Source organism: Mobula birostris, chromosome 4 (genome assembly GCF_030028105.1).
Source record: "Mobula birostris isolate sMobBir1 chromosome 4, sMobBir1.hap1, whole genome shotgun sequence".
NCBI classification, from domain to species: Eukaryota; Metazoa; Chordata; class Chondrichthyes; order Myliobatiformes; family Myliobatidae; genus Mobula; species Mobula birostris.
This window is the reverse complement of record NC_092373.1, coordinates 174,414,441-174,486,529: the sequence shown is the minus strand read 5'-3', so window position 1 is coordinate 174,486,529 and position 72,089 is coordinate 174,414,441. Positions and strand designations below refer to the sequence as shown.

The 72,089-nt window shown below is 44.0% G+C and overlaps 1 protein-coding gene across 2 annotated transcripts; it reads left to right on the top strand.

Annotated features, from left to right (window-relative positions):
* The first annotated feature begins 13,609 nt into the window (after window positions 1-13,609).
* Window positions 13,610-70,940, top strand: LOC140196767 (probetacellulin-like). Of its 2 annotated transcripts, none has more exons than XM_072256516.1 (6): window positions 13,610-14,062; window positions 37,598-37,699; window positions 63,110-63,227; window positions 64,810-64,895; window positions 68,687-68,816; window positions 70,031-70,940. In XM_072256516.1, exons 1-5 carry the CDS (start codon window positions 14,014-14,016, stop codon window positions 68,797-68,799), a joined length of 468 nt encoding a protein of 155 aa, XP_072112617.1. In that variant the 5' UTR covers window positions 13,610-14,013; the 3' UTR covers window positions 68,800-68,816; window positions 70,031-70,940. The 2 variants fall into 2 exon arrangements, with proteins under 2 accessions (XP_072112617.1, XP_072112615.1); XM_072256514.1 differs by having other exon boundaries at window positions 64,810-64,956.
* Window positions 70,941-72,089: the final 1,149 nt, after the last annotated feature.

Genomic DNA, 72,089 nt, shown 5'->3' with positions numbered 1-72,089 from the left:
GATTTATACTGTAAATGGTAGGACACAAGGGTGTGTAATGGAACAAAGTGACTTAGGAATACAAGTGCAGAGTTCATGGAAACTGGTGTCACAGGTAAATGTGGTGGTGAAAAAAGGCACTTAGTCAGGGCATTGAGTTGGAACATTATGTTACGGTTGTAGAAATCATTGATGAGGCCGCTTTGGAGTATTGCGTACAGTTTTGGTCACCCTGTTATTGGGAAGGTGTGGTTACACCGGAAAGAGTGCAGAGAAGATTTATGAGGATGTTGCCAGGACTAGAGGGCCTGTGTTATGGGACAAGATGAGCCAGGCTAGGTCGTTATTCATTACAGCATAGGAGAATAAGAGGGAGCTTAGAGAAATGTTTAATATCATTAGTGGCATAGATATGGTAGATGGTAATGTTTTCACCCCAGGTGAGAAGATATAGTGTGAGAGGAAAAATTTAAAAGAGACCCGAGAGGAAGCATTTTCAGGCTGAGGGTGATGGAACAAGTTGTCAGAAGAAGCAGTTGAGGCAAGTTCAATAGTATCATTTAAGAAGTACTAGGATAGGTACATGGAGGCGCTTAGAGGGATATAGGCCAAATGCTGGCTGGGTACAGTGGTTGGCATGGACTTGCTGGGCTATAGGGCATGTAACTGTACTGTTTTCCTCTCTAACTCGAAGTGTGAAATTAAATGGATTGCAAGGTTCTGACGCACGCCTTTCCACACCAGGGACTTGCTCACCTTATAAGGAAAACATTTCACAGCCTCTACTCCCAGTGTGATCATGCTGTAAGATAAATGGTCTGATCCTGACAACATACTTGGATGCCTCTGTCAGAGTCAAATTCCATTTCTTGCCTCTCTCTTTAAGCATCTTCCACTTAACCACTAGTACCCACAGGCCGAAGAAAAAACCCAACACAGATTCAACACCATTTCTGGTGGCTAGTTGGCTTCTTCTTCAGGACTGAGGATGATCTACTTCTCCAGTTCTGGGGAGTGGGAGGTGTTCATCCATGAACTCTCTTTATGTGGTGTGACCCGTTGATGGTCACACTCTGGTGTTACGTGGTGTGACCTGCTCATCCATGAATTCTCTTTACGTGGTGTGACCCGTTGCAGACCATTGGCCACAGAGTGAGGATCTTAGTCCGATAGCAAGGAGGTTCAAGGTAACAAAGACCAGGCTCTGTTACATGGATGTAAGATAGATACCCACGTGCACATTATACAACCTTACCCGGGCCCTTTTCTTCAGACCCCTATGTCCATTTTGCTGCCCCTAACTGTCTCCCTGTTCCCCAACTGTCTTGGTCTCCCTTCTTCCCTGTTCACTAAGCTGCTTCTTGGCCCCTTCCCTCTTTTTCTCAGTTCCCAAATTTTGCCCCCACCTCTGATGTCTTCCCAGCACCATAAGCTGGCCACCTCTCACCTTTCTCCTGCTAGATGCCCACTCTCCAAAACTGAGGCTACTGTAGTCACGCGCAAACGCACTACTAAAGAAACACACGGAGACAGAGAGAGCTGAACTCAGAATGCCTTTACTGATTCAAAATAGCGCGCTTAAATCTCCCCTCCCACGGACCCCTGCGATCCGCGGGGCGGACGTGACGTCAGACTGTCCCCGGAAGGTCTGCCCTGAGCAGGCAGTTCCAAACGTGCTACCGCGTGTCTGCCTGTGGCTCCCGATGGTGGTTCCAGTCCCGCGTGTGCGGGCCGACACCCCCCCCCAAGAAACATCCATGGGGGAAGTGGAGCCCCCAGTCTGTGTGGCTTCCCTGGGTGGCCGGCCTGGCCGGCGCGGTGCGGGTACCCTCACTGGTTGCTCAGTGTCCCAGTGCGCCAGTTTGAGGTGGTCCACTGTAAAAGTCTCTTCCCAGCCACCCACCTCCACAACACCGGATCACCTCGAAGGGTCCCTCGTACGGCTGCTGTAGAGGTGACCTGGGCATGCTCCTGCGAGTGAAAACATACTCACAGTCTGGGAGGTCTTTAGGGGTGAAGGATGGCGTGGGACCATGCCTGGAGGTCGGGACCGGTGCCAGGGTCCCTACCTTGTCCCGCAGTCTCGTTAGCACCACTGCTGGAGTTTCTTCCGAACCTCGGGCCTCTGGTACGAACTCGCCTGGGACCGTCAGGGGGGCACCGTAGACCAATTCTGCTGAGGTGTCCAGGTCCTCCTTGGGGGCTGTGTGGATGCCCAGTAGGACCCAGGGAAGCTCATCTGCCCAGTTGGGGCCCCTGAGACGTGCCATCAGGGCCGACTTGAGATGCCGGTGGAATCCCTCTACCAAACCGTTGGACTGGGGATGGTACGCTGTGGTGTGATGCAGCTGGGTGCCCAGGAGCTGTGCCAGTGCTGTGCACAAACCCGACATGAACTGCACCCCTCTGTAGTAGGTGATGTCCATTGGGAGGCCGAACCTGGCGATCCAGTTTGCAATGAGCATCCTGGCACAGGACTCAGTGGACATGTCTGCGAGCAGTACGGCTTCCGGCCATCTGGTGAACCTGCCTACAATGGTAAAGGTATACCTGGCGCCCCAGGAGACTGGCAGGGGTCCGACGATGTCCACGTGGATGTGTTGGAACCTCCTGTGCGTCAGCTGGAACTGCTGGAGGGGAGCCTTCACGTGCCGCTGACTTTGGCGGTCTGGCAGTGTACGCAGGTCCTGGCCCAGTGTCCGACCTGTTTTTGCAAACCGTGCCGGACGAATCTGTCTGCTACCAGGTTGATGGATGGACGGGTGGGCCAGGTCGTGCAGCATGTCGAACACCTGGCGCCTCCGTGCTGCTGGTACCATGGGTCGGGGTTTGCTGGTAGACACGTCGCACAGGAGTCGATCCGCTGTCAGGCTGATGGACGTCCTCCGAATGGAGCCCTAAAACGGTGGTGCGGTAAGCCGGGATCTCGGTGTCTGACCGTTGTGCTTCCGCCAGTGCTGCGTAGTCTATTCCTGAGGACGATATGCCTACTGAGTGGAGGCAGGGGCGAGACAGTGTGTCGGCGACGACGTTGTTCTTCCCTGCGATGTGGCGGACGTCCGTGGTGAATTCTGAAATAAAGGACAGGTGCCTCTGCTGCCGAGCCGACCATGGGTCCGATACCTTGGCCAGTGCGAAGGTGAGGGGCTTGTGGTCCGTATACACGGTGAACTCCCTTCCCCTGAGGAAGTACCGGAAATGCCGGACAGCCAGGTAGAGTGCTAGCAACTCTCTGTCAAAAGCACTGTACTTCACCTCCGGTGGCCGTAGGTGCCGGCTGAAGAAAGCGAGTGGTCGCCACTGGTCCTCGACAAGCTGCTCCAGGACTCCGCCGTCTGCCGTGTCGGAAGTGTCGACTGTGAGTGCCGTGGATACGTCGACTCTCAGGTGCACTAGGAGGGCGCCTTTGTCAGCACCTCCTTGGCCTGCTCGAACGCCTCCGTGGACTCCGTGTCCCTCCACTAGGAGGGCTGCCTTTGCCAGCGCCTCCTTGGCCTGCTCGAACGCCTCCGTGGACTCTGCGCCCCATGCCACTTCTTTGGCCTCGCCGGCCATCAGGCTGAACAAGGGTCTCATGATGCGTGCCGCCACAGGCACGAACCGATTATAAAAGTTGACCATCCCTAGGAACTCCTGCAGGCCCTTGACCGTGCTGGGCTTGGGGAACTGGCGGATGGCCTGGACCTTGTCCGGTAGGGGAACTGCGCCATGTCGGTTGACTCTGTGGCCCAAGGAGTCGATCTCCGTCAGCCCAAACTGGCACTTCGCCAGATTGATTGCCAGTCCATGGTCGCTCAGGCATTGGCAGAGCTGGCGCAAATGTGCCACGTGCTCTTGGTGCGAACTGCTGGCCACCAGGATATCGTCCAAGTAAATGAAAACGAAATCCAAACCGCGTCCCACCGAGTCCATGAGCCTTTGGAAAGTTTGGGCTGCATTCTTGAGAACGAAAGGCATCCTCAGGAATTCGAACAAACCAAACGGGGTGATGAGGGCTGTCTTGGGCACGTCGTCGGGGTGCACTGGGATCTGATGGTATCCCCTGACAAGGTCGATTTTCGAGAAGATGGTCGCTCCATGCAGGTTTGCCATGAAGTCCTGGATGTGGGGTACCGGGAATCTGTCGGCGGTTGTGGCATCATTGAGCCTTCTGTTGTCTCTGCAGGGCCTCCATCCTCCTGAGGACTTGGGCACCATGTGCAGCGGGGATACCCACGGGCTGTCTGAGCGGCGTACGATTCCCATCTCTTCCATCTTACGGAACTCCTCCTTGGCGAGGTGGAGCTTGTCGGGTGGGAGCCTGTGAGCTCGGGCGTGTAGCAGCAGTCCTTGCGTGGGGATGTGGTGCTGCACGCCGTGCTTGGGGTTGGCCATGGAGAACTGCAGGGTGACTATGGAGGGGAATTCCACTAACACCCTGGTGAATTCATTACCTGAGGGGGTCATGGAATCCAGGTGGAGGGCCAGCAGCTTGGCTTCTTGAGCTGTAAAGTCTGGAACATCTCAGTGTTGGCCAAACGCCGGCTTTTTAGGTCGACCAGGAGGCAGTTGGCTCGTAGGAAATCTGCCCCTAGTAGTGGCTGTGACACCACTGCCAACGGGAAAGTCCAAGTGAAACGGCTGGACCTGAAATGCAGTGAGATAGTTCACGGGCCGTACGTCTGAATACTGGTGCCATTTGCAGCGGTGAGTTCGGGGCCTGGAACCGCATTACGAGTGTCCATGTTCGAGGGGGGTAGTACGCTGACTTCGGCCCCAGTGTCTACCAGGAAGCACTGCCTGGAGTGTCGGTTCCAGAGGTACAGGAGGCTGTCTCAGTGGCCAGCCATCATAACCATTAGCGACGGCTGGCCCCAGCGTTTCCCAGAAAAGCACATGGTGGGCGGCAGCGGCACATGCCTGAGCCCCATCTTTGGTAATAGAAACACCATTATTGATGGTGGACATGGTCGGACATGATGTCAGACTGTCCCCAGAAGGTCCGCCCTGAGCGGGTAGTTCCAAACGCGCTACCGCGTGTCTGCCCGTGGCTCCCGATGCCGGTTCGAGTCCCGCGTGTGCAGGCCACCACACTACCACCCCCTACCATTCACCACCTCCACCCAAACTCGCTACACCCATCCACTGATCCTCTCCCTCACTCTCCACCTATTGAGAACTGCCTCCAGTGTCTCTCACTGATTGCCAATTGTCCTTCCACCATAACCTTCCCGATCCACTTGGTCCTAGTAACTGCAGTGCTGAGGTTTTGTGACCTGGGTGATTTGGAATAACTACAGCAGAGTTGCTCTACCATCTGCCAGAGGGAAGGTCACCACCAGGATCTATCTCACTCTCCCTCCAGCAGTGGAAGAGTTTCCTGAATTGTAGACAGGACTCCTTCCATCCAAACGTGAGTTTCACCATGTGGCAACTCCAAAAGAAATAGTGGCAGCAGCACTAGCCACTATGCCGACCTCACTGAAGACATAAGACTTCATTGATATGGAGGGTGTGTGGAATATCCTCCTTAGGTTTAGCTGCCCTCTTGTTTACTACATGATGGCATGCAAGCTGTGACCCTAGCCAACAAGTCCACAAAGAACCAATTGATTGGTGTCAAACAAAGCTGTGTCACTGCCCCAATGTTTCTCTCAATCTTTCTCACCACAGTTCTGCATCTCACCTGACCATACCTTTCCACAGGCTCCTGGGACCTGGGCTATCTACAGCAGGCCCTTCCAGGTGCTGGGGAAATACCACCAATACGGGGGATTCTGCAAAATCCTCCAAACACACTGAAAGATCAGTGAACCAGCGTCCTCTCCAAAGCCAACGGCCACAGAATTGAGACCCCAGTTACTCTCAGTTTGATTCATGTCATTCCATGCCCGACACCAGATTCTGTTCTCAGCCCTGTCACAGGAACAGATTACCAGATGGGCAGAGGAAAAGATCCAAGGATAAACTCAAAACCTCCTTGAAGATATGCAACATCTGCAAAATCTTTTACCCAGAACTGAGGAATCAAAAACTAGAGGGCATTTATTTAAGGTGAGAGAGGAGAGAGTTAATAGGAACCTGGGGAACAACTTTCTCACCCAGAAAGTGGTAGGGATATAGAACAAGCTGCCAGATGATGTGGTTGAGGCAGGTACATACATTAACAACATGTAAAGGCATTTGGACAGGTAAATGGACAGGAAAGAGAGAGAGATAAGAACCTCCTGTGGATAAGGAGGATGCTGTCCAAGTTGCATGCCATCTTGGACAATGTCTCCCATCCATTACATAATGTACTGGTTGGGCACAGGAGTACATTCAGCCAGAGACTCATTCCACCGAGATGCAACACAGAGCGTCATAGGAAGTCATTCCTGCCTGTGGCCATCAAACTTTACAACTCCTCCCTTGGAGGGTCAGACACCCTGAGCCAATAGGCTGGTCCTGGACTTATTTCCTGGCATAATTTACATATTACTATTTAATTATTTATGGTTTTATTACTATTTAATTATTTATGGTGCAACTGTAACAAAAACCAATTTCCCCCGGGATCAATAAAATATGACTATGACTAAACGGGAATAGCTTAGATGGGAATCTTGGTCAGCATGGATCAGTTTGGCTGAAGGGTCTTCCTCCATGCTGCATGACTCTATGACTATTACATTCTCACCGACTCCTGAAAATCATGGCCCTTGACTTCTCATAGTTGGGAACAAAAACTCGGGATTGTATTGAAAACCTGGTCTATGCATTGGGAACATGCCGGCTCATCTTGGAAAACACTGACAGAATAGAGAGGGATTCTTCCTGCTGGAAAAGAAGATGAAACAATACAATCAGGAGGGAAGTTGGGCAGTTTTATCTGCACCGATTGGTGAATGTGTGATCTCCTCTCAGGAAGAAGGTGTATGTTGGACCATAAGACCACAAGCCGTAGGAGCAGAATTAGGCCATTCAGCCTGTCAAGTTTGCTCTGCCATTCCATCATGGCTGATCCTGGATCCCACTCAACCCCATACACCTGCCTTCTCGCCATATCCTTCAATGCCTTGACCAATCAGGAAACTATCAACTTCTGTTTTAAATATACCCACAGACTTGGCCTCCACCGCAGTCTGTGGCAGAGCATTCCACAGATTCACTACTCTCTGGCTAAAAAAATGCCTCTTTGCCTTTAAAAGGTCACCCCTCAATTTTGAGGCTGTGCCCTTTAGTTTTGGATAGCCCCACCAGGAGAAACAACCTCTCCACATCCACATTATCTAGTCCCTTCAGTATTGGTAGGTTTCATTGAGATTCCCCTGCATTCTTCCACTGAGTACAGGCCTGAAGTTGCCAAGTGCTCCTCATATGTTAACCCCTTCATACCCGGAATCATCCTCATGAACCTCCTCCAGACTCTCTCCAATGACAGCACATCCTTTGAAATATGGGGCCCAAGACTGTTGACAAGCTTCCAAGAGCGGCCTAACTAGTGTCTTATAAAGCCTCAAAATTATCTCCTTTTATATTCTATTCCCCTTGAAATAAATGCCAACATTGCATTTGCCTTCTTTACCACAAGCTCAGCCTGTAAGTTAACCTTCTGGGAGTCTTGCATGAGGACTCCTAAGTCCCTCTGCACCTCTGATGTTTGAATTTTCTCCCCATTTAAAATAAAGTTTACCCTATTATTCCTTTTACCAAAATGCATTATCGTACATTTCCTAACACTGTATTTCACCTGCCATTTTTTTGCTCAGCCTTTCAATTTGTCTAAGTCCTGCTGCAATCGCATTGCTTGCTCAGCACTACCTACCCCTCCACATTTCTTCATATTATCCACAAACTTTGCCACAAAGCTATCAATTCCATTATCTAAATCATTGACAAACCATGTGAAAAGTAGCGGTCCCAATACTGACCCCTGAAGAACACCACTAGTCACTGGCAACCAACCAGAAAATGGCCCCTTTATTCCCACTCACTGCCTCCTGCCTGTCAGCCATTCCTGTATCTATGCCAGTATCTTTCCTGTAATGCCATGGGATTTTATCTTGTTAAGCAGCCTTATGTGTGGCACCTTATCAAACGCTTTCTGAAAATCCAAGTAAATGAAATCCACTTTGTTACTTCCTCGAAGAACCCTAACAGATTTATCAGGCAAGAAATCATGCTGACTTTGACTTATTTTATCATTAGTCTCCAAGTACCCCAAAACTTTATCCTTAATAATAGACTCCAACAGTTTCCCAAGCACTTAGTCTAGACTAACTGGCCTATAATTGCCTTCTTTTGCCTTCCTCCCTTCTTAAAGAATGGATTAACATTTGCAATTTTCCAGTCCTCCGGGACCATGCCAAAATCAAATGATCGTTAAAAGACCATGACCAGTGCATCTGTCACCTCTTCAGCAACCTCTCTCAGGACTCTGGGATGTAGTCCATCTGGCCCAGGTGACTTATCCACTTTAAGATCTTTGAGTTTGTTAAGAACTTTTTCCTTTGTAATAGCAAAGGCACTCACTCCTGCTCCCTGACACTCATAGACCTCTGGCACACTGCTAGTGTCTTGCACAGTGAAGACTGATGCAAAATACTAATTAAATTAATCTCCATTACTACCTCACCAGCATCATTTTTCAGTGGTCCAATATCAACTCTCACCTCCCTTTTACTCTTTATATAACTGAAAAAACTTTTAGTATCCTGCTATATATTATTGGCTAGTTTGCCCTCATATCTTATCTTTTCCTTCTTATAGCTTTTTAGTTGCCTTTTGTTGGATTTTAAAAGCTTCCCAATCATCTAACCCCACTCACTTTTGCTACCTTATATGCCTTTTCCTTGGGTTTTATGCAGTCCTTAACTTCCTTGTCTGCCATGGTTGTCTACCCCTGCCATTTGAGAACTTCTTCTGTGGGACATATCTATCCTGCGCCTTATGAACAATCTCCAGAAACTTCAACCAGCTCTGCTCTGCTGCCATCCCTGCCAGTATTTTCCCCCAATCCACCTGGCAAGCTTCTCTTTCATGCCTCTGTAATTCCCTTTATTCCACTGCAATACTGAGTTGTGCTTCTCCCTCTCAAATTGCAGTATGAATTCAATCATATTATAATCACTGGCTCCTAAGGATTCTTTTACATTAGCTCCCAAATAAGAACTGGCTTATTATACAACTCCCAATCTGAGAAAGCCTTTCCCCGAGTAGGCTCAAGCACAAGCTGCGCTAAAAAGCCATCTTGTAGGCATTCAACAAATTCCCTCTTGCAATCTGACAGCAACCTGATTTTCCCAATCCCCTTGCACATTGAAGTCCCCCATTACAATTGTGACATTACCCTTATTACATACTTTTTCCAGCTACCTTTGCAATCTCAACCCCATATCTTAGCTATTTGGAAGTCTATATATGAATCCCATAATGTTTTTTTCACCCTTACTGTTTCTTAACTCCACCCACAAAGTTTCAACATTGTCTGACTCTATGTCACCTCTTTCTAAAGATGTAATTCCATCTCTTACCAACAGAGCCACACCACCGTCTATACCTTTCTGCCTGTCCTTTTGATACAAAGAATACCCTTTGATGTTAAGCTCCCAACTACCTTCTTTCAGCCACGACTCAGTAACGCTCACGTCATACCAACCAATCTCTAATTGCGTCATGAGTTCATCCACCTTATTCTGAACATTACGTACATTTAAATACAGCACCTTCAGTCCTGTATTCTTCACCCTTTTGAAATTTGCCTTTGTGGTACAATTTGACTCTTTGCTCTGTCTGAATTTGTACGCAGTCATTGGCTTGTCCTTCCTTACATTCATGTTACACCCATGATCTACTTGTAAACCGGCTGGCTCATCCTCAGCTCTATCATACTGGTTCCCACACTCCTGCTATATTAGATCAAACCAATCCAAACAGCTCGAGAAAACCTGCCCGCAAGAATAGTGGACCTCAATTAATAGGCCGAAACCCAGCAGTGAATCTTGGCCAGGCAGATTTGTACTAGGATATAGAGCCAAGCCAAGTGGGAAGAATTGTTGACAGATCAGCCATGGGTGGCAGAATGGGTGTGAGGGGCTGAATGGCCTCCTTCTGTCTCTATGATCCTACCACCTAGTAACTTTCTGAGGGAGAACCAGAGATGAGCACTTGAATGGTAACATCTATTGTAACATCCAGACACACCTAGCAAGGTAATGAGCAGTTATGGATGCCTGTAACATTGGACGTGAGTTGGGAGGTGAGGGAGAGGGGCAATTTCTTTCATGCGCCAGTTCACCATGTGGAGTGGTGAAGGAGATGTAAAGCATGGTCAGACTGTGTAACAGGCAGACAAAGCTCATAGGACACCGACTGCTTATTAAAATGACAAACCAACTCCAAATCACACAAAGTTGTAACAGCCTCCATTCTCAACATACCTTGGAGTCACCAGGAATGACAGTTTAAGACCCAATGTACAAAAGCAAGCAAAGTCCAGGAAGATGAACATCAGTGCAAAAAGAAGTTGTATAATTTAATGAAAAGGATTTAGAGGACTTTGGTTTATTGTTTATAGCAAAAAAAGGCAAGGTAGACAAGGTATAAAAATCATGAAAGTCTGGAGATGCTGGAAATCCAAAGTAACACACACAAATTGCTGGACGAACTCAGACAGCAATAATGAAAATGAATAAACAGTCAATGTTTCAGACTGAAGAATAAAATGCATATTAAAATATATTTAATAAAGTATAAGGGCCAGCTTTTTCATCCACAGGGTGGTAAGGTATATGGAATGAGCTGCCAGATACTGTTGTTAAGGCAGGGAAATTAACAATACATAAGGACACTTGGACAAACTCTGCCATGGACGGTCCCAAGCCCGGTTGCAAAAGGAGGAGGGTTGGGCATGGGGCTAGCAAGCCCATCCTGTAAAGTCCCAGTGCCACAGAAACCCCAACAGAAGCGCCAAAGAGTTTATCTCTGGGAAAGGAAGGATACACCAAGAAAATAAGCTACACTTGGGCAATCTTGAAAGATAGGGCAGGACAGAGGACTCTGGCAAGCTGCTGTTGGTGGCCTATCAATCAGAAGTGATGGGCTTAAGAAGAAACACACTTGGACAGATAAATGGATAAAAATTATGTATAGTATGGAGAGGATTGAAGAGTTGGTGCTTTGGGCCAAGGCCCTTTTTATTCCTCTCCATAGACGCACCCTGACATGCTAAACTCCGCCGTCATTTTGTATATGTTGCAAAGAAGACAAGGTGTTCAAAGCATCACCCTCCCCCACCCCACATCTTGTTCTGGTTCCATCCACATTTACCTCTCCCCTAATGGATCCCATTACCTTCTCTTCACTTATCAGATTCAATCTTTTGTCGCATTTTACTGTATGTTCCTGCTTATCTCCCTCCAGCAGCTGGCTCCAACCACATTTCCCTCCGCCACCTCACTCCATCTCCCTCGCACATTTTTTTGTCTGTCTCCATCTATCACCCACGCACCTCTGTTTTGCAACTCTACCCACTCTCCTTCCCCCCTAATTGGCTCAATCTACCTTCACCCCCTCCTCGGTCCATCAATCACCCAGTAACATCTGTCTTACCTCTCCCCTTCTCCTCTTTATACTGGCCATCTCCCCTCTTAGTCCTGATGCAGGGTCTTAACCCAAAATGTCAACAATTCCTTTTCTCCCATAGGTGCTGCTCAACCTGCTGATTTCCTCCAGCAGATTGTTTGATGCTGCAAATTCCAGTCTGTGTCTCCTGGTGAATCTTTGTTGCACCCCCTCTATCTTCTTTAGATAAGGAGACCAAAATTGTATGTAATCCACAGGTATATTCTCGTCAACATCCTGAAGAGTTGAATGGAGACATTATTACACCTGTAATTAATTTCTCTTCTGATAAATGCCAGCAAATTGATTGTCTTCCTAATTGTTGTTGGTGACTTGTGTACACTCTGGTGTCACTGGTTTAAACATTTGCATTTCCCAATCTGTGTTACCCTCCTATATGAAATTGGAAAGAGTGCAGAAAATATATACAAGGACTTTGGAAAGAGTGCAGAAAAGATATACAAGGACTTTGCCAGGGCATAAGGGGATGAGTTGTAGGGAGAGGTTGGACAGGTTTGGACTTTAATCCTCAGAGTGTTAGGTGATCTCATAGAAGGTGTATAGATGTGAATGCACTGTCTTTTTTTCAGGATTGGAGAATCGAGAACGAGAGAGCATAGATTTAAGGTGAGAGGGGAAACATTTAATAGGAACTTAAGGGGCAACTTTTTTTTAAACACAAACATTGATGTATGCTATGTGGAATCAGCTGCCATAGGAAGTGGTTGAGGGAGGCACAATAACAAGTTCTAAAAGACAGTTGAACAGGTACATGGATTGGAAAGGTTTAGAAGGTTATGGGCTAAGCACTAGCAAATGGAACAAGCCTGGATGGGGCAGCTTGGACCAGTTGGGCTGAAGGGCCTGTTTCCATGCTGTATATCTCTACGAATCTATATTCCATCTGCCATGCTCGTCCCTACTTTCTAAGCTGGTCCATATCCCCCTGAAGCCTCTTTACATTCCCCCTGTTCACAATCCCATTTATTGTCATACCTTCAGCAGACGTGGAATTGAGCTCTCAAATCAGGGGAAGAAGAAAGTTATGGTTAAAATTAAACAAAATACAACACTTTCACCTGGCTGAATTGGACCGCTCCAGAAGAGCAGCATCACAAAAACAATATGGGAAAAGGAGCAGGCCATACAGTCCCTCCACTTAATATTACCTTGGCAGATGTAGGCTGGTGTCAACTCTTCTTCTATGTCAGGTCCAAGCCCGCCACTGCAACCAAATAGAAGGACAAGAGTAGCAAAAGCCTGAGGAACACCACCTCTCAACTATACACCATCCTGACTTGGAAATATATTGTAATTCCTCCACAGTTACTGGATCAAAATCCTGGAACTCCCTCCCTAACAGCATTGTGGGTACACCCACTCCTCAAGGACTACAGATTCTAGAAGGCAGCTCACTACCACCTACTCACAGACAACTAAGGATGGGCAATTAAATGCTGGCTCTACCTGAGAAGCCCGCACCCCTTGGGTAACTAAAACAAAATTCTCCATACTCCTCTGTTTCTTGACCCAGCAAATAGTTAACCATCTCCACTTCAAAACCTGGGAGAGAATTCCAGGGTTCCATGCATGATTTTGATCGAAAATGTTAACAAGTTCTTTCCCCTGTACAGATGCTACCCAACCCACTGAGCTCCTCCGGCAGATCTGTCCCTTATGGATCCACCTCCCCTCTATTGAGCCTCTTTCAACCCCCTCCCCTCAGTCCTAATGCAGGATTTTGACGCAGAACGTCGACAAGCCCTTTCCCGCCAAAGATGTTGCTTGACGTGCTTCATCAAATTGTCATTGCCATACATAAAATGGTATAAATGCCTTGAAAAAGTTATTTTTGCAGTAGCTTGGTATATTACAAGCTAAGGAAAAGCAGAAACTATACATCATTCACAAGTGTGCAAAATAAACAACACCACGGAACTACTGCAAATTTTCTGCCTATGCCTGAATTTCCACTTTAAGCCCTATCCGGACACATCTCTCACTAACAAGTGAGAGAGACTTGGGATTCAGCCAGCCTCTATCACAAAGCTGGTGATGCAAGGGCTGAACACTTTACAAACACCGCCACGCCAGTTATATCGATCTTGTTAGGGGTTTGGACTAGAATTTTGGAACTGTTGACCTACTGGTCGGGTGGGGATTGACCGACCCTGTTTATCTTCTCAGGATTAAAGGACGGAGGAATTCTCTACAGCGTTGCACTGGAGGTTGCGGCACTGAAACCACTTCGCTCTCCTGGTCTACACCAGCGGGTTACTGGCGCATGCGCGCAGGGTGCCAACGGCTTGGAACTGCCCCTCACTCGGCGCTACGGCAGCGCTGACCGGCCGAGCGGCCTTCGTGGCTCCGGGCCTAGTCCCGGCTGGAGGCAACAACAACGCACTCAGGATCCCGACTCGAGTGGCTGTGTCACGTCCGGACGCACAGATCATGAGTGGCTGGCAGTGGGGCCGCGCGTTTAGCTTCGTCCTGGCGACAGGTGAGGACAGTGTGAAGGCTGTAGGGCGAGAGACAGGTGAGGGGGCCAAGTGAAGAGAAGGGAGAGACAGGTGAGGGGGCGGGTGAAGAGAAGGGAGAGACAGGTGAGCGGGACCAAGTGAAGGGAAGGGAGAGACAGGTGAGGGGGCGGGTGAAGAGAAGGGAGAGACAGGTGAGCGGGACCAAGTGAAGGGAAGGGAGAGACAGGTGAGGGGGCGGGTGAAGAGAAGGGAGAGACAGGTGAGCGGGACCAAGTGAAGGGAAGGGAGAGACAGGGGAGTGGGACGAAGGGAAGGGAGAGACAGGTGAGAGGGACCAAGTGAAGGGAAGGGAGAGACAGGTGAGCGGGACCAAGTGAAGGGAAGGGAGAGACAGATGAGTGGGACCAAGTGAAGGGAAGGGAGAGACAGGTGAGGGAACCAAGTGAAGGGAAGGAAGAGACAGGTGAGCGGGACTACGTGAAGGGAAGGGAGAGACAGGTGAGCGGGACCAAGTAAAGGGAAGGAGAGACAGGGGAGCGGGACGAAGGGAAGGGAGAGACAGGTGAGAGGGACCAAGTGAAGGGAAGGGAGAGACAGGTGAGGGGTGGGTGAATGGGTGGAAGATATAGGTGAGGGGTTTGGAGAGACACTCAAGGAGGGAAGTGAGGGTTGAGAGAGACAGGTGGGATGTGGTTGAGGGGGAGGGGACAAAGGTGAAGGTATGAGAGAGATAGGTGAGGAGGAGACCGGTGAGTGAATGACAGGTGAGGGGAAGGAGAGACAGATGAGGGGGCAGGCAGGGTGAGGGTGAGACGTGAGGTATGAGGGGGAGAAGTGCTACGGGGCAGGTAAAGACGAGGAAGAGATGGGGAGTAAGAGACATCTGAGTGTGTGTGTGTGGGGGGGGAAGACTTAGTGGATACAAGAGATTGAAGATGCTGGAAACTGGAGCAAAAACCAAACTGCCGAAGGAACTCACTGGGCTGAGCACTGCTGTCTGTTTTGAAGGGCCATTATAATTTTCCATATCAGATCCTTGCCCTTTGTGTTTCCAGTCATCTTCCTCCAGCCTCTATCTCCACCTTCATCCTTTCTAGCAACAGGGTTTTGTTTATCCCACCTTTGTCCATATATCTATCGCCCATCAACCTTGTCTCAATTCCTCCTCTTTCATCTGTACACCAGCTACGTACCTTCCCTCTCCACTCTCAATCCTGATGCAGGATTTTGATCCTTTCTTGCCACAGATGCTGCGCAATCCAAAGAGTATCTCTAGCAGCTTGTTGCAGAGATTGGTAGAGTTGTAGATAGTGAGGAAGATTGTTAAATGATACAGCAAGATATAGATATGTTGGAAAATTGGGCAGAGAAATAACAGATGGTGTTTAATTTGGGTCAAGTGTGAAGTGGTACATTTTGAGAGATCAAATACGAGGGGAAATCATACAGCAAGTAGCAACACAAGTTGACAGGGCTGTAAAGATGGTGTATGGCATGCTTGTCTTCACTGGTGTATGCATTGAGTTTAAAAGTTGGCAAGTCATGTTGCAGCTGTATAAGATGTAGTTAGGTCACCCACAAAGTATTGTGTGCATTTCTGGTTCACCTCATTAGGATGTGGAAACTTTAGAGAGTGTGCAGAGGAGATATGGCTCAATTAGCACGTCTTATGAGGAAAGGTTAAACAAGTTAAGGCTTTTCTTTTTAGAGTGAAGGAGGATGAGAGGAGTCTTGATAGAAGCGTACAAGATGATAAAAGGCATGAACAGCCAGCATTTTTACCCCAGGATGGCAATGGCTAATATGACAGGACATACTTTTAAGGTGATCAGAGGAATGTATGGGGGTGGGGGAGTGTCAGAGATGTGTTCTTTACACAGCGAGTGGTAAATTCATGGAATGTATTGCTGGTATGTTTGTAGAGGTGAATACATTAGGGACATTTCTCTTAGATGGGCACATGGATGAAAGAAAAATGGGAGGTCTATCTGAGAGGGAATTATTTGATTGATCTTGGAGTAGATAAGGTCAGCACAACATTGTGTGCTAAAGGGCCTGTACTGTGCTATATTATGTTCACAAAAGTTGTGGAAGCTTTGAAAAGGGTGTTAAAGAAGTTTACCAGGATTTTGCTTAGATTAGAGTGTATTAGCTAAAAGGAGAAATTGGACAAATTCTGGAGCGTCAGAGGCTGAGGGGAGACATGATAGTAGTTTATAAAACTGAGATGCATAGATAGTTTAGATGATTAGAGTCTTTTTCATATGGTGTAAAATTCAGATACCACATGGCATAGGTTTAAGTTGAGAGGTGCAAAGTTTAAAGGAGACTTATGAGGTACGTTTTTTCTACGAGAACGATAGGTACTTGGAATAGGCTACCAGGGGAGACGGCAGAAGGAGATACAGCAGCAACGTTTGAGAAATTTAAACAAATGCGTGAACAGGTATGGAATTGAGGGATGAGGACCATGTGCAGGCACATGGGCTTTGTTAGGTTTTCATCCTGGTCAGTGCAAGCATGGTGGGCTAAGGGGCGTGTTCCTGTGCTGTACTGTTCAATATTTATGTCTGATGGTATTTGAATTGATGACTTGCCAATTTGTTCTGACTCCTTTGTTACCAAACTGAGGTTCTGTAGCTAGCTGTAACTGGGATTATTATCTCAGAGAAAGTTTAATATAAATTCAAAATCATGATACATTTTGGAAGTGTAATTGAGGAGAAACTGTTTGCTGTGGCAGGGATGTTGATGACAAAATTACAAATTTAAGACATTCAGCAAAAGAACCAGAGAGAAGAGATTTTCTTTTCCATGTGAAGTGGCTTTGACATGTTATGGGCTGTGTGGAACTGCAGTGGGTAAATTCAGCAGCTTTACAAAGGAGCTTTCAGCAGGACTCTTTTATCTTGTTAATTCATGTTTGTTATTTTTTGCTATTTATTATCTACATTTACACAGTTCCTGATGCTTACAGTTTACAAATCCTGTTTACAGTTACTGTTCCATAGATTTGCTAAGTATGTCTGCAGAAAAAGAATCTCAGGGTTGTATGTGGTGACATGTATGTACTCTGATGATAAATTTTATTTTGAACTTTGAACAAAGAGAGCTGGTTTAAATGTGTTGCTCTTTGTGTTAAATGTAGAGGAGACTGTTGGGAAAGGAGAGGCTCAGTTGGCACCCCGAGGCAATAAGTTGAATTGTGTGATCTTAAGTGGTGCCTCATCACTTGGCAGAAACTTTGCTACTTACATTGTGATCTGGATTTAGATCACATATGGACGTTGGGGTTGATTTCCTTTGACTAGTCCTTGAATCCAGTCGTCTCTGCACCCAACTGGCATAGCAGTGCTTTCAACCTGCAGATGTACAGGCCCAGGCAAGTGGACCAAAATGTCTTTCATTGTGCAGCATTTTTTCATACACACCTTGAGAATCTTCTGGAAGTTTGTATTCTGTGTCACTGTAACATTTCCCAGTTTCATTCTGTTTGAAAATTGCATTTCAAGTCATTTGGTCAGGCAGGCTTTAGACTTGGTATGTCGGGTCAAGAGAAAGCTAGTTAGGTATTGACTGAACAACTTCTGTCATCATGTTATCTCATTGGTGATCCATCTCATATCACAACCAGCCCTGGCTCTGATGATCCAGTGTGTTTATCCAACAAAAGTATATCCGTCTCAATCATTTCCAGTCAATGTTTTGATTCTAACAGTTATTCTTGGAGGAGAGCATAGGAAATCGCTGGTTTATGGAACAGCAGTATTTATGTGGCTGTTTTGTGACATTAGTGGTGATCTGGCTAGTACTGATCCTGTGAATGTTGCTGGTAAGAAGCTTGGTGAATGTAATGCAGTGAGATGTGAAAGGAAGGTGGTTAAACGCTTATTGGCGATGGCTATGTTTAACACTTAACAGTGATTACTTAGGCACTGGTGCATCTAGCATGGGCTGCTTAGTTTACTAAAAAGTTCTTGATAGAACTGAGTGCAATGCAATCATTGGTGATCATTCCCACCTCTGACCTCATGAACAAAAGAAGTTAATAATGAAGCAGCTGATGTTGGTTGGACCAAGGACTCTTGCAGTGATGTTCTGGGATTGCAACAATGGACTAGTAACCACAGAAATATTTTGTGAGAGGCTATGAGACTAAACATTGCCCGTTGATCAGTTTTACCAGGAGTCATTGATGCCACACTTGGTTGGATGTATGTCAGTCCCATGCACATGCACATGTGTGGCTGTTAGACACTATTCCGTACTTAGAATGAACAGTTTTTAAGTAGCATCACTTGTATGCATTTGTGTTCAAAAAGCAGTGATTTTTGACACTGATAGTGAAATAAGGAGTAAGACCATTCAGAACTGTGGTTTCAAGCATTTAGGCTTGGAGTTGCCAGAAACAGCCGGGAGTGAAATTGAAATGATTTCACTACTGCAATAGTGAGGAACTATGAAAAATTTGAGGGGATCAACAATCACCTCCTGTAAATGAAGATTTGGAGGATATAGTTGTCGAAAGGATGCTATGAAGGCAGTCCATGATCTGCACTAGGTGTCTGAGTTGATGTTGTTCATTTAGTCTATCAAAAGAACACAGCAGCGTAATCTTTTTGAATTCCTCAGTCAATAACTATTAGGAACTAATACACAGTTTTATAGTACTGTAGTATTCTCATTTATTTGGTATTTCATTTAAAAATTTATTACTCAGTTAAATGGTAGTTTGTCTTTTTAAATATCTTTTTAAAGATTTCCATGAAACTTAAGCTAATTTGGGCAATTGCTTAATTGGGCTAAAATGTAATGGTCCCGATGTGTCCTAATTAATTGGAAACAACTGCATTTTTATATCCAGGTTCTGTAATCCATAATACAATTATCCAATATAAGTCTTGATGTTAGCATTTTCATCTAATATGCATTCGGAACAGTCATTTCTGCCAGGACTTTTTCAAAATGTCTTGTTCTTGGAATCTTGTTTCTCTCTGGATTTAGGCTTTGGATTGGGATGGCTGAACCAGGTTAAGATGAGACTGGTATTGTAGGTGGTCTCCATGGATTTAACCTGCAAGTGATGCTCCGAATCCACTCTACATACAGTAGTTCATACTGGATAGTGTACTCATTGTTGAAGTAGAGCTTGTCTCTGTAAGGACAATATGATGTCTGACCAGTGCAATCATGGGCAGAGTGTTCGTGGCAGGGACACTGGGGAAGTGCAAGTATGTTTATTCTTTATCTAGAAGTGATGGAAAAATGACGCCTTTCTGTAGAACCTTGAGGTTCCTCTGGGCAATGTCCAACCCTATTCAGTTACTATCCCCATTGTACGCTTCTTTACTTCCATCTTTGGTGGTTCTGCACTTTTGGTGCTTTCCCAGAATAGTGGCAAAGCTTGTCCCAGGTGATACTGAGGACAAGTAGGCAGGATATGCCTCTGTGGTCTAAGATTCAGTTGTTCATCAGCAGCTGACTGACCAATATTCCCTCTAAGCTCAAACGTGCTGCATTATTGCAATGCCCACAGGTTTTCAAACCCAGTTATACTCTCTTGTCCCTTCTGTTGTATAAGACACTGTTGGTCAGTAGGAGTACCTTCTGGAATCTGCTGAATCATTTTTCCTGGCTACTCTTGTAAGCAAGAGTGTAGTCGTCATTTAATTTTAACAACTCCAGTGAACTTTCCTTACAAAAAATTATATTGAGGTCTTTTCATTTAATGTGCTTTTTTTTGGCAGTGCAATATTGAGATTCAATTTCTGACATTGATGCTTATAGGGTTGAAGTCCTAGAACAATTAAATCCACAGGGATAGATTACGTTTGAACATAACTGTGAACTTATCCAAAATGCCAATGCTGTGCCCCCCACTGTACCCAGCTAGTCCTTGGGGTTAAATTCTCAATTTTGTTTAAAAATCCTTTACTCATCACCCTTGCCAGTGGGAGAAAGAGCTGTTGCAAATATTGGTGGAGAAATGGGAGATGGTGTTTAATCAAGACAAGTACAATTTGTTGGACTTGGCGTGGTTAACTGTAAAAGAAAAGTACACAGTAAATGGCAGGGTCATTGAAAACACTGTGGTACAAAGGGATCTTGGGGTGGGAGTTTATAGCTCCCTGAAAGTGACAACACAACCAGATATGATGGTAAAGAAGGCTAAAGGCATACTTTCCTTTGTTGGTCAGAGCATTTGAGTAGAAAATTCAGGAAGTCATGTTGCAGCTGTATCAAGCTTTGCTTAGACTATATGTGGAATATTGTGTGCAGTTCTGGTCACCACATTACATAAAGGATGTGGAGGCTTTGGAGAGTCTGCAGAAGTTTCTTCATGATGTTGCCTGGATTAGAAAATATTAGCTATAAGGAGAGGCTGGACAAACACATTGTTTTCCTGGAGTGTTGGAAGTTGAGGGGTGACCTGATGGAACTTTATAAAATTTTGAGAGGCATAAATAGAGTTGACAGTCAGAATCTTTTTCCCAGGGTATTTGAAGACATAGATTTACGGTGAGAAGGGAGAAAATTTATGAGGCAAAGTTTGTGACATAGAAAATGTTTTGCTTGAACCAGCTGCCAGGGATAGCGGTGGAAATAGACACAATAGTAACATTTGAGAGCATTTACACTGATATATGAACAGGCAAGGCAAGGGGGACATATGAACCACAAGTAAGCAGATAGGATTAGTTAGATTGGCTTCATGATTAACCTAGATATAGTGGGCCAAATTGTCTGCTCTTGTGTGGTGTTCTATGTCCTGCACCAAACCACATTTTTCCACCATCCCAACAACCCTCTCGTTTTGAGATTTTGTGTTTTATCAGTGGTCATTGCTGCAACACTTTATGATTTGCCTTCAGTATCTCTAAATATATCTTTCACTTCTGTGCTATTAAAGCTCTGTGTCACATGCTTTGCCATAGGTTACTATATTAAAGGAGGTGTACAGTTGCAAGCTGTTCAAGCTATAGTCACAAGTCTTGACATTTATGAGGTATGATTACAGAGAAATTCAGCATGCAACATGTCCTTTGACCCTGTTCATCCAGGCTGAACAAGCTGCCTTTCTCAAAGATACAAAGTATACAAACGTTTGTATTTATTATCAAAGTATCCATGTACTGCAGGTTTTGCTTGCATTTGGCCAATATCCCCCTAGACCTTTCCAATCCATGAACCTGTCCAAATGTCTATCTATAAGATCAATCCTCAGCCTCCTATGTTCCAGGGAAAATACTCCTAGCCTATCCAGTAACGCAGGCCCTCATGTGCAGCAGAAAATGCAATAAGACAGCTAGTCCCAAATTTTCTGCTTCGTCCCATATTCTTCCAAGCCTCACCCCTTCATGTACCTATCCAAGTGCTTCTTAAATAGTACTTTTGTTCCTGCCTCAACCTCTTCTTCTGGCTGCTCATTCCATATACTCACCACCCTCATTCTTATTAATGCAAATAATTTTTGACAAATTTTGAGAACTGTGAATTATTTTAAGATGGTATCCAGATGGGTAGACTTTAGTAGATCAAGATTTGGTAGTAGCACAAATAGACAGTAGAACTGAAAGCCATTCAGTCCTTCAAGCTTGTTTTACCACTCAATCAGTTCATAGCTAATCTCTATTCTGACTCATTTCTCTGCCTTGGTTTCTTAACTCGAAATGGTCTTGCCCAACAAAACCTATCAACCTCAGTTCTGTTAACTTTGATCTTCCATTGAACATGCACAGTTTGTTTTCATTTGAGTGATAAGCATGAGGTTAGATTCTTAGGGGATTGCTGCTTCCTTTTATCAAAGCATTAATCTGGTAATGCAAAAGAGGCCTTAGTCTTAATAGAGTCTCATTTAAGAGGCAGCTGCACTTATAGTTTTGTGCTCTGCAATATCACAGTTAAGAACAGACTGGAATATATATTCAATATCTCTGATGAAGGACTCGAACTGCTTAGAGTCATAGAGAAGTACAGCATATAAACAGGACCTTTGGCCCATCTAGTCCATGCCAATACCATTTAACCTGCCTACTCTCATTGACCTGCACCTGGACTATAGCCCTCCATATCCCTACTATCCATTTACCTATCCAAACTTCTCTTAAAAGTTGAAATCGAGCTCACATGGACTACTTTGCTGGCAGCTCATTCCTTACCCTCACAACAGTTCACCCTGACTTGGGTCAGAATTCCATTTATTCTCTCCTTGTGTGATTTCTCCTGTCCTATTGCTTGCCAGTTCTTGCTCCACCATTTCCATACAGTATAGAACAGTACAGCATGGAACAGACCCTTTGGCCGATAATATGCCAAACTAATTAAACTAGTAATTAAATGCCTAATTCCTTCTACCTACACAATGTCCATATCCCTCCATTTTCTGCACATTCATATGCCTATCTAAGAGCCTTTTAAATGCCTCTATCGCTATTTATCTCACTACCACTACGATCACTGGCAGCACATTCCAGGTACCCACTGCTTTCCTGTGTATAAACAGGGGTTCCCAATTTTTTTTATGCCATAGACCAATGCCATTAAACAAGGGGTCTGTGGACCCCAGGTTGGGAACTCCTGTGTATAAAAAAAAACAATCTGACATTGCACATCTGCTTTCAACTTTCTTTCTCAGCTTATGCCCTCCAGTGTTATAAATATTGTATGTATTAGACATTTTGATTGGGGGGTGGGGGAAGATACCAGCTATCTATGCCTTTCATAATCTTCTAAACTTCTGTCTGGTCTCCCCTCAGCCTCTACCAGTCTGGAGAAAGCACCTAAATTTATCCAACTTCTTCTAGCACATGCCCTGTAATCCAGACAGAATCTTGGTAAACCTTTTCTGCACCCTCTCTAAAACCTCCTCGTCTTTCCTATAATGGGGTGACTGGAATTGAATGTAATACTCCAGGTTTGACCTAACCAGAGTGTTATAAAGCTGCAATTTAACTTCCTGACTCTTGAACTCAATGCTTCAGCTAATAAAGTGAAGCATGCCATATGCCTCACTATCACCTTATTAACCTGTACAGCTACTTTTGGGGAGCTATTGACCTAGTCCCCAAGATCCCTCTGTACATTAACACTGTTAAGGGTCCTGCCATTAATAGTGTGCTTTCCCTATACATTTGATCTCCCAAAATGCAACATCTCACACTTTCCTGTCCACATCTTTATCTAGTTATCTCTGCTTTGTCTTTGAGTCCTAATAGAGGGTCTTCACTCGAAACATTGACCACCTATTTCCCTCCTCAAATGTTGCCTGACTTACTGAGCTCCTCAGCATTTTGTTTGTTGCTCCATATTCCAGCACCTGCAGTTTCTGTGTCTCCAAATTTTCCCCTCATGATATAACTTGCAAACTCTATTATCAATGTTTATTTTTAATGAATGCAAAGCTCCAACAAAGAAATTCTCACTCTATCAAAAATATGACATTATACTGGGGTCTCTAACCACCTGCCCCATGTCTCAGGTACCACACTCTCCTATAGATCACAGCCATCAACCCCTTCCATTTCTATAACTGTTGGTCACAGTTAGAAACACAGAAACATAGAAAACCTATAGCACAATACAGGCCCTTTGGCCCACAAAGCTGTGTCGAACAAGTCCTTACCTTAGAACTACCTAGGCTTACCCACAGCCCTCTATTTTTCTAAGCTCTATGTACCTATCCAGGAGTCTCTTAAAAGACCTTATCGTTTCCGCCTCCACCACCGCCGCTGGCAACCCATTCCAAGCACTGACCTCTCTCTGCGTAAAAAACTTACCCCTGGCATCTCCTTTGTACCTACTTCCAAGCACCCTAAAACTATGCCCTATCGTACTCCCCAGTTCAGCCCTGGGAAAAAGCCTCTGACTATCCACACGATCAATCCCTCTCATTATCTTGCATACCTCTATCAGGTCACCTCTCATCCTCCGTCACTCCAAGGAGAAAAGGTCGAGTTCACTCAACCTGTTCTCATAAGGCATGCTCCCCAATCGAGGCAACATCCTTGTAAATCTCCTCTGCACCCTTTCTGTGGTTTCCACGTCCTTCCTGTAGTGAGGCGACCAGAATTGAGCACAGTACTCCAAGTGGGGTCTGACCAGGGTCATATAAAGCTGCAACATTACCTCTCAGTTCTTAAATTCAATCCCACGGTTAATGAAGGCCTTCTTTTAACCACAGAGTCAACCTGTGTAGCAGCTTTGAGTGTCCTATGGACTCAGATCCCTCTGATCCTCCACACTGCCAAGTGTTTTACCATTAATGCTATATTCTGCCATCATATTTGACCTCCCAAAATAAACCACCTCACACTTACCTGGGTTGAACTCCATCTGCCACTTCTCAGCCCAGTTTTGCATCCTATCAATATCCTGCTTTAACCTCTCACAGTCCTCCACACTATCCACAGCACCCCAACCTTCGTGTCATCAGCAAATTTGCTACCCCATCCCTCCACTTCCTCATCCAGGTCATTTATAAAAATCACGAACAGGGGTCCCAGAACAGACCCTTGAGGCACACCACTGGTCACCAATCTCCATGCAGAATATGACACACCTACAATCACCCTCTGCCTTCTGTGGGCAAGCCATTTCTGGATCCCCAAAGCAATGTCCCCCTGGATCCCATGCCTCCTTACTTTCTTAATAAGCCTTGCATAGGGTACCTTATCAACTGCCTTGCTGAAATCCATATACACTACATCTATGGCTGTACTTTCATCATGTGTTTAGTCACATCCTCAAAAAATTCAATCAGGCTCGTAAGGCATGACCTGCCTTTGACAAAGCCATGCTGACTATTCCTAGTCAAATTATGCCTCTCTAAATGTTCATAAATCCTGTCTCTCAGGATCTTCTCCATCAACTTACCAACCACTGAAGTAAGACTCACAGGTCTATAATTTCCTGAGCTATCTCTACTCCCTTTCTTGAATAAGGGAACAACAACTGCAACTCTCCAATCCTCCAGAGCCTCTCTCGCCCTCATTGATGATGCAAAGATCATCGGCAGAGGCTCAGCAATCTCCTCCCTTGCTTCCCACAGTAACCTGGGGTATATCCCGTCCAGTCCCGGTGACTTATCCAACTTGATGCTTTCCAAAAGCTCCAGCACATCCTCTTCCTTAATATCTACATGCTCAAGCTTTTCAGTCCGCTGCAAGACATCCCTACAATCGCCAAGATCCTTTTCCATAAGTGAATACTAAAGCAAAGTATTCAATAAGTACCTCTGCTTTCTCCTCTGGTTCCATACACACTTTTCCACTGTCACACTTGATTGGTCCTATTCTCTCACGTCTTATCCTCTTGCTCTTCACATACTTGTAGAATGCCTTGGGATTTTTCTTAATCCTGTCTGCCAAGGCCTTCTCATGGCCCCTTCTCGCTCTCCTAATTTCATTCTAAGCTCCTTCCTGCTAGCCTTATAATCTTCTAGATCTTTATCATTACCTAGTTTTTTGAACCTTTCGTAAGCTCTTCTTTTCTTCTTGACTAGATTTACAACAGCCTTTGTTCGCCATGGCTCCTGTACCCTACCACCCTTTCCCTGTCTCATTGGAACATACCTATGCAGAACCCCACTTAAATATCCCGTGAACATTTGCCACATTTCTTCCGTACGTTTCCCTGAGAGCATCTGTTTCCAATTTATGCTTCCAAGTTCCTTCTTGATAGCATCATATTTCCCCTTACTCCAATTAAACATTTCCCTAACTTGTCTTTTCCTATCCCTCTCCAATGCTATGGTAAAGGAGATAGAATTGTGTCACTATCTCCAAAATACTCTCCCACCTTGAGACCTGACACTTAACCAGGTTCATTTTCCAATACCAGATCAAGTACAGCCTCCTCTTGTAGGCTTATCTACATATTGTGTCAAGAAACCTTCCTGAACATACCTAACAACTCCATCCCATCTAAACCCCCTCACTCTAGGGAAGACGCCAATCAATATTTGGGAAATTAAAATCTCCCAGCACAACAACCCTGTTATTATTACACCTTTGCAGAATCTGAATCCCTATCTGCTCCTTGATGTCCCTGTTACTTTTGGGTGGTCCATAAAAAATACCCAGTAGAGTTATTGACCCCTTCCTATTCCTAACTTCCACCCACAGAGACTCCGTAGACAACCCCTACATGACTTCCTCCTTTTCTGCAGCTGTGACACTATCCCTGATCAACTGTGTCACGCCCCCACCACTCTTGCCTCCCTCCCTGTCCTTTCTGAAACATCTAAAGCCTGGCACTTAAAGTAGCCATTCCTGCCTTTGCACCATCCAAGTCAACATCAACTGCTGATCCACGCTGTAAGCTCATCAGCTTTGTTCATAATACTCCTCGCATTAAAATAGACACATCCCAAACCATCGGTCTGAGCGCGTCCCTTCTCTATCACTTGCCTATCCTCCCTTTCGTACTTTCTCCCACTGTTGACTGGGTTATTTGTTCAACAGCTTGTTAATTATCAATCATAAAGATGTGGAATTGTCTTGTTTCCTATACTCTGTGCTTTGTGAGACAGAAGTTACTAAGTTATAATGACAGTCTAGTAACAGCTAACTGTACTTAACGTAAAATGAAATGCCTCACAATTTGTAGATTAAGATAGGTGTGATGCAAGATATAAGATGCCTGAAAGCACTTGCCACCATGTTCAAGGACAGCTTCTATTCGGCTGTCATAAGACTTTTGAACACTGCCCTAGTATGATAAAAATGGACTCATGACCTGACAATCTACCTTGATATGGACTTGCACCTTATTGTTTATCTGCACTACTCTTTCTTTGGAACTGTAACTCTTTATTCTGCACTCTGTTTTCCATTTTCCCTTGTACCACATCAGTGCACTGATGTAATGGAATAATCTATAAGGATGGCATGCAAAACAAAGTTTATCACTGTATCTTGGAACATGTGACAGTAATAAACCAAATTACCACTAACTAAATTTTGATTCACCATTCTTGGCCATGATGGAGTCCCTAATACCTGTGAAGATTCTCAGTGGACCCAGTTGGAATGGTGTCTTTTCCTGTCTGTCCATGTTTACAACTAGTTAGTAACTGAGCAACCACAATTGTGCAGAAGTCTTGATTAGGGAGTTTAATAAAAAAAACAGAATGCTTTATTCCATAACGTTAACAAATAAAAGCTTAAGCTTTTATTTGTTATGGTAACCTGGTAATCTTAATATGACAGCTGTTAGTGCAATTTCTCTCCCTTTCTCTTTAGCTCTTGACACTATGAGTTGAAACCACATTTACTCATGACATCCTTGGGGTTGGGGCTGAACCAATGAATGTGAGTTTTGGTGACTTGACCTGGTCACCCTTCCTTAACTGCATCTCTATTGCAGTGGTCCTGTTGACATTTGCTGGTGACTGACCTTTATCTAACTGCAGTGCCTTTGTATCTGGGAGATCGTACGTTTAAGGTAAAACCTCAGTATCCTTAAACAGCTGATATTAAGTTTCTCCTTTACTCCAAGGCAGCTTCTCACACAAACATCCCCTCCTGGCTTTAGCAAATGGGACGTAAATCCTTCTCGCACACTTTGTCTGGCATCTGCAGTGGCTATTCAATAGAATTTTAATGTTATAAAATCACAATTATGAATTATATTCCAATGGTTGAGGACAATTTCAGTAGTTTCAATGGGTTTTCTGATGGGAAGTGGGTTTCAATGGAATTAAATATTCAAAATGGGGTTGCATTTCAAATGTGAAAATGCAGTCTTTAAAATTTCTACATTTATAGTTCTGTTGAAACCATCTAACCACATAGTAATGTGAAATATTGTTTGTAAATAAACAATCTTTGAGTTACACAGTAGCGTTTCCAATTATGGTCTCTGTTTATTTGCTTAAAGTATTCTTAATGGTTTTTGACTCAATTGCTTCAGGCTATTATTTCCAAAGCCCTGGCTACCAACCCAGACACATGGAGCCTGTATTTATGACTATGTTGTGAACAACATACTTGTGGATATTCATAAACCACAAGGGGTCAGAGAAGAAAGGACATGGTTAAACTTCAGCAAATACATTTCATTTCTGTCTGCCTCTGTCTGTCTCTGTCGCCCACCCCCACTTGCTTCCATCTCCCTGTCTGCCTCTGTCCTTCACCTAGCCTGCCTCCACCTTTCTCTCTGTCTGTTTCTTACATTTTAAATTTGCAAAGCCTTTGGTTCTCTCATTAAACTTGATCGCTTCTGGACTTGAGCCATAAACTGACTCTGATATACATCTACCTGCTCGTTTAAGGTCACTACAGTTAATTTGCAAACTGCAGATATGGCCACTATGATGTTTATGAAATTGCCAGATGATCAATGTTACAGACTTTTTACAGAACTGTAGAATTATTATGGCACAAAAAGATACTATTTGCATAAACTCCATTATTTCCATTCCGCTGCTCTTCCCTTGTAACCTTCCAATTTAGAGTATTGTGGGTAGTTTTGAGCCCCTTATCTATGAGATGTGCTGGCATTGGAGAGGGTCCAGAGGAGTTTTACAACAATGATCCCGTGAATGAAAGGGTTAATGTATGATGAGTGTTTTATAGCTCTAAGCCTGTATTCACTGGAGTTTAAAAGACTGAGGGAGGATCTCATTGAAAACCACAGAATAGTGAAAGACCTAGATAGAGTGGACGTGGAGAGGATGTTTCAAATAGTGGGAGCGTCCAGGTCAACAGGGCACAGCCTCAGAATAGAAGGATGTCCATGTAGAACAGAGATGAGGAAGAATTACTTTAGTCAGAAGGTGGTAAGTCTGTGGAATTCATTGCCACAGATAACTGTGAAGGCCAAGTCATTAAAGCAGCGGTTGATTGGTTCTTGATTAGTCAGGGTGTCTGTTATGTTACTTCTGTTTAAACATACCTTGAGTTAACAGTAATGAATCATATTCTGGAAGAATTAGAGAACTTTTATTTACGGTAATAAACAAACACGTCTTAACCCAGCCACGTGCTGGAACATTCTGGCAATCCCGCGTATGCTCAGTGCTCTATCCAATCATGTACTGGCACATCATTGCACGTGATATCACCACATCTATCTTTCCTTAAAAAGAAAAACAATTAACAATGTTAATCAAAACTCATCTATATCAGATAACTGAAACTCTGAAGTTGGCTCTTTCTTAAAGCCTTTGCGATTCTTTCTTAACACCGCTCCCTCCTCTGTCTGGATCATGTATGATCTGGTCTGTGTCCATGTGTTCCTTTTATCTTGTATCCTCACTTTGTCTCCTTGTCCTTCAGACAAACGTCTCCTTAGATCAGTTGATTCACATTGCACTTCCATGCGTAATGAAATACAAATCTTCTTTTCTTCATCTAATTCATTCATTAACTGTGTAATCTCTTTTTTATGCTGAGACTTCATTTCAATATGTCTCAATTCCTTCACTCGTGCTTTCACTTCTTCCTTATACTGTGCCCACTGTGAGCGTTCTTGCTCTAGACAGTGATGAAACTGAATCTTGTATTCTCTCAGTGTCTCTTTCATTATTGCTTGCATTGAAGCAACCTCCTCCTGCCATTGCTTTTTCATATCATAATTGCCTCCTTGAGCTGGACCTGCAGTCGAGTTACATCACCTTCTGCCGACTGTAGTGCAACATTCTGTCGCTTCAGCTCTGTGTCACTATCCAAGACAAAAATTCTTTTCGCCAAATTAAGACTTTCACAGGCAGATAAACCCAGAATTGATTGTACATTTTTTTGGTACGACCACAAATGAAAGCGTATGCACAATATTTTTGTGTGATACCTTGGCCACGATGTCTGCACCTGAATACCTTTTATATTTGTCTGATGTAACTTTGGTCTTGGCTTTGTTACGTATCCCGTAACTGGGTTGCCAAACCAGCAGAAATGGACCACTTAGTTGGAGTCTGGTTTAACAGAAACTAATAAAGTTTTATTAAAGAAGTAAGTAACACAGTACTCTAATCGTAAGGATATAAATGCAGCAGGTTAGCAATGATAATACACACGTGTACACAGAACTAGGGTAACAGGAATCAACCAAGCTCTATCGCAGTCTAGGGGTAAAATGATCAGTCTTAAGTGACGCAGAGTTCAGTTCAGCTTAGTACAGTTCGCAGTAATCGCTGTTGTGCCGTTGGAGAGAGAGAGAATGCAAATTTTGATTCAGACAGACCTTTGATGTTCTTCACAGTTGGCTTTCGGGCGGACCCTTTTTTATGTCTTCTGTGGTCACTGACTGAGACCCCTCCGTTCCGGATACAACCATTCTTCCGCGGTGAACCCGGCACCCAGGCAAGGCCGGACACACACACCAGGTTCCCACCGATCGTACCTTTTTCACCCTGTGCGTCTATGGTCGGTTCCCGCGATCAGACCTCCAAGCTCCCACCAACTTGTGGGGGCACACCGCTCTTCCAGGGTCTCATTATCTCGTGATCTCGTGGTGTGTGTCGTGCCTTAGCGAACCTGTTCTTTTTATCCCCCTGCCGGGGTATCGCCTGTCCATCAAACTTCAAACAGTTCAGGTTCAAAGCAACCGGTCTGTCAATATTCTGAACTGTGTTTCTTTTCCGTTATCTCTCTCTTCTCTCTCATTAACATTTTGAACGTTCCTCCATTGTCTCCCTTATCTCTTTCTCATTAGCATCAATCTTCCGATAACTTGGTTTGTTGTCACAGCTTTAAAGCATTAAACTCAGATTCTGCAAGAACATTTACTTGCTCTCCAGTATCAAATTTAAACAGAATATTGTTTTGATTCACTTGCAACGGAATAGTCCAGTCATTCTTACTTTGTTTACTTTCATAAAGCACATCTATGTAAAATTCCTCACGTTCATCTTCAAGCATAGTATTTACTTGTTTCATTTTATTTTCCTTCTTTCTACTTTAACAACAGCGTGAAAAATGATTAATCTTAACGCAGCCATTGCAAATTTTGCTGTATGTGGGACACTGATTTGGACGATGTTCCCGCGCACAGCGATCACATGACTTTTTTCTTTCCAATGCCATCTTGTTCTCTGTTGGCTTTGTCAACGTATTATTATATTTTTTGATGTATTTGCGCTTTTTTTACAGCGTTTACATTGCAGTTTTCGATAAAAAGCTCTTCAGTCTGCAACGTCACAGTCTCAGAAACTTTGCAAAGCGCCAGAGCTTTTTCAAAATTTAAATCTTGCTCTCTCAACAGCCTTTCTCTCAAAGCATTATCTCGAATGCCACAAACAAATCTATCTTTAATGAGAGAGTCTGTGAGCAATCCAAACTCGCATGTTCTCCTACGCTTTCTGACACCATGTTATGTTACTTCTGTTTAAACATACCGTGAGTTAACAGTAAAGAATCATATTCTGAAAGAATTAGAGAACTTTTATTTACAGTAATTGTAGCCCCCCGGCTAACCTCAGGGTCGCTCAGCTTGCTGTCGTCTACGGAAACAGCCCTTGGCCCCGCCAAAGTGGGTAATTAGTTTGTGTGGATGCTGTGTGATGTACTCCACCCCGCCCAAATAACAGACAGTACGATTAAATGATTTACAGTTTATAGATATTACTGGAACTATATAATTAAGAGAGAATAAAATAGAAAAGGAAAATAAAAGGTGCCACACTTTTCAAAGTTCAATCTCTTCGTGCACAAACAGTTGGAGCTCAGGACCCTTCTTCTTCACCCTGCGACCCCTCGGACCACCTCGACCGGCCGCCTGGGACCAACAACGGTGGTCGACCAGGCGCTCCACATGAGTCCGTCTCTGTCTCCTTGCCGAACGCCCTCCTCGGGGTCCGATCCCGTTAGTGGACATCACAGCACCTGGTCCATCCTCTGTCTCTCTCTCCCACCTTCTCTCCCCAAAATGCCGCGCATACAAATCTTACAGATACACCAAAAACATAACGACTATCCCAGTTGGTTCATACATAACATCTTCTTATCAGTAACCTGATTCAGCAAACTGCTAGCGGAAGGACTTTCTCAGCATTTAACATAACATAGAAGCATTCCCAAGTATAACATAACAAAGAAGCCATTTTAATTGGCCTACACAGTAAAAGACGAAACCCCCTTACACTCTGCCCCCACCAAATAAAGTCATGTCCTCATGACTTCTAAATAACTCGCCAGCCAGTCCTGCAGACACACAACACACACATACACAGATACACACAGCGACAGTGCTCCCCAAACAGTGGACCTTACGCCTGTCCCACGGGCGCTACATAGGCCAACCTATCTGGGAGCTTCTTAACCCTCCGAGACCTCCGTACCCCCTCACCTAAACCCAAAAGGCTCTGACACTACTAGGGATACCTCAGGCCTGCTTGCCAACTCCTCTCTCACTCAGGCCACCATTACAGCTCAGAGCCCCCTGTCCCGTGACCGGGGCCCCACTTCTTTTCCTTCCTGATCCTGCCGTAACTCAGACTGCCCACAGCTAGCCCTCTCCACTACACCTGACTCAGTGGGAGAAGGACCAAAGGTCTCTTCCTCAATCACAGGGAAGTTAGCGAAAGGCAGCATGTACCACATAGGCAGCATGTGCAGCACACCATCCTTCGAATCCGTATTCTTCCTCATTCCCTCGATCGGTAGCTGCTGTTTAAGTTTCTCCAAACTGAAACATTTAGCCGGGGCTATCCCTTCAGCCTCCTGCAGTCGGGACGTCAGCTTCTTCGGGGACTCCTTCAACCCTCGCCACAGCCTCAGCAGTTCTGACTCAGGGTTCTTGGCCATCTCAATCTGGGACGCATCTACCCCACCAGCTTCTTCCATCCTGACCTGAAAAGCAGCAGTTAAAGGATGTTCAGCCTCCAGTTTTTACTTCCTGATGATGTCTTCCCGGTCAACTTTCAGATTTTCCCCTTCATTTAAACTCTTGATGGTCATCTTCAGGTTCCTTTCAAGCGTCCGCCTCCCTTTTCCGAGATCTGTCCTCCATTTCTTCACCTCCTCGGGAGTGTAGTCAAACTCCCCTCCCTGGGCTCTCGGTTTTCGGTTGGCCTTAGTCAGAACACTTCCTTGATCTTCTCCAACTTGTAAGTCTTCCAATCTTTTCTGAATTGATGTCTTGAGTTTCTGCTGATCCCTTCGAAGGTGGGTCATTGTTTCTTCTCGCTGGATTAATTCATCAGTACATGACCGCAGTGTTGGCTTGGAATTCCGTTGCTCCTTCTCCACGTTGACGAGCGTGAATTCTAAGTCTGCAATGGTCGTCCCACAAGTGCAGCACTCAGTCTCTGGCCGGCATTTCTGAGCACTCAGTTCAACGGTGGAAATCCCCTCTCTCTCCTGTGTCTCATTCAGATTGACGACCTGGGTTTCCATCCCCAGGTCCACCACTGTCTGTTCCAACACCAGGAAGTTCAACTGGTATGTCGGGTCAATTTTCTCACATTGCACCAAACTCCTCTGGCCAAAAACTCCTCCACATTTGACACTTCGCTTCTGTCGCCCAGGCTCAGCCACTCGCCTCGCTTCATAGTCCCCCCAGGCGAATCCAAGCTCTAGGCGGTCATCCACATACGTCAAAACTCCACACACCTTCACTTCCCCCATGGTCTTCCTCATGCCCCGCGGGAAGGATGCAGGGGCTCCGGATATGCCCTTGGGCATCTTTTTGGCTCAGAAGAATCCTAGGGAACTAATAACGGCCGCCTTCGGCTCAACAGCCGCACTCCTCGGGATCTGGCAACATCCACCCCTCAGATCTAGCACATTAAACCACGTTGCATAATCCACACACCCACTGCCTACATCTTCCACGGCGCCAGGGTCCAGTTGCCGCGACCTCTCTCTCACTGAGGTGTCTTCAGCGGTCAACTCCCCTCCCTCGTGGTAGTTCGGAGCATCTACTAAGAGGGTCTCACCCTCAGCTACTTTCCCCAGGCTGTACCACTGCTGGGTCTCGCTTAAATTCGGTACTGGCTCAAGGCTGCTACACACGTCCTCAGAAGCAACTCGACATGCTGGGTGCCCAGACAATGCCCCCATGAACTCCAGGGTCATTAACCAATCATCGTCTTCTGGATAACTACTGGCACTGGTACCTAAAATCTCTGGTGCCCTTGGGGTTGTCAAGGGTTAATGCTTCGGATACTGGTTGTAAAATGAACTGTACAACAACTTGACCTGCGCCCCGGGGTCGAGGATGGCTTTAGCGTCACTTTCCTCAATCCATAACGACACCCTGGGACGTGGTCCCTCCAAGCCTTCAGGAATAGGGTCTTTTCCTTGCAGAAGTTCATTGGTACATTGCTGGGAACGTGCTTCCCCAGAGACCCCAAGCCGTTCCCCCACTGGGCCTCCACTGAGTTTCCTGACACCTCTCTGATCAGCTGAACAACTGAAGGAGGGGCTGATCCCCTGAAATGATCCCCCTGGCACTGCAAGCAATTTAGCCTCCATCCTAGCCAGAGAAGACACACTGAAAACTTTCCCCCCTCGTTCAAATAACTGACAGCTGTCACTACGGTGTAAGTGAACCTGACAGCTCTAACACCGTCACCAGCCCACCTACTTAAACTTTCAACCAATCCCTGTCGCTCTCCCTCAACCGAGCACTGCCACTCATCTAACAACTGAGAGATCCGCTCCGCCCTCGTCTCGCACGCCTCCGCCCCTCTTGGGGTGGACACTATCCCAAGTACCAGGCGGAGCCTGCCAGAGCTAGAACATTTATTCGCAGACCCTACCTCCGAATCAGACCACTCTTTCCTCTCTCTCCCAACAGCATGGACAGCGCCGAGTTCCACCTCCAGCTCGTCAATGCTAGTCTGAACTCGAACAAAGACCTCACCCACCATGCATACAGCAATAACTAGCAAATAACCCACAGGGACACACATTACTGATTTAAAAAGGGCAACCACACAGCGTACCAGTAGATCCAATTCTGGACGAAAGGCCCCACAATGTAGCCCCCCGGCCACCCTCAGGGTCGCTCGGCTCGCTGTCGTCTAGGGAAACAGCCCTCGGTCCCCCCAAACTGGGTAATAGTTTGTGTGGATGCTGTGTGATGTACCCCACCCTGCCCAAATAACAGACAGTACACCAGATATGATTAAATGATATACAGTTTATAGATATGACTGGAACTATATAATTAAGAGAGAATAAAATATAAAAGGAAAATAAAAGGCGCCACACTTATCAAAGTTCAATCTCTTCGTGCACAAACAGTTGGAGCTCAGGACTCTCTTCTTCACCCTGCGACCCCTCAGACCACCTCGACCGGCCGCCTAGGACCAACAACGGTGGTTGACCTGGCGCTCCACACGAGTCCATCTCTGTCTCCTTGCCGAACACTCTCCTTGGGGTCCAACCCTGTTAGCGGACATCACAGCACCTGGTCCATCCTCTGTCTCTCTCTCTCTCCCGCCTTCTCCCCCCAAAACCCCACGCATACAAATCTTACAGATACACCAAAAACGTAACAACTATCCCAGTTGGTTCATAACATCTTATCGATAACGCGATTCAACAAACTGCTAGCGGGAGGACTTTCTCAGCATTTAACATAACAAAGAAGCATTCCCAAATATAACATAACAAAGAAGCCATTTTAATTAGCCTACGCAGTAAAAGACGAAACCCCCTTACATAATAAACAAACACGCCTTAACCCAGCCACGTGCTGGAACATTCTGGCAATCCCGTGCATGCTCAGTGCTCTGTTCAATCATGTACTGGCACATCATTGCACGTGATATCACTACAGTGTCAAAGATTACGGTGAGAATACAGAAGAATAGAGTTGTGAGGGAAAATAAATCAGCCATGATCAAATAGTGAAGCAGACTTGATGGGCCATATGGCCTAATTCTGCTCCTGTGTCTTGTGATCTAACATGTGCTGTAATTGTATCAAAAATATGAGGAAATAGAAACCACTGAGCATGAAAAAGGCAAAAGAAATAGACAGAAATCTCATTGGAGAGCTGTCTGGAGCTTCTTCAAGTTCAGCATTCCCTGGAACAGGAGTGGCAGTGAATTCAACAAGAAAACGAAAATAAAGAAAACCTGAAAGATGTTGAATATCTGAAATAACCCATTTTAACCTGGAAATGTTTTCTCTTTCTGTAGAGGACACCTGACCTGCTGAGTATTTCCAGCTATTTCTGTTTTTTGCTTTAGATTTCCAGCATCTGTAGTATTTTTCATTTGTACGAAGTGTCAACTGTGGCGAATGATCACAAATCTTTATTTTAAATTCCACTGCAAAACATTCAACGCAAAAATCTGCGCTGAAGCTTCAGTGAGACATGACTGCACTATATTGCAAACAAACTGCTGAACCAAAACCCTTTCTGCTTTTTTTTTTAAAATCAAAAGAACTCAACAGTTCTCTTGAAGTCCTGGACAATAGTTTAGCTCTGATACGGTGTTACTAAAGTGTGTTATTGGGTCATTGCTGCTTACACAATGTTCCTGTGCACAAATTATCTGTTCTGTTTTCGTTAGAATGGTGACTGCACTTTAAAAGTGGTTGCAGATCACTTTGAGGCATTCCATTTCCATCAAGGATTAATAGAACTGGCATCTTTATCTGGGAATGTGCAGAACTCCTGTAAGCTGTCTAAACATTTTTACTTTCCTGGCCACATCACTTTAATCACTTACTGGTAACAAGTCAGCAGTTCTCTGTATCCGACTCTCATCACTGGCTTGATTGTGCAAGTTTGGACTGATGGATTTTACTATTTCATCATTAGAAACTATTGCCGTGTGTGTTAACTCGACGTGGGAACAGATTAATTCATCTGTATGTTTGTGGATTAATGCTGGAGATAATTTTGTTATTTATTTGTGCATGTTGCTTGAGCTTTGGGGTGCCACTTTTAATCTGATCTGCCTTTGGGAAACCTATGGCTGGTGTGATACTCAATCACACACCCACTGAACCCTCTACAGAGCAGTACTGGATACTAGAGGTAAGGGTGCTGCTGGAAGAGAGAGGAGTTGAAGAAAACTTGGTGGGGGTGAGAGTTGGCATTTACTGGGACACATAGGAAAGACATAGTTAAATTGGAAAGAGTGTAGAGAAGATTTACAATGACGTTGCCAGGATTAAATTGCATGAGTTATAAGGAGAGGTTGATCAGATTAGGTCTTTATTCCTTGAAACATGGGAGAATGGGGGATGAACATAATGGTGTTTGAAATTATGAGAGGTATAGATAAGTTGGATGCAAACAATCTTTTTCCCAGTGTAGGGAATCCAAACCTAGGGGACATAGTTTTAGGGTGAGAAGGGAAAGATTTAAAAGGGACCTGAGAGGCAATTCCTTCATGAAGAGGGTGGCAGAGGAAGTTGTTGGGACAGGTACAATTGTGTTATGTAAGAAGCACTTTGTTAATTATTTGGAGTGGTGTTGCTTTGAGGAAATGGACTGAATGCAGGAATTGGGACTAGCTTTGTGAACAATGGAGTTGGGATGGACTGGTTGGGCTGAAGTGCCTGTATCTTTATTGTATTGCCCTATGACTGTTATGTAAATGAGTACATTTGCTTTTGGATCTGTAAATTTAAAGACATTCTCTTTCCTAGGTTTTGCCTGGTGTAACCAGTCAGCTGCTGATATGAATTCTACCAGCGCAATGCATGGAGAAAAGTATTTATGTGGACAAAGGCAGCAGGTAAATTGCACAGGTAAGAAAGCTGAACTGGTAGAGCATGTGTACAATAAAATGCTACACAGATATTACTTGTGTGCTGTGGTGAATTTCACAAGCCGTTGAGATGGTTTAGTCCTGAAATCAGAAGATCATGTGATATTCAGTCAAAATGATGAAAGGAATCGAGTGGGTTGACAAAGAGAACCTTAAAAACAAGCGGGAATCTAGAACATTTCACCTCAGCTGTTGGTTTTATGGGAGTAGGTGTTTTTTATTAGGTAAAATGTATCTATGCCAAGGTAAATGGAATGAAAAGGACATTAACTACAAAGAAGTGGAGTGGCAGAATAGGTCCATGATGTCAAATATTTTATTGTTTGGAGGTCGCTGTAGAAAGTCGTGCTCAGGCATTGGTTAAGAATGGTAGAACTGTGGTTTAATGTATTAAAGCGAGTATTAACTCTGCATGGGAGTACACTCAATGTTTATTTCTTACAATACAAGTCTTGGTAATTGGTTAATTATTGTCACATGTGCCATCACACAGATAACTTCATCACATCAGTACACTAAGGTGTACAAGGGAGAAGTAATAACAGAATGCACAATAACCTATCCCTCAATGTCAGCAAGACGAAGGAATTGGTTGTTGACTTCAGAAGGAGTAGCGGACCGCACGACCCAATTTACATCAGTGGTGCGCAAGTGGAACAGGTCAAAAGCTTTAAGTTCCTCGGGGTCAATATCACAAGTGACCTGACTTGGTCCAACCAAGCAGAGTTCACTGCCAAGAAGGCCCACCAGCGCCTTTACTTCCTGAGTAAACTAAAGAAATTCGGTCTGTCCCCTGAAACACTCACTAATTTTTATAGATGCACTGTAGAAAGCATTCTTCTAGGGTGCACCACAACCTGGTATGGAAGTTGTCCTGTCCAAGACTGGAAAAAGCTGCAGAAGATCGTGAACACGGCGCAGCACATCACACAAACCAATCTTCCGTCCTTGGACTCACTTTACACCGCACGCTGTCGGAGCAGTGCTGCCAGGATAATCAAGGACACGACCCACCCAGCCAACACACTTTTCGCCCCTCTTCCCTCCGGGAGAAGGCTCAGGAGCTTGAAGACTCGTACGGCTAGATTTGGGAACAGCTTCTTTCCAACTGTGATAAGACTGCTGAACGGATCCTGACCCGGATCTGGGCCGTACCCTCCAAATATCCAGCCCTGCCTCTCGGTTTTTTTGCACTACCTTACGTTCCATTTTTCTATTTTCTATTTATGATTTATAATTTAAATTTTTAATATTTACTATCGATTTGTAATCCAGGGAGCAGGAAGTGCAGAATCAAATATCGCTGTGATGATTTACATTCTAGTATCAATTGTTTGGCGACAATAAAGTATAAAGTATAAAACGTTAGTTGCAAAGAAAGTGCAGCGCAGGCAGACAATGAGGTGCAAGGTCATAACGAGGTTGATTGTTGAAAGGAGTGTCTTACAGAGGTAGAGAGAGTGAGAAGAGAATGCCTGTGTCTGTGGACCAGACAGCTGAAGACATAGTTGGATTCAAGTGTGATCCGTTTTATTATATTAGTGGAATGTTCAATGGTCTTTTAACGGTGGGGTAGATGCTGTCCTTGAGCCTGATAATTCATATTTTCAAGCTTTTGTATCTTCTGTCTAGTGAGAGAGGGAAGAAAAGATAATGTCTGGGTTGGGTGGAGTATGTTGGCTGCTTCATCAGGTGTGTAAACAGAGTTCATGGAGAGGAGGCTGAGCTGTGTCCACAACTGTCTGCAGTTTCCTGCATTCTTAGGCAGAGCAGTTGCCATACCAAGCATGATTCTTCAGGATAGGATGCTTTGGTCATGGTGAAAGGAGACACACCAAGTTTCTTTCGCCTCCTGATGAATTGGAGGCACTGGTGCACTTTATGCTGCAGCCATGAGTCTCCCCCAAGACTGCAGCAGGTTGGTGAAGTACAAGTTATTTAGGAAAGTAGTGAACTTGCAAAATCAATGATTTTGCACTCATCCCAAGAGGGGGGTGGAGAAAACACTGAAATGCTCTGTGAGAGGTTATTAAACAATTTGACCAGGATCGAATATGAGGTCAGATAACCCAACATCTAGTGGGTTGGAAGGAGTATCTTACAGTCAAAGTAAATTAATTAGCAAGGTAAGTATATATTACCATATATTATCTTGAAATTTATTTTTTGCAGACATTTACAGTAAAATAAAGAAATATAACAGAATTTATGAAAAACTATACATAAACAAAGACTGCTAAATTAGGGATGTACATGGGTGGAAAGGATTAGGAGGAGAGTTCCAGTGTCTGTGGGCCAGGCAGCTGAAGGAATAGTTGGATTTGAGTATGATCCTGGGACAGAGTTGGGGGAATACAAAGATCCCAGAGAGTTGTGTGTTAGGAGCAAAGGTTGGAAGGGTGAAGGCTTGGAAACATGTGAAAATGGCATTGAGATTTTCAGAGTTGTGACATTGCTTAACTGGGTGATGGTGCCTGTCAGCAGCTGAGAGGGGGTGTAGTTTAGATACAGCAGTGAGCTGAGATTTGCACAATGAAAAACAACTGTTCTTTATTAATTGGAACTCTTACTGTATGATCCTACTGAACCATATTTTCTACATTACAACAGTGACTCCACTTTCAGATGTCCTTTATTGGGTGTGAGGTTCACAGGGGTTAGACCTGATCAAATGCATGATATTCCTGTAAGGAATGCAAATACTGGATAATTTTTCTTTATTTTACGTTGTCTGGATAATTTTCCTTTACTGTATGTTACCAACACTGTAATAAAGTGCCCCAAGACCGAGAAAACATGAGATCAAGAGCAGTGGAGAACAGGATAGTGGAATGCTGTTCTTGTGCAATGTGGGAAAGCAGTGTCCTCCAGTGTCCCTGACGACAGACCATATTAAGGAATGGGAGCTGGGAGCTGGATGAACTCAAGATCATTCAGGAGGTTGGGGGCGGGGCGGGGGGGGGGTTGATCGACAGGTCGTACAGGGAGGTAGTTACACCCGAAGTGCAAGCTACATGTAGATGGGTCAGAAAGAGGAAAGACGATAGGCAGCCAGTGCAGAGTACCCTTGTGGCTGTCTCAATAACAGTAAAACCACCTTGGATATGGTGGGGGGGGGGGGGGTGTAGAATAACCTAGCGGAGGAGAACCACAGCAGTTAGTCCTCTGGCACCGAGTCTGGCTCTGTGGCTCAGAAGGGAAGAGGGGGACAAGAGAAGAGCTGTAATGATAGGCGATTAAATAGAGGAACAGACAGGAAGTTCTGTGGACGAGAAAGCGATTCCTAGATGGTATATTACCTCCTGGGTGCCAGGGTCAGAGTTATTTTGGATCAAGTCCAGATTATTTTTAAGTGGGATGGTGGGCAGCCAGAGGTCATGGTCCATATTGGTACCAATGCACAGGTAGGTATGGTGACGAGGTCCTGCAAAGTGAGTTCAGAGAATTAGGTGCTAAGTTAAAGGATAGGACCTTCACAGTTGTGATCTCAGGATTGCTACCTGTGCCATGTGCTAGTGAGGCCAGTAAAAGGAAGACGTTACAGTTAACCACATAATTAAGGAGATAGTGCAGGAAGGAAGCTTCATATTTTTGGATCATTGGGCTCTCTTCCCGAGGACATGGAACCCGTACAGGTGGGGTGGTTTGCAACTGAACTGAGGGACTAACATCCTTGCGGGAAGGTTTGCTAGTGCTGTGTGAGAGGGTTAAAGCTAGAGTTGCAGAAGGATGGAAAACAGAGCACCAGAACTGACAGTTGTGGAGAAAGATGTTAAGCCTTTGTAAAAGTCAGAAATCAAAAGGTTGAGAATGGTTGGAGAAATGTTCTGAGTTGTGTATATTTAAATGCAAGTAGTATTGTAAGAAAGGGAGATAAGCTCAGGGAAGCATCAACATGCACAATTATGACATTGTAGCCGTTAGTGAATCTTGGTTGCAGGAGGCACAGGACTGGCAGCTCAATCTTACCTGGTTCTATTGTTTTGGATGTGATAGTGCAGGAGGGATTAAAGGGAGAGTGGTGACATTATCAGTCAGGGAAAATGTCATGGCAGTGCTCAGACAGGACAGACTGGAGAGCTTGTTTACTGAGGCTATATGGGTGGAATTGAGGAATAAGAAAGGGATGACCACGTTCATAGCATTGTATTATAGACCACCCAATAGTCAGTGGGATCTAAAGGAGCAAACTTGTGGAGAGATTGCAGACTTTTGCAAGAAACATAAGGTTGTGATAATAGGTGATTTTAACTTGCCATATTGATTGGGACTCCCATACTGTAAAAGGGCTGGATGGGATAGAGTTTATAAAATGTGTGGAGGAAAGTTTCTTTAATCGGTATTTAGAGGTCGCAAATAGATGTAGTGCAATAATAGATCCCCTTTTAGGGAATGAGACTGGGCAGGTGACAGACATTTGTGTAGGGGAACACTTTGCATCTAGTGATCATAATGCCATTAGTTTCAATATAATTATTGAAAAGGATAGGGATGATCCTTGTGTTGAGATTCTAAATTACAGAAAACTCAATTTTGATGGTAGCAGAATTGAATTGATTTCATTTCTTACATCCTTCATGAGTAAAAATCTTTACATTACGTCTCGTCTGAATGTGCAAATTATTGTAACTTGTAACAATATGTACAGTAAGATATACAACAGAACAGTCAATATAACTTAGAAGTGCAATTGTGTCAGCATGAATTAATCAGTCGAATGGCCTAGTGGAAAAAGCTGTCCCGGAGCCTGTTGGTCCTGGCTTTAATGCTGCAGTACCGTTTCCCGGATGGTAGCAGCTGGAACAGTTTGTGGTTGGGGTGACTTGTGTCCCCATTGATCCTTCGGGCCTTTTTTACACACCTGTTGCTGTAAATGTCCTGAATATTGGGAAGCTCACATCCACAGATGTGCTGGGCTATCCACACCATTCTCTGCAGAGCCCTGTGATTGAGGGAAGTACGGATCCCATATCAGACGGTGATACAGCCAGTCAGGATGCGCTCAATCGTGCCCCTGTAGAAAGTCCTCATGATTTGGAACTCATGCCGAATTTATTCAACTATCTGGGGTAAAAGAGGTGCTGTTGTGCTTTTTTCACCACACAGCCGGTATGTACAGACCAAGTGAGATCCTCGGTGATGTGTATACTGAGGAACTTAAAGCTGTTCACCCTCTCAGCCCCAGATCCATCGATGTTAATAGGGGTGTGCCTGTCTCCGTTCCTCTTGTAGCCCACAACTACCTCCTGTGTTTTTGTGACATTGAGATAGAGGTTGTTTTCTTGACACCACTGTGTATCAGTGATGTCTTCTTCTCTGTAGGCTGCCTCGTTATTATTTGAGATAAGGCCAATCAATGTAGTATCATCTGCAAATTTAATTAGCAGATTAGAGTTGTGGGTGTACAGAGAAAAGAGGAGGGGGCTTAGGACACAGCTCTGGGGGCTTCTTGTGTTGAGGACCAGAGGGGCAGAGGTGAGGGAGCCCACTTACCACCTGCTGGCAATCTAACAGGAAGTCCAGGATCCAGCTGCACAAGGCAGGGTGGAGGCTGACGTCTCTGAGCTTCCTGTCAAGCCTGGAGGGAATTATGGTGTTGAATGCTGAACTGTAGTCCAAGAACAGCATTCTCACATAAGCATCCTTCTTCTCCAGGTGTGTAAGGACGGTGTGTAGAGCTATGGCTATGGAATCATCTGTCGATCGGTTGTGTCAGTATGTGAATTGTAGGGGGTCTATTGTGGGTGGTAGCATGCTGCAGATGTAGTCCTTGACCAGCCTGTCAGAGCATTTGCTTATTATTGAGGTGAGTGTGACAGGACACCAGTTGTTCAAACATGTTACCTTGGTCTTTTTAGGTACAGGGACAATGGTGGATGTCTTGAAGCAGGAGGGCACTCTATACTGGGAGAGGGAGAGATTAAAAATGTCTGCAAACTCACCAGCCAGCTGTACTGCGCACATCCTGGGTACCCGCCCTGGGATGCCATCCAGTCTTGAAGCCTTGCAGCCATTCACTAGTTGGAAACGCCTGCATACTTCAGCCTCAAAGATTACCAAGGTGCAGGTCGCATCGGCGGATCTCCCTGGGGGTTCAGTTTTGGCGGCATTGAACCAAGCATAAAAAAAAAGAAAGAAAGAAATATTTAGCTCATCTGGGAAAGAGGCAGCGATGATGGCAGCACCACTGCATTTAGTTTTGAAGTCTGCGATGGTGTGCAGACCTTGCCATAAGCGGCGTGTGTTGTTGATGGAGAATTGTGTCTGGATCTTGTCCCTATATTGTTGTTTCGCTGCCTTGATGACTTTGTATAGATCATAGCTGCATTCCTTGAGTGTCTGATGGTTACCGTTGGTGAAAGCTCTGTCTCACGCAATGAGTGCAGTGCGCACAGAACTATTGACCCAGGGTTTCTGGTTGCATAGACCCTGACCGATTTTTGGGGGCAAGGTCCTCGACGCACTTCTGGATGAAACTCGTGACCCCTTCTGTGAACTCGGAGACATCCTCATCACGAAAGACATTCCAGTTAATGTCATCAAAGCAATGCTGTAGGATTTAGCAAGTGTGGATTGGGGCAGGTTGTTTTCAGGCAAAGGTATGCTTGGTAAGTGAGGCCTTCAAAAGTGAAATATCAAGAGTACAGTGTTTGTACTGTCTGTTTCTGTCAAAATAGATGATAAGGATAACAGATTTAGGGAACCTTGGCTTCCAAAGATATTGAGGCCTGGTTAAGAAGAAGAAGGAGGTAAATAGCAGGTATAGGCAGGAAGGAATAACTGAGGTACTTGAGTATAAGAAATGCAAGAGAACATTGACGAAGAAAATCTGGAGAGCTAAAAGAAGGCATGAGGTTGCTCTAGCAGACAAGATGAAGAAGAATCCCAATGGCTTCTATAAATATATCAATAACAAAAGGATTGCAGGGGACACAATAGAGTGGTAACCTGTGTGTGGAGCCAAAAGATATGGTGGAGATCTTAAGTAGGTTTTTTGCACCTGTATTTACTCGGGAGAAAGACACAGAATCTATAGAAGTGACACAAAACAGCAGTGAGGTCATGGACTGTACACATATTCAGAAGAGGAGGTGCTTGTTGTCTTGCGGCAAATAGGGTTGATAAATCCCCAGGGCCTGCCAAGGAGTTCCCCCAGATCTTGTGTGAGGCCAGTGCAGAAATTGTAGGGGTCCTAGCAGAGATATTTAAAATGTCCTTAGCACCAGGTGAGGTGCTGGAGGACTGGAATTGGAGAATAGCTCATGTTGTTTAAGAAAGGCTGTAAGTATGCCAGGAAATTATAGGCTGGTGAGCCTGACATCAGTAGTGGGTAAGTTATTGAAAGGTATTCTAAGGCACTGGATGTATACTGTAAGTATTTGGGTGGACTGATTAGGGATGGACAACATGGCTTTGTGCATAGTACGTTGTGTCTAACCAATCTTATAAAGTTTTTAAGGAAGTTGCCAGAAAAATTCATGAAGGACAGCTAGTGGATGTTGTCACCGTGGGTTTTGACAAGGTCCCGCATAGCAATTTAGTTAAGAAGGTTCAGTCGCTTGGCATTCAGGCTGAGGTAGATTAGACTTGGATTAGACTTTGGCTTCATGGGAAAAGCCAGAGAGTGGTAGTAGATGGTTGCTTTTCTGACTGGAGGCATGTAACAACTGGTGTGTTGCAGGGATCAGTGCTCTTGTTTGTCATCCATGTAGTAAATTGGATCAACAAATTTGCGGATGGCACCAGGATTGGGCCATAATAGACAGCACAGAAGACTATTAAAGCTTGCAGCAGGATCAGGATCTGCAGGAAAAATGGGCTGACAAATGGCAAACAAGAAAATCCGCTGGAAATTCTAGCAACACACAAAATGCTGGAGGAACTCAGTAGGCCAGGCAGCACCCATGGAAAAGAGTACAGTCAATGCTCTGGGCCAAGACACCTTCAGCAGGACAAATAGTCATAGTCATACTTTATTGATCCCAAGGGAAATTGGTTTTCGTTACATTTGCCCATAAATAATTAAATAGTAAAATGTAAATTATGCCAGGAAATAAGTCCAGGACCAGCCTATTGGCTCAGGATGTCTGACCCTCCAAGGGAGGAGTTGTAAAGTTTGATGGCCACAGGCAAGAATGACCTCCTATGACGCTCAGTGTTGCATCTGGGTGGAATGAGTCTCTGGCTGAATGTACTCCTGTGCCCAACCAGTACATTATGTAGTGGATAGGATACATTGTCCAAGATGGCATGCAACTTGGACAGCATTCTCTTTTCAGACACCACCATCAGAGAGTCCAGTTCCATCCCCACAACATCACTGGCCTTACGAATGAGTTTGTTGATTCTGTTGGTGTCTGCTACACTCAGCCTGCTGCCCCAGCACACAACAGCAAACATGAAAGCACTGGCCACCACAGACTTGAAGAACATCCTCAGCATCGTCCGACAGATGTTAAAGGACCTCAGTCTCCTCAGGAAATAGAGACAGCTCTGACCCTTCTTGTAGACAGCCTCAGTGTTCTTTGACCAGTCCAGTTTATTGTCAATTCGTATTCCCGGATATTTGTATTCCTCCACCATATCCGCACTGACCCCCTGGATGGAAACAGGGGTCACCAGTGCCTTAGCTCTCCTCAGGTCTACCACCAGCTCCTTAGTCTTTTTCACATTAAGCTGCAGATAATTCTGCTCATACCATGTGACAAAGTTTCCTACCGTAGCCCTGTACTCAGCCTCATCTCCCTTGCTGATGCATCCAACTGTGGCAGAGCCATCAGAAAACTTCTGTAGATGACAAGACTCTGTGCAGTAGTTGAAGTCCGAGGTGTAAATGGTGAAGAGAAAGAGAGACAAGACAGTCCCCTGTGGAGCCCCAGTGCTGCTGATCACTCTGTTGGACACACAGTGTTGCAAGCACACGTACTGTGGTCTGCCGGTCAGGTAATCAAGAATCCATGACACCAGGAAAGCATCCACCTGCATTGCTGTCAGCTTCTCCCCCAGCAGAGCAGGGCGGATGGTGTTGAACGCACTGGAGAAGTCAAAAAACATGACCCTCACAGTGCTCGCTGGCTTGTCCAGGTGGGCGTAGACATGGTTCAGCAGGTAGACGATGGCATCCTCAACCCCTAGTCGGGGCTGGTAGGCGAACTGGAGGGGAGCTAAGTGTGGCCTAACCATAGGCCGGAGCAGCTCCAGAACAAGTCTGTCTAGGGTCTTCATGATGTGGGAGGTCAATGCCACCGGTCTGTAGTCATTGAGGCCGCTGGGGCACGGCGTCTTCGGCACAGGGACGAGGCGGGACGTCTTCCACAGCACAGGAACCCTCTGGAGACTAAGGCTCAGGTTGAAGACATGGCGAAGTACTCCACATAGCTGAGGGGCACAGGCTTTGAGCGCCCTGGTACTGACACCATCCGGGCCTGCAGCCTTGCTTGGGTTAAGACGTTTCAACTGTCTTCTCACCTGCTCAGCTGTGAAGCCCACTGTGGTGGTTTCATGTGGGGAAGGGGTATAGTCATGAGAGCAGGGTGGGGGACTGTGAGGATGGGTAGGAGGGGAGAGTGGAATATGTGTTGGTTGGGGGCTGACAACAGATGAATCATGTGGGGGATGGGCAGGGGCCACAATGTCAAATCTGTTAAAGAACAGGTTAAGTTCATTGGCCTTGTCCACACTGCCTTCAGCTCCTCTGTTGCTAGTTTGCCGGAACCCAGTGATGGTCCTCATCCCACTCCAGACCTCTCTCATGTTGTCGGCAGATGGCAGATGGAATTTAATGCAGTTATCATACTTTGGGAGGACAAACCAAAGCAGGCCTTAGACAGTGAGTGGTAGGACACAGGAGTAAGGTAGAATAGAGGGATTTGGGAATACAGTTTCATCATTCCTTGAAAGTGGTATTACAAGTAGATAGTCATAAAGAGGGCTCTTGGCACGTTGGCCTTCGTATATCAAAGTAGCAAGTACAAAAGTTGGGGTAAGACGTTGGTGAAACCTAATTTGGAGTATTGTATGCAGAATTCTGGCCCCCTACCTGCAGCAAAGATATTGCAGATTGAAAGAGTGTAGAGCAAAACTACAAGGATGTTGCCAGGACTTGAGGTCCTGAGTGATATCGATAGGTTGAATATGTTTGGACTTTATTCCCTCGAGTTTAGGAGAATGAGGGGAGACTTGATAGATGTATACAAAACTATGAGGGATGTAGTTGAGTGAACTTGGCCCTTTCTCCTTGGAGCAACAGAGAATGAGAGGTGACCTGATAGAGGTGTATAAGATGATGAGAGGCATTGATGGTGTGGATGGTCGAGAGTCTTTTTCCCGGAGCTGAAATGGCTAACACGAGAGGGCACAGTTTTAAGGTGCTTGGAAGTAGATACAGAGGAGATGTCAAGGGTAAGATTTTACGCAGAGGGTGGTAAGTACATGGAATGGGCTGCCAGCGACGGTGGTGGAGGTGAATATGATGGGGTTTTTTTAAGAGATTCCTGGATAGTTACATGGAGCTTAGAAAAATAAAAGTCTATGTGTAACCCCAGGTAATTTCTAAATTAAGTACATGTTCAGCATGGCATCGTGGGCTGAATGGCTTGTATTGTGCTGGAGGTTTTCTGTGTTTCTATATAGCTAGGGTAAGCGCCAGCAAGCTTTTTCTATTGAGGTTAGTGAGACTAGAACTAGAGGTTAAGGGTTAGGAGTGAAAAGTGAACTGTTTAAGGGACCGTGAAGGAGAACCTCTTCATTCAGAGGCTGGTGAGAGTTTGATTTATCAGTGGAAGTGGTGGGTTCACTTTTGATTTCAATATATGTAAGAGAAATTTGGACAGGTACATGATGGGAGGGGTATGGAGGGCTGTTGTCTGGGTACAGGTCAATGGACTAGTTTGTCGCGGACAAGATGGTCTGAAGGATCTGCTTCTGTGCTGTAGAGCGCTATGTCTCTAAGCTCCAAGACTTGGCCTCAATACCTCCTTGTGCAACTGGATCCTTGATTTCCTCACTTACAGACCCCAGTCAGTTTGGATTGGCAGCAATATCTCTTCCACAATCACTGTTAGCACAGATGCACCACAAGGCAGTGTACTTACCTCCGTGCTGTGCTTGCTTTATACTTATGACTGAGAGGCTAAACACAGCTCCAATGCCATATATGTTTGCTGACATCACCACTGTCTTTGGCTGAATCAAAGCTGGTGATGAATCAGCACATAGGAGGGTGATTTAAAATCTGGCAAGACAAAGGAGTTGACTATTTGACTACAGTAGGAAGAAACCAGAGGTCCATGAGCTAGTCCTCATCAGGCGATCCAAGGTAGAGAGAATATGCAAAGTTAAATTCCTCAGCATCATGATTTCAGGGGATCTGTCCTGGGTCCAGCATGTAAGTGCCATTACAAACAAGACATGGCAACGCCTCTACTTTCTTAGAAGTTTGCAAAGATTCAGCATGCCATCTCAAAATTTGACGCTTCTATAGATGCACCATGGAGAATATACTGACTGGCTGCATCATGACCTGGTATGGAAACACCAGTGCTCTTGAAACGAAAAGCTACAAAAAGTAATGGAGGCAGTTCAGTTCATCATAGGTAAAGTCCTCCCCACCATTGAGCACACCTACAAAGAGCATTATCACAGTAAAGCAGCAACTATCATCTAGAACCTCCACCATCCAGATTATTCTTTCTTCTTGCTGCTTCTATCAGAAAGGTCTTGCATGCCTTCAATACACAGTCCACGTTTCACAGGCATACAGGAGGGTAGTGAGTACCATGGCTCTATAGACCTTCAGTTTTGTTGCTGGACTGATTCCTCAACGTTCCCATACAGTGGAGCGCAGTCCTTGGACCCAATCTTCCGTCCTTGAACTCACTTTACACCTCATGCTGTCGGAGCAGTGCTGCCAGGATAATCAAAGACACGACCCACCCAGCCAACACACTTTTTGTCCCTCTTCCCTCCGGGAGAAGGCTCAGGAGCTTGAAGACTCGTACGGCCAGATTTGGGAACAGCTTCTTTCCAACTGTGATAAGACTGCTGAACGGATCTTGACCCGGATCTGGGCCGTACTCTCCAAATATCCGGACCTGCCTCTCGGTTTTTTTGTACTACCTTACTTTCTATTTTCTATTTATGATTTATAATTTAAATTTTTAATATTTACTATTGTGTGGGAAGCGCAGAATCAAATATCGCTGTGATGATTGTACGTTCTAGTATCAATTGTTTGCTGACAATAAAGTATAAAGTCTACCGAAAGCAGAACGTCCCTTCGCTGTTCTGCAGTTAACTCCTGTATCAATAGTCACTGCTCGGGAGAGGGTGCTGCCAAGGTAGGTAAACTGGTCCACTGCCTGTAGTTTCTGTCCTTTGATTGTGATTTTGGGTTCTGTGTACGGTGCATGAGGAGCAGGCTGGTGCATGACTTTGGTCTTTTTGATGTTGATGGTGAGTCCAAAGTTGTTGCAAGCCGTGGAGAATTTGTCCATATTGACTTGCATCTCTGGCTCCGAGCCAGCACATAGGGCGCAGTCATCGGCAAAGAGGAAGTTTCTCAGAACAGTCTCCTTCACTTTGGTAATAGCTTGAAGTCTCCTCAGGTTGAAGAGCTTCCCATCCACTCTGTACTTGAGGCTGATTCCAGCATCACTGTCCTGGAAGGCATCATTCAGCATAGAGATAGATAGATATACTTTAGTAATCCCGAGGGAAATTTGGTTTCGTTACAGCCGCACCAACGAAGAATAGAGCGTAAATATAGCAATACAAAAAACCCCAGCAATCAAACAACAAAATGCAAAACCATGCCAGATGGGAAATAAGTCCAGGACCAGTCTATTGGCTCAAGGTGTCTGACCCTCTCCGGGAGGAGCTGCACGTTCGATGGCCACAGGCAGGAACGACCTCCCGTGCTGCCAAGTGTTGTATCACGGTGGAATGTGGCCAGAGTCCAACAGTAAAAAGTTCAATATCCAGTCTGAAAACACGTTCCTCAATCGTAATATACCCCGGATTGCACCATCCGTTGTTAACCAGAACAGTAAGCACCCAACTCCTTTACGCTTACCGCTCTCAGTGCACTTCCGGTCAGCTGGAACGGTATGACCCACCGAACCCCTCTTCTCCAAAAGTCTCTGTTGTCTTGACCTGGTCCTCTTTCCTCAGCTTTGTGATCCCCCTCTGTGTGTTTTCCTCCGGATTTCAGCAGGGGTGTCCACCGCTCTGTTCGCTAAGCCAGCCAGTCTTTGCTGGTCCGTGGAGTACACAATGCGACCTTGCTTCTGTCCCACGTGTCGGGATGTAACCATTTCCAGCGCTAAAGAAAACCCAAATAAAACACTTTCTACCAGCATGTTAGAGAGGGTGCAGCTTCGACGTGTTACCGTGAGAAAAAAAAATACAAAAAATAATGTAAATTAAAAAGTAAGGAGAAGAAAGTAAGAATAGATCGGAACGGCTGTACCAGGCTGCATGCACGACTGGCACATGCGCACTAGCATGGCAGTAAACATCATGCAAGACAGCTCGACCATTTCCGCATGACTTGTCTTCGCAGAATATTAGGCATCAGATGGCAAGATAAAGTACCAGACACTGAAGTTCTCTCTAGAGCAAGTCTACCATCAGTCCACACACTGCTGATGAGAGCACAGACCCGGTGGGCAGGTCATGTCATTCGCATGCTGGACGATCGCATACCCAAGCAGCTCCTTTTTGGGAAACTCTCTGCTGGAAGACGCTCGCATGGAGAGCAGAAGAAACGTTACAAAGACACACTAAAGGCCTCCCTGAAGTCATTTGACATAGACACGACCTCCTGGGAAATGCTGGCACAAAACCGCCCTACCTGACGCGGCCTCATCCACAAGGGCTGTCAAGCTTACGAAGCAAGGCGATTTGCTGAAGCACAACATAAGCATGATTTCAAACGCACTTGAAGCCCAGAGCAGCATCCACGTTTCCAATGAGAAGTCCTCCCAGTGAGGACATTACGACTACAGTTGGCATTATTTTTGTTGGTTTTAAGCAGCGATCGATTGTTCAATCACATTAAAACATTTTTATTTACTGTACAGACCTTGGATGCAGTTATGATTCTCAGCTGCAGCAGGCTGAAATGGGAATACTTAATTGTATTCCATCGAGCTGTGCCGCATTGAGTTTGTCCTGAACACGCCCTGGAATATCTTTGTTGGAAAGGATTATTGTTCCTTTCAGGTTTATGAGGACATTGAGTTGTGTTTGTTTTTCTTTCAAAGGGTGAAGATGTTTTATTATGTGTGTATAATAAAGAACTTCAGATGTAAAGCAATGTAAGGAGTTCACTCAGAACCAGAAGCCACGATGTTGACTGGGTTGCAAACACACAGGATTGAGAAGCAGTTCAGTAATAAAATGTCCTAGTGTAAACCCACGGCAAGTTTGTCTTTATTAAGGACAAACAAAACAGAAAGTTGCCATGGTACATCCTGTTCATAAGCTTCAGAACAAATCCAATCCATCTAATGCTGTCCACAGCAATTCATCTACCTCAGTCATTGGTGGTGATAGAATGTGTCATCGACAGTGCTATCAAATGGCACTAGTTCACTGGTGTCCATTTTGGTTTCACCTGGACCACTCTGACCTTATCACAGCTTGGAGAAGATCTGGCATCTCAAAGTTACCTCCATTCCATACTTCGTCAGAGATTTAGACCAAAGATCTGAATTTAAAGTGAAGTGAAAGTCTGAATAACTACAGATGCAGTAGCAGTCTGTGGTGATGGTGTTCCCAGAACACCATTAGGAAAAGGAGCTCCGGGATCTAAACCCAACAGAGCAGAGAATGCAGCAAAGGCTGTATTTCCAAAATGGGTGTGATTTGAGATGGATTTGTTCCCTAGAATGCAGAGTTCATGGATTTTGGTAGTTGGAAAGGATATTGATGATCCCACAACCTCCATGTACATCCCTTTCAACCTTCCAATTCCAAAGCAGACCTTCAGCTAGCTCCCTATGCACTGACAGCTGTGCTTCCTACTTTACACCACTGACTGTGCTTCCAAAAATGTCATCTCAGTTGAAAAGATTTTCAATCTTCCTAAAAGGGACAAAGACGATGCTATATAAATGCTTGCTGGTCTTGGTACATTGAAGCAAATTGAAACAGCTTTTCCATTGTGCCTAGTGCTGTCAACATGTTAAGTAACCTAAGATGGAAGTGGATGGATTTAAGATTGCATTATTGCCTTGGGATTTGGATGCTAATGATGGACCACAGGAACATGCTGATAGCCTTGTTCCCAAGCTTGCAATGTTACCTGAACTCACCACCAGGTTGTTGTCATTCCAAGGCTGCTATTAATATTTTAGTTTTAATTACACTATCCTTACTTTGGTTTTGTGGGGTGACTTTCATTATTGATTAGTGACACGTTCTTCCGCCTGAACTCCCACCTCCATTCCCTTCTGCTTGACTAAAGGTCATATTCAGGAGATTAATGTTCTTTCCCTGTTGCTATGGTGATCTCTCTAGGTTAATCTGGACAAGCTTGTTGAGGGGCATACCAAAGGAACAGAATTCTTATTGTTTCAAAAGAGTGAAACAAAATAAGTATCCCTGAGGCAAACTTTGCATCACATCGTAAACACAAGAGATTCTGTAGATGCTGAAGATCCAGCACAGCACACAAAACACTAGAGGTATTCAGTAGTTCAGGCAGCATCTGTGAAGGGGAACAAACAGTCGATGTTTCAGACTGAGACCCTTCATCAGTTCAGCAGCATTTTCTGTGTTGCTTTGAACCACATCTCCTAACCAACACCAATAAGATTTATTTGCCTATGTGTGACCTGCTACCTCGGTTGGTACCCCAAGCTTTTCACTGCCTGCAGCTGGGATTCCTCCAAGGCATTCCTAACTTCAGGCCATCTGAAGTTCCGCTAGACCATCTCCCTTCCACTTACTGACAAACCCTGGCTCTTAGTTACAATTCTTAGCAACATACACAAAATGTTAAATAAATTAAGCAGGTGAGGCAGCATCTATAGATGGGAATGAACAGTCAACATTTTGGGCCAAGATCCTTCTTCAGGACAGCCCTGTTGACTCTTTATTTGTCTCCACAGATGCTGCCTGACCTGTTGAATTCCTCCAGTATTTTGAGGTACAGGAGTGTGAAAACACACACTCAACATTTTAGGAACAGCCTCTTCCTCTCTTCCATCAGATGTCTGAATGGATAATGAACCAATCCATGAGCACTACCTCAGTATTTTGCTGTCTTTTTGCACTGCTTATTTAGTTTATTTATAGTTTAATAAATATATATACATACACACACACATACATACATATATGTGTATGTATATGTACACATAATATTTCATGTATTGCACTGTATTGTTGCCACAAAACAATAAATTTCACGACATGTTAAGGATATTAAACCTGATTCTAACTGATTATATTTTGTGTGTGGTGCTCAGGATTTCCGGTATCTGCAAAATTTCTTGTGTCTCTAGTTAAAATACTCCTTCCCTCTCCCTACTGTCTCTATCAGGTTTACAGCCCTCTGAAACCACTGCTTTCCTTCAACTTCTGCCTTTTTTTTTACATCACTTTGCCATTGACTGCTATCCCTAGGCCCTGAACTCAGGAATTCCCTCAACTCTAGGCCTTTTCCACTTTTTCTCCTTGACTTATCCCTGCCTCAAGGCTTTAGTCATCTGCCCTATGTTCAGCTCACAGCGCAGTAGTAAATGGTGTTTTGCAGCACTTTTTAAAAGGAGGCCTGTGTTACCATAAAAATGCTGTATAAATTCAAGTTGTTGAAATCTATTATTGGGAAAGGCATCAAAACCCCAATATATGTTGGGGAGTTACTTGTTTAAATTCTCACTGGCGCAATCACTCTTCCCCCGCCCGTCCTTGACCAGATCACTGAGCTTGCACTGCCAATTACTGCAATTCGTGCACATGCATGCTGAGATCTTTTTGTTCCTGTACCCCTTTAGAATTGTGTTCTCAGGATTATATATTAACTCTGTGGCCAAGTCATAACAACTCTACCTCTCTACCTGTCACCTATTCCAACAGCATATCTATATCTGATCAAAGTCACTTTACATTTCCAAGTGTAAATCATTTCCAGATGAGCTCAATGCCTTCTATGTTCACTTTGACCATAAAAACATTGAGGAACCTTCACGACCTCCCACAGCCCCTGATGACCCTGTGATTTTAGTCTCAGAGGCTGATGCAAGAGCAACCTTTAGGAAGGTGAACCCACAGAGACATCCAGCTCAGATAGGGTACCTGGCTGAGTACTAAAGACTTGTTCTGATCAACTGGCTGCAGTGTTCACTGATATCTTTAATCTCTCGCTTCAGCAGCCTGAGGTACCCATCTGCTTCAAGCTTACTGGTGCCTACGAAGAACGTGGAAGTATGCTTCAATAACTTCTGTACAGTAGCATTTGTATCCACTGTGATGAATTGTTTTAAGAGGTTGGTGATGAAACATATCAACTGCCTGAGGAATGACTTGGATCCACTCCAATTTACCAACTGTCACAACAGGTCCATGGCAGATACCATTTCATTGGCTCTTCACTCAATCCTGGAAAATCTGGACAGCAAAGATGCACACATCAGGATGCTCTTCATCAACTATAGTTTGGTATTCAACACTATCATCCCCTTAAAACTAATCAATAAACTTCAAGACCTGGTCCTTAATACCTTATTGTGCAATTGGGTCTTAGATTTCCTCACTTGCAGACCCCATTCAGTTTGAACTGGCAAAAGCATCTCTGCAATCTCCATCAGCACAGGTGCACCACAAGGCTGTATGCTTAGTCCCTTGCTTTATACTTTATGCTGGAGCTAAATACAGCTCCGGTGCCATATAAGTTTGCTAGTGTTGGCTGAATCAGAGGTTGTGAGGAATCAGCATACGTATAGGAGGGAGATAGAAAATCTGGCTGAGTGGTGCCACAACAACAATCTGTTACTCAATGTCAGCATGGCTAAGGAGCTGATTATTGACTTCTGGAGGGGGAAAGCAGAGATCTATGAGCCAGTCCTCGTTAGGGGAGCAGAAGTGGGGAGAATCAGCATCTTTAAATTTCTCAGTGTTATAATTTCAGAGGACCTGTCCTGGGTCCAGCACATAAATGCCATTATGATGAAAGCCCAGCAACACCTCAACTTCCTTAGAAGTTTGTGAAGATTCGGCATAACATCTAAAACTTTGACAAACTTCTATAGATGTGTAGTGAAGAGCATATTGACTAGTTGATTAGTATGGAAGTACGAATGCCCTTAAATAGAAAATCCTACAAAAAGTAGAGGATATGGCCAAGTCGTCACAAGTAAAGCCCTCCCCACCATTGAGCACATCAACATGGAGTACTGTTGCAGGAAAGCAGCATCCATAATCAGGGACCCCTACCATTCAGGCCATGCTCTCTTCACGCCACTGCTATCAGGAAGGAGGTACAGGAGCCTTGGGACTCTCACCACCAGGTTCAGGAACAGATATTATGCCTCAGCCATCAGGCTCTTGAACCAGAGAGGATAACTTCACTCAACATCACTAGCCCTACCACTGAACTGTTCCCAGAACCTATGAACTCACTTTCAAGGACTCTTCATCTCATGTTCTGGATATTTATTGTTTTTTTTTACTTATTTTATATTTACACAGTTTGTTGTTCTTTTACACATTGGTCGTTTGTCCATCCTTTTGTGGTGTGGTATTTCATTGAATTAATTGTATTTCTTCAACTTATTGAGTTTGCCCACAGGAATTAATCTCAGTGATGTATATGGTAACATATATAGTATGTACTTCGATAATAAATTTACTTTGAACTTTTGAAATCTCCAGTACATTTCCAAGTTTTGGATATCCAGACTGATAAGCCGGTGCAGTACTGGGGGGATGCTGCACTGTCAGATGAACCATCTGTTGGGTGACATTAAAACCATGCTCTGCCTACACCTTCAGATCCTTGGGATGATGCTGTCTTCTCACAGCTACCATTAGGTACAAGGTGCGGAAGCCTGAAATTCATACCACCAAGTTCAAGAACAGCTACTTCCTTTCAACTATTTGGTTCTTGAACCAGTCGCCAAAACCCTAATCACTTCCTCAGTATATTGTAATGGCAGTGCAATGAACATTGTATTTTATTCTAATTGTTTTTGTATACTGTAACTGTATATAGTTTATGTTTAATTTATGTTCATTCTGTGAATGCTACCTATCTGATGCTATGTGCCTATGATGCTGTTGCAAGTATGTTTTTCATTGCACCTGTGCATATGACAGTAAACTCAATTTTGAGAGGGATCTCACTAGTACCCCATGTCTAACCTACCTGCTACATTAGTAACTATGCTTCAAGTGTACCTCATTGTCTGTTGAGGCACCCTGGGACATTGTGAAAGGGTGGTAGAGGGTGCAGTAGGAGTATGGAACTTCATGGAAGAGGGAGCCCATAACAGGTTGTGATGGCTTTCTGCAGTAAACCTGTCATCCCCCAGGAGTATGCTGCTTTTAGGTTGTCATAGCAGCAATATATATATAGCTGAGCTGTAAACTAATTAGTATCAACAGCATCACTTTCATTTACATCCCACCGCTTCTGAGTAAACTCTTCCACATCTCTTATAAACACCTCGTTTTCCTATAGTATGTCTGTCACCTCAGATTTCAGACAGTAAATCTAGGAAATCTTGAAATGTAGGAAGTAAGGCAGGCAGTCTGTGTTAATGCAAGATCCCCACAGACAGAAATGTGTTAATAAATAATCGATCTTTATTAGATAATTGCTCTTGATGGCTGTCGTTTCCTTACCCCTCTCAAAAATCGTGTGGTGTAAATCTCAGCTCTGCCTGAGAGACCTGAGGGGATATGGGTGAAATATAAAATCAGAAAACACTAGAAACACTTGGAAGGTCAAGTGGCATCTGTGAGAAGAGAAACAGTTCGTCAAAACCCTTGTGGCTGAAGTGTTGTGACAGAATAGTTGTGATGGACAGAGACCTTTTGAGGATGAAAAAAGCTAGAGAGGTGGAAAGAAATTTATTTGGATGACAAAGTGGAGCTTCTCCAGGTTTAGCATTCCCAGGAGAGAAGTGACAGTGAATTCAATAAGTATACAAAAATCAAAAAAACTTTAAAAGATGCTGAAAATCTAAAACTTCCTGTTTTTAACTTGAAATGTTAATTGTTTCTCTTCCCACAGATGCAGCTTGACCTGTTAAGTGTTTCCAACATTTTCTATTTTATTTTAGATCTGCAGACTTTGTTCATTTTCAAGATTTCTGGTGTAATGTCTTATCTAAAATATAGTGTATTCTTACTTCCATCTCCCTTCCCATTGAGAAGAAGATACAAATACCCTGGTAAGCATGTAACTCCAGACTCAAGGACAGATTCTGTCCCATTGTTAAAAGACTATTGATTAGTCCCCTAGTACAATGAGATGGACTCTTTGCCACACAATCTACCTCATTAGGGCCTTGTATTTTACTGTGTATCTGTATTGTACTTTCTCTGTAATGGTTTATTCTGCATTCTGGTACTGTTTTATACTACCTCAATGCGCTGTTGTAATGAATTGATCTGTATAAATGGGATGCAAGACTAGATTGTCACCGATTCTCAGTCCATATGACTATAATAAACCAATTTGTCACCTTGCACAGGGCAATGGGCCTTCAGACCATTGAGTCAGTCTCCGTCGAGTGCCCAAATTTCTGCAGTGGAGTTTGAAGCTGCAGCCTTCTTACACATTGGCAAAGGAAAAGGGTATTGTAGGTGATCAGACAGGAGAGTGTGGTTGCGTGAAAAAATTATTCAGTTCCCTGGTAAATCTTTTACTGGTCTATCAAGCAGCACATTCCAGAGGTTTTTTTTTTGAAAAGGAGATAACCACACAAATTCTCTTATCATTTCTCTAAATATTGACTTCTGGTTATCCAACCTCTTGGCTCCAGAAACTGTTTCTCCTAATGTATTCCATTAAACCCCACATAATTTTGAGCCTATTAGATCTCATGCCAATTTTGTCACTGGTAAGAAGGGCAACCTCATCTTCTGCAGTCTTGTCACATCTCTGGCTCCCCTGTATCCGCAGTGTTCTCTGTAAACCCTCTCCATGCCCTTTTCAATAACTTAACATCCTGCGTAACATGTGGTGCCCAGTTAGAAAAGGTTGCTGCAGCATCCTGGCTTTTTACTCTGCATTTCTTTTTGCAATCTTTCAGACCTTCCCTCAACATTTCAGGATAAGACAGAGTTGTAGAACATCAGTCACATGATGGAAGTTGTTCATCTGTGTTGGAAATGGGGCTGAGGGATCTTGAATCCAGCTGTGGAGGGTGTGACTGAAAATGGGAGGATCATTAAGACTCTCATCTCTAGATAATTGCATTATAAACTTTGTGGACAAACTTTTCAGTGGGTCTCTTTGCAGCTAGTATAGTGTGAGAATCCTATTATAGAGGTCCCTCTGTACTTGTATTCCTTGTCTCACTAAAGCCTTTTTGAATAACTCTTCAGCTTTGGTTTTGTCCTTGCCAAATTTGTTATTTTGGGTATGGTTAAATAAAAATTGAGAAAGGAAATGTGGGGAGGAAGGGCAGGACAAAGGGTGCTGGGGTAGGAGAGGTGACCGAGGTAAGGGCTAGGAGCAAAGGTTTAGATTTACCGCAGTGGTCACCATCAATCCCCAAACTAGAAGTCCTACCTGATCACACAATGATATTCCATAATCTTTTTAGGAATTCCACCTAACCTCAGCCTGGCAGTAATATTTAGTAAATTTATTTCCAGGCAAGGCCAGTATTTATTGCCCATACATTATTGCCCTGGAGCTCTGTGGTTTGCTGCGCTATTTCCCAGGTGGGTGTGGAGTCACAGATACAGGGTAAGGTCAGCAGGTGTCCTTCCTTCAGTAACATCAGTGAACATACAACAATCCAATATCCTCACTGACCAGTCACTGCAACCAGATGAGGGGAGAGTTTTCATTTCTGTAACTGTTACAGTTGTATAAAACTTTGGTTAGGCTGCACATGGAGTGCTGTGGGCAGTTCTGGTCATCTCCTTAAAGGAAGGATATGGAAGATTTGAGAAGGTGAAGAAGAGATTTACCAGCATGTTGCCTGGATTAGGCACTGTCAGAAGTTGGACAAACTTGTGTTGTTTTCTCTGGAGGCTGAGGAGAGACCTGATAGGTTTATAAAATAATGAGAGGTATATATAAGGTAGACTGTCAGAATCTTTTTCCCAGGGTAGAAATGTGAAGTACTAGAGGACATGCATTTAAGAAAATATGGGATAGTTTAAAGGAAATGCATGGTGTAAATCTGTTTTAGCATAGAGTCTGGTTTGATGGGCTGCCGTGAGTAGTGGTGAAAGCAGATACAATAGAGGTGTTTAAGAGGTAGCTTGCATCCTCTAATCCAAGTAACATCCTGGTGAATCTCTCTAGCACCCTCTCTGAAGGCACCACAATCCTTCATGTGATAGGGTGACCAGAACTGCACACATATCACAGTGTTGTAAGAAAAAGATTCTGCCTATCCTGATCTGATTCTGGTGATACTATTGATCTAGGTCACGAGGGGAAATGAGTTAAACATTGACCAGTTTCATTTTGTGTAGTTGAGACAGAATGGATGGGGTAAAGTCTAGGCATGAGGTTTTGCAGATGCTGGGAACCCTGAGTAACACACACATAACACCGAAAGCCTGCTGAGTTCCTCCAGCATTTTGTAGACTAAAATAGTCTCTATGTCACTGGTGACAAGGTCAAAGGCTTGTATTAAATTGGATCTACAATTCAGCTGATAGCTGGGAATTCCTTTTAAATCAACTGATTTACCAGAACACTAGGCTGGGCTTGTGTCTCACTGTGGACACCGTAGAACAAAATCAACATTGGCACTCTTGGTATTATGCAGAGGGAGTGCCGTGTTTGAGATGAGATGCGGGCCATATTTACTTCTTCTATGTTAAAGATCCCCGGCATCATTTTCGAACAGGTTGTCTTTCCTATTCCCGCACTATGTATTTATACTATAAAATCGGGAAAACAACTTACTGCGTTATTAGCATGTGACCATTCAAAGTTGAAAGAGATGGTACTGAGAACTTTTAGTTCAACATTCAGGGTTACACAGAGGCACCGTGGAAGGAGTGGACCACCTTACACACTATGAACCCTGTCAAGGCACCTCTTGCTCCATCTGTGGCAGAACCTATAGTTGCTAAATTAGCCTCATCAGCCACCTCAGAGCCCACTGAACCAGATTTGCAGCTAAGTCATCAGTCTGAGGCATTGCCTCCGAAAGGTTGTTGAGGGAGTTAGTTGTACTTAACTTGGCTGCTGCATTTCCTAATTGTGAAAATGATCACACTTCCGAAAGTATTACAATAGCTGCAAAGTGTTCTGAGACACGAGGTACAAAATAGGGTGAAAATAAAATACAAGACACCCTTTTGAATAATGAGAATAGTTGGCATGTTTAAACGGAGTTCTGTTAATTGAGAGGCTGGAATTGACCTAGATTAATTTCCAAATGGAAGAATGCTTTTCTGGTAACTCACTGGAAAATCCCCAACAAGGTGGAGTTTTAAAAAAATTTGGGTGCAGCAACAGTTGAGTTTGCTCTTATAAAATTTTAAGTACCTGAGAGATTTGCCTGTATTTGTCTGAAGGCCAGCACTTTTGTCTAATGTGTTTATTACTAGAAACAAAATAGTTACAAAACCTTTTGATGTGTGATGCAACGTACCTAAAATGTAGTGACATTATAAGAAATTGTGGGTGTGGTAGAAACTAAGGTCATCTGGTGAAAGGCTCCACCTTGTTGGCATTGAGAATGGAACCCCTCCTATTGTCAACCTGTTCCTGAGCCAAAAATGTGAATAGCATGAGTTTGCAATGTGAAGGCAGTTTTATTTTTCCAAGTGTCCTTTCAATATTGAATAGCACAGCAAAAATCGTTCATCATTCCTTCTGTTGGAATTTTGAGAGGAAATTGGTTTCTTAATGCACATTGAAAAGGGTTGGTTATCTGTATCTGTATCATTAGCCAAGCAGTGGAATTAATTTAAATGAAAGGAGAATATAAATTTCGAACTTCAAAAACTGTGCTCAATTTGAACATAGTAAGATCTCACAACCATTACTTTATTTTATTGTCGCCAAACAATTGATACTAGAGCGTACAATCATCACAGCGATACTTGATTCTGTGCTTCGCGCTCCCGGAGTACAAAACGATTGTAAATATAATAAAAATTTAAATTATAAATCATAAATAGAAAAGGGAAAACATATAGTGCAAAAAAACCAAGAAGCAGGTCCGGATATTTGGAGGGTACGGCCTAGATCCGGGTCAGGATCCGTTCAGTAGTCCTATCACAGTTGGAAAGAAGCAGTTCCCAAATCTGGCCATACGAGTCTTCAAGCTCCTGAGCCTTCTCCTGGAGGGAAGAGGGAGGAAAAGTATGTTGGCTGGGTGGGTCGTGTCCTTGATTGTCCTGGCAGTACTGCTCTGACAGCGTGCGGTGTAAAGTGAATTCAAGGATGGAAGATTGGTTTGTGTGATGTACTGCGCCATGTTCATGATCTTCTGCAGCTTCTTCCGGTCTTGGACAGGACAACTTCCATACCAGGTTGTGATGCACCCTAGAAGAATGCTTTCTACGGTGCATTTATAAAAATTAGTGAGGGTTTTAGGGGACAGGCCAAATTTCTTTAGCTTTCTCAGGAAGTAGAGGAAATCTGAGCGAAATCAGCTAAGCTCCAGAAGGCAATATTCTCTGACTCTGAGGAACTCACAAGCCTCTCCACCACAACAAGGTGCCGATCCTTGGGGAAGTCACTGTTGTAATGGACTAAACGTGCCAAGTGATTATGAGCAGCATGGAAATGGGCGGATTCTAGTCATGATATATTGATAGCTGATTGTGCAAATGGAGACTACTAGAAGTGACCTCCTGATTCATTATTCTGTATATTTGAATGACTAATTACCTCTTGAAAGGTTCACTCTAATTCAATAATCAGTAAATTGAAATGTGCCTTTAATTCCATTTGCAACACAGCATTGCTGTGCTGGAGTAACTTGAAGGTCAGGCAGCATCTGTGGAAGGACCCTTCACCTTGTCTATTTCCCTCCATGAGTGTTGCCTGACTCATTGATTTCCTTCACCTCTTTGTGTGATGCTTCAGATTCCAGCATCTTCAGTTTCTTGTGTCTCTCTTTAATTCTAACAGTAGCTTTCAGGGTTCCCTCATCTTGTTATTGCACTCACACTAGTAAGAAAAAAAACACCTCCTTTGTTTGAATGAATAAAATACTTTCTTTATGTTCAGATTCTCTTACAGAAACTTCCCAGTCAGGGCACTTCAGCAAGTGTCCAGAATGGTTGCAGGACTACTGTATCCAAGGTCAATGTCGCTTCTTGGTGTCAGAACAGCAGCCTTCCTGTATGTAAGTTATTGATCAAAACCTGTTTGAGACTTCCATCTTTACAATTATTGGCCGTGATTCAGTCACTGTTGACTCCAGCTTGTGTAACCTTGTCTCAAACTCTGTACTATATTGCTTGACAACCCCTGAAATTCCTTTGAAGTGGCATCATGGTTGTAGGGAACAAAGCAGCCAAATTCCACAGCAAACTCTCACTGGCAGCAGATAATCTGTTGGCTGAAAGATCAATATAATATTTCAAACCACACATTCCTATGAATCTTTATTGCAACATGCTCCCAGATGCAGTGTGATACTGTGAATGATTTCAACATTGATCTCATGTCAGTGATCGCCAGCTGTGGGAATAGATCAGGGAGTAGGAACAGAAAGGCGCTCTGATCTGCTTGTTCTACTATTAGATGGATGGTTATAGATAACAGCTCATAAGCAGGCCCTTCGGCCCATTGAGTCTGTGGTGGATATCAACCACTGCTAAACCAATCCCCGTATTCTCATGGACCTCCCCAAATTCAATCCCCCAGAGGGAATTTACAGTGGCCAGTGAACCTGCCAACCCATGTAATGTAGGAGGAAATTGAAGCACCTATGTGAAAACTATGTGGACAGCACCAGTGGTACCTAATCTCTACGTTAACTTCACCATCTCCCCAACCGACAAAATCTGTCAGCGCTAGTTCTAAGGTTTCACAACCCCATCCTCAGTTGATTTCGTTTTGAGGGAGTTGCAGATTTCAGCTGTCCTTGTGTGAAGAAGAGCTTCCTATCACTACCCTTGATGCCTCTTGTTCAGGTTCCCCTTTTAGATCATATGACCATAGGATATTGGTGAAGAATTAGGTCATTTGGTCCATCTAGTCTGCTTCACTGTTTCAACAATTTTCCTCTCAGCCCTATTCTCCTGCCTTCTCCCATATCCCTTCATGTCCTGACCAATCAAGCATCTATCGACCTCTGCCTTAAATATATATTTTGACTTCCCTACTGAGAAATAATTTACTTGTTTGTTCATGCTCCCAGTTACCCTTTGATTATCTTAAACGACTCCACATTGAAGGGTCTACAGAACAAGTGTCTGCAACAACCATGTAGTTTCAGCACCAGTTTCTGGTGAACACGTGAGTGAAGAGTTATAGAGAGATACAGCACGGCTCACTGAACCCACACCAACCATCACCCATCCATTTACACCAAGAAATCTCCCCCAGCTTCTACCCCTTACCTTCACACTAGTGGCAATTTACAGTTAACCAGTTAACCTACTGAGTCACGTGTCTTTGAGATTTGAGAGGAAGCCCATATGGTCGCAGAGAATGTACAAGCTCTACACAGGGAATACCTGAATCGGGATTGAACCTGGGTTTCTGACACTCTGAGGCAGCAGCTCCACTGTACCATTTAGCTGTGAGGCTGGAATGTTGGAGAAAACTGGGTCAGTCCTCACTCCCAGAGATAAGTGATTCATCGCTCACCAATAACTGGGAAAGCAAGTTACCATAAATAATCACCCAACTTAGTCCACTGCTTTTGACTTCAGGAAGATATTGTAAAACTAACTGGTGCTTTGATCTTTTCTCAACAGATGTTATTCTGGCTACATTGGATCTCGGTGTGAAATGGTAGACATGCTCTATCTGATGGGAGAGCGCGACCAATTCATCATCATGGGTCTGGTTCTGGCGATGGTGGTGCTCATAATACTGATAATTATCATCTGTATTTGTGTGCAGTTAAGTGTTAGACTATGTCTGGTTACATCCTCAGAAACTGCAGGTAGCTCTTGGAAAGGCCAAGCTTCCTTATGGGGATAGGTTGGAGAGGCAGGAGTTTAGAAGAGTGAAAGAACTGGATTGAAACTTGTAAGACTTTGTTGCATCTTGATAGGGTGCATGTGGAGATGATGTTTTCTCTTGTGGGAGAATCTAGAATAAGGAGTTACCATAAAAATGAATTGCCCAGTTAAGACAGGTGTGGTGATTATTGTTATTTCCTGAGGGTTTGAGGCCATAAAGGGGTTGGAGGCAGATTTTTCGAATATCTTAATGCACCATTAGGTACTTGATAAGCAATGAGATAAAAGATAATTTTAAAAAACTACAACAAAAATCAAAATGTGGAAAACAGCAGGTCAAGAAGCATCTCTGGTGACAGAAACAGTAAACATTTCAAGCTAAAGACCCTTTGTCTGTGGTGGAGGGTTGCTGGGGTGGGGGAAGGGTAGGCTGATATGTAATGTTGAAATTATTGTCCAAATAAACCATGATATTATTAAATATCAGAGCAGACTGATGTGTGGGATCATGTAACATCTGAACACATTTGTTTTTCTTCATCTGACAGAAAGAGGTCACGCTTTGTTTCCAAGGATAAAGCTTTAGTATAAGTTTAATAATTTAATTAGTTTCTGCTCATATTAAGTTATATGACTGGTGTTCTATTAGTCATATTGTTGAATTATCTCGATCTGTGGCATACAAGATAATTTAGTAAGCATTCAGAATCCTAGGTAAGGGGTAAGATACACAGCAAGGCAGTCATCGAGGTTAAGACCATAAAATATAGGAGCAGAATTAGGCCATTTGGCCCATCGAGTCTTCTCCGTCATTGCACCGGCTGATCCAATTTTCCTTTCAGCTCCAATCTCTTGCCTTGTCCACGGATCCCTTCATGCCCTGAGCAATCAAGAATCTATCCCTCTGCCTTAAATATAGATAAAGACTTGGACTCCACAGCTACCGGTGGCAAAGAGTTCCACAGATTTACCATTCTCTGGCTAAAAAAAATTCCTCCTCATCTCTGTTCTAAAAGGACGACCCTCTATTCTGAGGCTGTGTTCTCTGGTCTTAGACTCTCCCACCATAGGAAGCATCCTCTCCACGCCCATCCTATCAAGGCCTTTCACCATTCAATAGGTTTCAATGAGGTTATTTCTCATTCTTCTGAATTTGAGTAATACAGGCCCAGAGCCATCAAACGCTCCTCATATGACAAGCCATTCAATCCTTCAATCATTTTCAATAACCTCCTTTGAACCCTCTCCATATTCAGCACATCCTTTCTAAGATAAAGGGCCCAAATCTGTTCACAGTACTCTGTGAGGCCTCACCAGTGCTTTATAAAGTTTCAACATGACATCCTTGCTTTCATATTCTAGTCGACTTGAAATGAATGCTAACATTGCATTTGCCTTCCTCACCATTGACTCAACCTGCAAATTAACTAGGAGAATCCTGCACAAGGACTCCCAAGTCCCTTTGAGTCTCGGTTTTTTGTTTTTTATCCCCATTTAGAAAATAGTCAACCTTTTCATTTCTTCAAACGAAGTGCATGACCATGTACTCCATCTGGCATTTATTTGACAATTCTCCTAATTTTTTAAAATTCTTCTCTGGTCTCTCTACTTCCTTAAAACTACCTGCCCCTCCATCTATCTTCATATCGTCATCAAACTTTACAACAAAGCCATCAATTCCATCATTGACATATAACATAAAAAGAGTAATTAACAACACAGACCCCTATGGACCACCACCTCACCGGCAGTCAGTCAGAAAAGGCTCCCTTCATTCCCATTCTTTGCCTCCTGTCAATCAGCCACTGCTTTATCCATGCTAGAATCTTTTCTGTAATGCCATGGGTTCGTAGCTTGTTAAGCAGCCTCATGTGTGGCACTTTGTCAAAGACGTTCTGAAAATGCAAGTACACAACATCAACATATTCTCCTTTGTCTATCCTGCTTGTTACTTCTTCAAAGAATTCCAACAGATTTGTCAGGCTAGGTTTTCCCTTGAGGAAACCATGCTGACTACGGCCTATTTTATCATATTCCTCCAAGTGCCCTGAGACCTCATCTTTAATAATCGACTTCAACATCTTCCCAACCACTGAGGCCAGACTAACTGGCCTATAATTTCCTTTCTTCTGCCTCCCTCCCTTCTTGAAGAGTGGAGTGATATTTGCAATTTTTTAGTCTTCCAGAACCATTCTAGAATCAAGTGATTCTTAGTGCCTCCACAATCTCTTCAGTCATTTCTTTCAGAACTGGTTCTGGTGACCTATCTACCTTCAGACCTTTCAGTTTCCCAAAAACCTTCTCTCTAGTTATGGTAACTTCACACACTTCATGCCTCCTGACACCTGGAACTTCTGCCATACTGCTAGTGGCTTCCACAGTCAAAACTGATGCAAAATACTTAGTCAGTTTGGCCACTATTTTGTTGTCCCCCAGTATGACCTCTCCAGCATCATTTTCCAGCAGTCCAATATCCATTCGTGCCACTCTTTTACACTTCATGTGTCTGAAGAAATATTTGGTATCCTCTTTAATATTATTGGCTCGCGCACTTGTGTGTTCCATCTTTACCTTCTAAGTGACTTTTTAGTTGCCTTCTGTTGGTTTTTAGAAGCTTCCCAATCCCCTAACTTTTGCTCTTCCACTAATCCACTAATCTTTGCTCTTTTATATGCCCTGTCATTGACTTTTATGTTGGCTATGACTGCTCTTGTTAGCCATGGTTGTGCCATCTGAATATATACATCAAGTCAGGGGCAGCGTTTGAATGAAGCCAAGCTGGTGTGCTGTGTTCCTGTGAAATGGCAGGGAGTAAAAGGGTTTGGCTGTAATAGTGCCCATGGAGGGGATTAACAAACATGAGTTTGTGAGATGCTTTGTGGCTGTACTGGATGGCTTGTGATTGTGAGTCTGGGCAGCCAATCAGTGGAGGAGAAAAGCACATAATTGTGTCAAGGGATTGAAGAAGGCACAGGCAAGTCCTTCAAGAAGATGATACCTGGCAGAGATGGGGGGAGAGAGAGAGAGTATATGTATATACATATATGTATGTGTGTGTGTGTGTGTTTGTACATAGACAGAGCAAGATTGGTTATGTGAAGAGGCAACTTGGAGATATCCAAGAACCATGTATTAAAAGGTGGATGTAAAATTAAATACTGTTACAGAGTCATAGAGAAGTACAGCACAGACTCTTTGATAAGTTCCACTTGTAATTATTTTTAAAGAAGTTCAAATGCTTCCACCATTTAGTCTTTTTTTTGCAAGTTTGTTATGAACTCACCAGGTTTTTGAACAGAAAGCATAAATAAAACCCTAATTAAGGTTAGGATAAATATTGATGTCAGCTTCTGCAAGACTAAATTGGTTTAAGCTAAATACAGAGCATACTTAGAGTCACGGAAAAATAAGATTTTCACTAAATTTGTCGATTTGTAACCGTGCGAGGTGTTCAAGGAATCAAGGTATTAGATTCACTTTGAAATCAGGGAGGAACCAGATCTTGGGCTATAGGCTGAGAAATTTGTTCTATAAAAATATTACATTTTCTCTTGGTATTTCTGAGGAAAGCAAACTGTCTGACTTGCGTAGAAGTAGAAGAGTGTGATTCAATTTATGAGGAATATTTTTCAAAGACCTCCATTTCTCCCAACTTTTCTGTGTATAGTTGTTATCGCAGGAAGTATAATGGAAGGAGGAAGTTGGGAATGTGTAGAGGAGCTACAAACACACAACCAGTTGAGGAGAGAAATGTACAAGGTGAAAATGAAGATACAGTAATGACCACGCTTGCCTGAGTGAGTAGTGACTTGGCATTGGTTTATTCCTGAGGCTTGTGCTTTTACATGGAGGTTCCCTTCACTTACAGTATAAGATGACCACTTTGATCACTTTGCACTAAAATGGACTTTTTTTTAGTTGTGATTTTGTTTTGTGACTTTTTAAAAAATAGATGTTTTGCTTGTGAACACTGCTGTGATGCCTTGTAAAGCTGCTGTAAGTAATCACTGACATATGTCATATGTTAACAGCAGCAGTGCAGTGCAAAGCATAAAAATGATTATCAGTGAAAAAGACAAATAATGAAGAAGTGTTACACACTAAATGCTGGAAGAATTCAGCGCATCAGGCAATGTCAGTGGAGGGGAATAAGCAGTTGACATTTTGGGGGACTCCTGACTTGCTGAGTTCCTCCAGTATTTATGTGTGCCGCTGAAGATTTCCAGCATGTCTTATGTCAGTGAGGTAGTGTTAATGAGCCCACGGTCCACTCAGTTTTTCATTTCTCCTGTGCATACATGTATGTGTGCATGTGATGATGAACAACTTTGAATAGAACCCACATGATCACTGACATTGGGGAAGACTTTAAGGGTTTGGTTATTACCCTGTTGATAACCTTGGGGTTGATTCTCAGTAAATGCAGATTCTACTGCACAGAAGCAGGCCCTTCTGCTCAGCATTGATAGTTCCTCACACTGTCTTTATTACACCTGTCACAACATCCTTCTCTTATTGAGCAACCCACCCATTTCCATCAGTGTATTCGTTCTGATCCACACCAGCCTTTACAGAGGGTAGCCCCAAGGGAATATCATTCCTCCAAATGTTCTTTACACTGCGTAGTGCAATGTATGAATAACTTTAGAATGACTTACATGTTGTGAAATTTGTTTTTGCGGAAGCAGTACGGTGCAAGATTTTAAAAAGTTGCTAAAAATAACAAAATAAAGATACAGTGCAAAACAATAAGGAGTAACAAGGTAGTGTTCATGGATTGTTCAGAAATCTGATAGTGGAGGGGAAGAACTGTTCCTAAATCATTGAGTGTGGATCTTCAGGATTCTCTGATGGGGAGGAACAAGTCAGTGTGTTGAGGGAGGTTGATGCTTGAGACTTTAACTTCAAAAAGTAGGATTCAAGATAAAGAAAAAGCAAAGGATGATTTAAAGAGTACAGTTTCTCTGCTCAATTAAAATGGACTTTTCTTTGTCTCTCCCCTCCACCACAGGGTCATACCGGAGGTGCTTGCAGGTCAGATGTTCTTCCAGAGATGTGATATATGGCAGGATCACTGCCAAGATTAGGGTGGATCCTGGCAGCCTGACCTATTCAGGGGCATTTTCAGATTTGAAGAGGTACAGATTAAACTTGGTGATAAGGGGAAGATTCTGTCACTGCTCTGCCGAGGGTGAAACGAGAATTACTTGCGGTTTTCCATATTTGTACTTCACCATATTTGGAAATGACATCACAAACTCTAGAAGGATGTCAATGCAAGAAGTTGACACCTAGAACTCGGGAAAAGAGCAAGCGGTTTGTCCATGATGTTAGACACACCCCAGGTCGATCTGGAAGTCTTTCCCATTGAACAGACAAGCTCTTGTTCTCAATAGTACCACACCTGTAACTAAAGCCAAAATATGTGTTACTTAAAGGTTCTGAGACACAGGATGAATTGAAGTATTTATATTTGCTAATTTTAGAAGAGAAAGAAGCTAATTTTAAAGAAAAGTACTGATTCGTGATGGTCACTTGATATTTTTTTTGCTATGGAGAGTTTTAGACCCAGGCCCAATATTGCTGCTCAGAGAAACTTTACTCTGACACTGCATTTGGCATTTGTATACTGATAAATGTGAAATGGTTGTGGAGAGAAAAGGTTTAGAAACCATGTCATTTTCATATATTAAGGGAACAAAAATATAGAGATTAAATACTGATGAATGTATTACATTTGGAATCTCTAGTCCATACCTACACTGCTGGAACTCTGTATTGAAGCTGCGGCTTGTCAGCAGACCGTGCTTGACAAGTTACCTCCATTTCCTCAGCAGCTTTGAGATGATGTCCAAGTGTGGGTCAATCCATGGATTTTGCGGCGGCATGACAAGGAAGGAAATTTACTATTTAATAAAATTTCTTCATTTGTGAATTACCTAGTTGTCACTATAGTGTTTTAACTTGCTGAAACATGGATACAAGTGATGGGTGCTTTGAATGTGCCTGGGTATCCAGAGCAAAATGTAGTAATGGTGGTATTATAACTATTTCTGTATCCCAATGCATCACATATGGTCACAGGCTGTACACAGTTTGGTTTGTCACCCAATGCATTGTGACTTCATCCTACGGTACTGTGTCAAGCACCATGATGCTATATTTAATTGAATGTCAAATGGATTCATTGGCCGTTGGTCAGCATTCTTCCTTACTCTTCGGCAGTATTTAATAACGTTACATGCAGATAAAACCCATGCCTTAGATCATAAAATAGTTACAGCACTGAAGGAGAACATTCAGCCTTTAAAATTCATGCCAGTCCTAGCAGAGAAGTCCCATAGGCTTATAAATTATTCTCCCCCCATTTACCTTTTTGAAAGCCCTGACTGACATCTGTACAGCTTTGTAGAGGCAGTGAGATCTAGAGCACAAGCACAATGTGTAAAATCTTTCTTCCTTACAACCATACATGCTCATCACTTTAAATCTGTACCTCTGATCTTTGAACCACTTACTATAGAGAACTGTGTCCCTTGATTTACTTTCTGTAAACCTGTCATGGTCTTGTCCAGCTCCATAAATCTCCTACCAACATCCCATACTTCCAAATGAGTAAGCCCACCACCTCCAGCCTGACCCAGGTACTGAAATCCTTCACAAACACAGCGATTCTGCTGATGCTGGAAATTCAGAGTAACACACACAAAATGTGGAGGAACTTAGCAGGCCAGGCAGCATCTGTAGAAAGGAATAAACAGTCAATGTTTTGAGCCAAGATTTTTCATCAGAGCTAGAAAGGAAGGGGGCAGAAGCCTGAATAAGGTAGCGAGGAGAAGGAGTACAAGATAGCAGGTGACAGGTGAGGGGGAAGGTTGGTGGGTGGGAAGGGGGTGAAGTGAAGTGATGAATTGGGAGGTGATAGGTAGAAAAGGTAGAGAACGGAAGAAGAAGGAATCTGATAGAAGAAGAGAGTGGACCATGGGAGAAATGGCAGCAGAGAGAGGTGAGAGGAAGAGGGGTACTAGGGGAGACAGAATGCAAAATGGAAAAGAGAGAAGTGGGAAGAG

Bases quoted from the DNA above. Each gene is read 5' to 3' on its own strand.
- LOC140196767 (XM_072256514.1), top strand. From the start codon at position 14,014: ATGAGTGGCTGGCAGTGGGGCCGCGCGTTTAGCTTCGTCCTGGCGACA. The intron at 63,228-64,809 runs GTAAGTTATTGA...TTTTCTCAACAG, and splicing joins GAACAGCAGCCTTCCTGTAT to ATGTTATTCTGGCTACATTG. The intron at 64,957-68,686 runs GTTAAGTGTTAG...TTCTGTGTATAG, and splicing joins ATCATCTGTATTTGTGTGCA to TTGTTATCGCAGGAAGTATA.